Here is a 72,089-nt window from a genome sequence, read left to right as displayed (position 1 = left end):
GATGTTTGAGGACAATGTGTGGTGTGAGGTGGTTTGATCGAGTAAGTAACGTAAGGGTAAGAGAGATGTGTGGAAATAAAAAGAGCGTGGTTGAGAGAGCAGAAGAGGGTGTTTTGAAATGGTTTGGGCACATGGAGAGAATGAGTGAGGAAAGATTGACCAAGAGGATATATGTGTCGGAGGTGGAGGGAACGAGGAGAAGAGGGAGACCAAATTGGAGGTGGAAAGATGGAGTGAAAAAGATTTTGTGTGATCGGGGCCTGAACATGCAGGAGGGTGTAAGGAGGGCAAGGAATAGAGTGAATTGGAGCGATGTGGTATACAGGGGTTGACGTGCTGTCAGTGGAGTGAATCAAGGCATGTGAGGCGTCTGGGGTGGACCATGGAAAGCTGTGTAGGTATGTATACACGTGTGTGGACATGTGTATGTACATGTGTATGGGGGGGGGGTTGGGCCATTTCTTTCGTCTGTTTCCTTGCGCTACCTCGCAGACGCGGGAGACAGCGACAAAGTATAAAAAAAAAAAAAAAAAAAAAAAAAAAAATATATATATATATATATATATATATATATATTGAGAGGGTGAAGGCAGGTACAGAGCACCAGATTGGGGAAGAGCAGTGTGGTTTCAGAAGTGGTAGAGGATGTGTGGATCAGGTGTTTGCTTTGAAGAGTGTATGTGAGAAATACTTAGAAAAGCAAATGGATTTGTATGTAGCATTTATGGATCTGGAGAAGGCATATGATAGAGTTGATAGAGATGCTCTGTGGAAGGTATTAAGAATATATGGTGTGGGAGGCAAGTTGTTAGAAGCAGTGAAAAGTTTTTATCGAGGATGTAAGGCATGTGTACGTGTAGGAAGAGAGGAAAGTGATTGGTTCTCAGTGAATGTAGGTTTGCGGCAGGGGTGTGTGATGTCTCCATGGTTGTTTAATTTGTTTATGGATGGGGTTGTTAGGGAGGTAAATGCAAGAGCCTTGGAAAGAGGGGCAAGTATGAAGTCTGTTGGGGATGAGAGAGCTTGGGAAGTGAGTCAGTTGTTGTTCGCTGATGATACAGCGCTGGTGGCGGATTCATGTGAGAAACTGCAGAAGCTGGTGACGGAGTTTGGTAAAGTGTGTGGAAGAAGAAAGTTAAGAGTAAATGTGAATAAGAGCAAGGTTATTAGGTACAGTAGGGTTGAGGGTCAAGTCAATTGGGAGGTGAGTTTGAATGGAGAAAAACTGGAGGAAGTGAAGTGTTTTAGATATCTGGGAGTGGATCTGTCAGCGGATGGAACCATGGAAGCGGAAGTGGATCATAGGGTGGGGGAGGGGGCAAAAATTTTGGGAGCCTTGAAAAATGTGTGGAAGTCGAGAACATTATCTCGGAAAGCAAAAATGGGTATGTTTGAAGGAATAGTGGTTCCAACAATGTTGTATGGTTGCGAGGCGTGGGCTATGGATAGAGTTGTGCGCAGGAGGATGGAGGTGCTGGAAATGAGATGTTTGAGGACAATGTGTGGTGTGAGGTGGTTTGATCGAGTAAGTAACGTAAGGGTAAGAGAGATGTGTGGAAATAAAAAGAGCGTGGTTGAGAGAGCAGAAGAAGGTGTTTTGAAATGGTTTGGGCACATGGAGAGAATGAGTGAGGAAAGATTGACCAAGAGGATATATGTGTCGGAGGTGGAGGGAACGAGGAGAAGAGGGAGACCAAATTGGAGGTGGAAAGATGGAGTGAAAAGGATTTTGTGTGATCGGGGCCTGAACATGCAGGAGGGTGAAAGGAGGGCAAGGAATAGAGTGAATTGGAGCGATGTGGTATACAGGGGTTGACGTGCTGTCAGTGGATTGAATCAAGGCATGTGAAGCGTCCGGGGTGGGCCATGGAAAGCTGTGTAGGTATGTATATTTGCGTGTGTGGACGTGTGTATGTACATGTGTATGGGGTGGGTTGGGCCATTTCTTTCGTCTGTTTCCTTGCGCTACCTCGCAACCGCGGGAGACAGCGACGAGGTATAAAAAAAAAAAAAAAAATATATATATATATATATATATATATATATATATATATATATATATATATATATATATATATATATATATATATATTATCCCTGGGGATAGGGGAGAAAGAATACTTCCCACGTATTCTCTGCGTGTCATAGAAGGCGACTAAAAGGGGAGGGAGCGGGTGGCTGGAAATCCTCCCCTCTCGTTTTTTTTAATTTTCCAAAAGAAGGAACAGAGAAGGAGGCCAGATGAGGATTTTCCCTCTAAAGCCCAGTCCTCTGTTCTTAACACTACCTCGCAAACGCAGGAAATGGCAAATAGTTTGAAAGAAAGAAAAAATATATATATATATATATATATATATTTGCGGAAGATGAAAGCCGGCAAGGCAGCAGGTTTGGATGGTACTGCAGTGGAATTTATTAAAAAAGGGGGTGACTGTATTGTTGACTGGTTGGTAAGGTTATTTAATGTATGTATGACTCATGGTGGGGTGCCTGAGGATTGGCGGAGTGCATGCATAGTGCCATTGTACAAAGGCAAAGGGGATAAGAGTGAGTGCTCAAATTACGGAGGTATAAGTTTGTTGAGGATTCCTGGTAAATTATGTGGGAGGGTATTGATTGAGAGGGTGAAGGCATGTACAGAGCATCAGATTGAGGAAGAGCAGTGTGGTTTCAGAAGTGGTAGAGGATGTGTGGATCAGGTGTTTGCTTTGAAGAATGTATATGAGAAATACTTAGAAAAGTAAATGGATTTGTATGTAGCATTTATGGATCTGGAGAAGGCATATGATAGAGTTGATAGAGATGCTCTGTGGAAGGTATTAAGAATATATGGTGTGGGAGGCAAGTTGTTAGAAGCAGTGAAAAGTTTTTATCGAGGATGTAAGGCATGTGTACGTGTAGGAAGAGAGGAAAGTGATTGGTTCTCAGTGAATGTAGGTTTGCGGCAGGGAAGTGTGATGTCTCCATGGTTGTTTAATTTGTTTATGGATGGGGTTGTTAGGGAGGTGAATGCAAGAGTTTTGGAAAGAGGGGCAAGTATGAAGTCTGTTGTGGATGAGAGAGCTTGGGAAGTGAGTCAGTTGTTGTTCGCTGATGATACAGCGCTGGTGGCTGATTCATGTGAGAAACTGCAGAAGCTGGTGACGGAGTTTGGTAAGTGTGTGAAGAAGAAAGTTAAGAGTAAATGTGAATAAGAGCAAGGTTATTAGGTACAGTAGGGTTGAGGGTCAAGTCAATTGGGAGGTGAGTTTGAATGGAGAAAAACTGGAGGAAGTGAAGTGTTTTAGATATCTGGGAGTGGATCTGTCAGCGGATGGAACCATGGAAGCGGAAGTGGATCATAGGGTGGGGGAGGGGGCAAAAATTCTGGGAGCCTTGAAAAATGTGTGGAAGTCGAGAACATTATCTCGGAAAGCAAAAATGGGTATGTTTGAAGGAATAGTGGTTCCAACAATGTTGTATGGTTGCGAGGCGTGGGCTATGGATAGAGTTGTGCGCAGGAGGATGGAGGTGCTGGAAATGAGATGTTTGAGGACAATGTGTGGTGTGAGGTGGTTTGATCGAGTAAGTAACGTAAGGGTAAGAGAGATGTGTGGAAATAAAAAGAGCGTGGTTGAGAGAGCAGAAGAAGGTGTTTTGAAATGGTTTGGGCACATGGAGAGAATGAGTGAGGAAAGATTGACCAAGAGGATATATGTGTCGGAGGTGGAGGGAACGAGGAGAAGAGGGAGACCAAATTGGAGGTGGAAAGATGGAGTGAAAAGGATTTTGTGTGATCGGGGCCTGAACATGCAGGAGGGTGAAAGGAGGGCAAGGAATAGAGTGAATTGGAGCGATGTGGTATACAGGGGTTGACGTGCTGTCAGTGGATTGAATCAAGGCATGTGAAGCGTCCGGGGTGGGCCATGGAAAGCTGTGTAGGTATGTATATTTGCGTGTGTGGACGTGTGTATGTACATGTGTATGGGGTGGGTTGGGCCATTTCTTTCGTCTGTTTCCTTGCGCTACCTCGCAACCGCGGGAGACAGCGACGAGGTATAAAAAAAAAAAAAAAAATATATATATATATATATATATATATATATATATATATATATATATATATATATATATATATATATATATATATATTATCCCTGGGGATAGGGGAGAAAGAATACTTCCCACGTATTCTCTGCGTGTCATAGAAGGCGACTAAAAGGGGAGGGAGCGGGTGGCTGGAAATCCTCCCCTCTCGTTTTTTTTAATTTTCCAAAAGAAGGAACAGAGAAGGAGGCCAGATGAGGATTTTCCCTCTAAAGCCCAGTCCTCTGTTCTTAACACTACCTCGCAAACGCAGGAAATGGCAAATAGTTTGAAAGAAAGAAAAAATATATATATATATATATATATATATATTTGCGGAAGATGAAAGCCGGCAAGGCAGCAGGTTTGGATGGTACTGCAGTGGAATTTATTAAAAAAGGGGGGTGACTGTATTGTTGACTGGTTGGTAAGGTTATTTAATGTATGTATGACTCATGGTGGGGTGCCTGAGGATTGGCGGAGTGCATGCATAGTGCCATTGTACAAAGGCAAAGGGGATAAGAGTGAGTGCTCAAATTACGGAGGTATAAGTTTGTTGAGGATTCCTGGTAAATTATGTGGGAGGGTATTGATTGAGAGGGTGAAGGCATGTACAGAGCATCAGATTGAGGAAGAGCAGTGTGGTTTCAGAAGTGGTAGAGGATGTGTGGATCAGGTGTTTGCTTTGAAGAATGTATATGAGAAATACTTAGAAAAGTAAATGGATTTGTATGTAGCATTTATGGATCTGGAGAAGGCATATGATAGAGTTGATAGAGATGCTCTGTGGAAGGTATTAAGAATATATGGTGTGGGAGGCAAGTTGTTAGAAGCAGTGAAAAGTTTTTATCGAGGATGTAAGGCATGTGTACGTGTAGGAAGAGAGGAAAGTGATTGGTTCTCAGTGAATGTAGGTTTGCGGCAGGGAAGTGTGATGTCTCCATGGTTGTTTAATTTGTTTATGGATGGGGTTGTTAGGGAGGTGAATGCAAGAGTTTTGGAAAGAGGGGCAAGTATGAAGTCTGTTGTGGATGAGAGAGCTTGGGAAGTGAGTCAGTTGTTGTTCGCTGATGATACAGCGCTGGTGGCTGATTCATGTGAGAAACTGCAGAAGCTGGTGACTGGTGTGTGAAAGAAGAAAGTTAAGAGTAAATGTGAATAAGAGCAAGGTTATTAGGTACAATAGGGTTGAGGGTCAAGTCAATTGGGAGGTAAGTTTGAATGGAGAAAAACTGGAGGAAGTAAAGTGTTTTAGATATCTGGGAGTGGATCTGGCAACGGATGGAACCATGGAAGTGGAAGTGAATCATAGGGTGGGGGAGGGGGCGAAAATCCTGGGAGCCTTGAAGAATGTATGGAAGTCGAGAACATTATCTCGGAAAGCAAAAATGGGTATGTTTGAAGGAATAGTGGTTCCAACAATGTTGTATGGTTGCGAGGCGTGGGCTATAGATAGAGTTGTGTGCAGGAGGGTGGATGTGCTGGAAATGAGATGTTTGAGGACAATGTGTGGTGTGAGGTGGTTTGATCGAGTAGGTAATGTAAGGGTAAGAGAGATGTGTGGAAATAAAACGAGCGTGGTTGAGAGACCAGAAGAGGGTGTTTTGAAATGGTTTGGGCACATGGAGAGAATGAGTGAGGAAAGATTGACCAAGAGGATATATGTGTCGGAGGTGGAGGGAACGAGGAGAAGTGGGAGACCAAATTGGAGGTGGAAAGATGGAGTGAAAAAGATTTTGTGTGATCGGGGCCTGAACATGCAGGAGGGTGAAAGGAGGGCAAGGAATAGAGTGAATTGGATCAATGTGGTATACCGGGGTTGACGTGCTGTCAGTGGATTGAATCAGGGCATGTGAAGCGTCTGGGGTAAACCATGGAAAGTTGTGTGGGGCCTGGATGTGGAAAGGGAGCTGTGGTTTCGGGCATTATTGCGTGGCAGCTAGAGACTGAGTGTGAACGAATGGGGCCTTTGTTGTCTTTTCCTAGTGCTACCTCGCACACATGAGGGGGGAGGGGGAAGATATTCCATGTGTGGCGAGGTGGCGATGGGAGTGAATGGGGGCAGACTGTGTGAATTGTGTGCATGGGTATATATGTATGTCTGTGTATGTATATATATGTGTACATTGGGATGTATAGGTATGTATATTTGCGTGTGTGGACGTGTGTGTGTATACATTGTGTATGGGGGTGGGTTGGGCCATTTCTTTCGTCTGTTTGCTTGCGTTACCTCGCAAACGCGCGAGACAGCGACAAAGCAAAATAAATAAATAAAAATATATATATATATATATATATATATATATATATATATATATATATATATATATATATATATATATATATATATATATATATATTTATTGTGAGCTGGGCTTAAGATAGATATATTACTTGCATGGCTGGATGCTCTAAGTGGTTTATTTCTCAAGTATTTTACTGAAAAAACAAAAACTACATTGAGTAAACCACTTGCTTTAGATCTGATTTTATTCTGGTCAAAGTTCTCTAATAGAAGCTGGTGGGTGCGAAATTCAAACAGGTTACTTAATTGTCAATTTTAACAAAGATCATTGTGAAACAAGGTGAGGCAGTGCTAGAAAATATAAATTTACAATTCTTAATTCGGATGGTGGTTGAGAGAAGGTTATTCTGCCGAATCATTAGCTTTGTATAATTCGTACATTTGTTTAAGTTTTATTTCATTGAAGTACACGGGTGGTTATTTGATTCTGAGTTAAGGTGGATCCCACCCATTTTGTTCGGCAATATGAGGAATGACAAGTGAAAAAGGAAGATGTCATCCTCCCCTCAGTTCAAGCCCTGAAGGTATGTTTATGAAGGTTATAGTTTCGGAGGGTTATAATGTCCTCGGTTATTATTTTTGCTCCAGTATATACTATTCCAGAAAACACGAAGAGATATACTAGTAGTGATGATGAAATGATTCCTGTTGTCACAGGAGCATTTTTTTTTCTCTTTAGCTCTTATGAGCTTCAAATTGATGGAAAGTGTTGGTCAGTTCATAATATTTCCCAAAATTCTTCAGGTACTGATGGTCTTCACCACTGAGTCATAAACTGCCAGTTGGAGAATCCAAAACCCGGACTCAAGAAGACAATAATATGAAGTTGGTGTGGAAACAGAGACCTCTGCAGGTTGTCAGGTTGGTGTATCACCTTTTTTATAGAAGTTAAGCACCTGAAGATATCTATATGTCAATGGTAGAAAAGATTGTAATAGGCTGAGTAGTGTATTGCAGGAGAAGACCATCTGTAAACGGTTTTTCCTCGGGTTGGGGAGTTAGAATGCTATCACCATATCTCCTGCATGTTGTTTAACTAATGGGAAGGGCATTAGGGTAGGGTAATAAGACTTTCTGAAACAGAAAGAACTGAGTTAGGATTGGTTATCATCAACTCAGAATTGAAGGGTAAGGGTAATTGTTTGTCGGGAGTGGGAGGACAAGAGAATATAGAAATGTGTGGCATTTTTTTTTATGAAGGATGGGCTCTGTTGTAGAGTGCAGGGAAGTGAATTCAAGGCTGGTATATGATGTAGGTCCGGATGAAAATATACTATGAAAAAGTGAGTGATTGTTAGTGCTTATGTACTTAGTAGTGACAGATGTGATGTACAGAGGATTGCATTTTGGAAATAACTAAGCAAGTGCATAAGGAGTTCTGAATCCAAGAGATGGGTATGAGACATTTGAGGGTCCCTGTGTAAATGAAAATGGGGAGGAGCTAGTTTGTTGAAAAGATTGGGAATACATGGTTTAAAAGGTTTTGCATAACTGTACACTCCCATGTTAGCAAAGTACTGACAAGTACAGACAAGGAAAGGCTGCATTTGCTCACATCCATTACTTAGCTGTCATATGAAGTGCACTGAAATCACGACCAGGTCCCACAGACCTTTCCATGGTTTTCCTCGGCTGCTTCACACACCCTGGTTCAGTCTTTGGACAGCATGTCACCCCCCTTTATACATCATTACAGTTCACAGTATTCCATGCACACTGTTCACCCTCCTGCATGTTCAGGCACCGATCACTTGGAATCATTTTCACTCCATTTTTCCATCTCCATTGTGGTCTTTCAGTCCCCTTTGTGCCCTCCATGTCTGACATATATCATTGTTGTCAACCTTTCCTCCCGCATTCTTTCTTATGTCCAGACCTTTTGGCACACCCTCCACCTATCTCAACCACACTCTTCTTATTACCCTTTTATTACTTACTTGATCTAACCATCTCATACTACATATTGTTCACATATATTTCACTTCCACCATATCCAACCTCCTCTGCACATCCTTTCATGCATTCATAGAACATTGTTTGGACATTATACCTTCAAGCATACCTATTTTTGCCCACCCAAATAACAACCTCTCTTTCCATGCATTTTCCACTGCTCTTCGAGCTTTCCCAGTCATCAAGCAATTCGCCTATTTTGTTCTGTGGGTGCCTCATCCCCTCTCTCCCAGTTAACCTTTAAACTGCCATGTTATTCACTCGCATTCAAATTGCCCATCACTAATACTTGATCACTCACATAAAAAAATGCATTCTCTCTCTTCAAAACACTCTTGCTAGTGAGTGCATCAGCACAGTTGGTCACCCTCTCATAATCCACTTTCATTCAAAATTATTCATGGGCTTACTTCTTTCCAGTCTCGCATTAACTAAACTCCTTCTAGTAGTGCCACCCCAATCCTTTTCTCAAGTCCTAACACTGGCCTAAGATTTTACACACAAAACATTCTCAAATTATATTCTTAAGTATCCTCATAAGCTCATTTTTAAGAGTCATAATAGCCATGTTCCTCTCCTTTAACATATCTCATTATTCTCGTCTAGCACTTTCAGACACCCCAGCCAGAGCCATCGTAAAGGATGAGCACCCCACTCCTTGGATTGACTCCTCTAGTTCCCACTTTCATAAACTAGAATACAGTTGTACAGTTAAATAAATGCAAGCATTTTTTCTTTGAATGCTTGGTCAAGATATTGATTTTTTGTATTGCAGGATGTAGATGACAATCTTAGAAATGGAATGTCCTTTGGATTTGCTTATTACTGCTATGTACGCATGGTGAAAGAGAGAAGTCATTCTACGTTGGTAGCTGTCTTCTGTGGTCAGAATGGGCCAAGCTGGCATGGGTCATTCTTCTTGATGATCAGGTCTTGCATCTGTAAGTAAGGACTTCCTCCTCTCCAGCCATTTGGACAGAGTCTGGGGCATTTTTAGTTTTGGTACAGAATGTCACACTGAATTTTGGTACAGAATTTTCACACTGAATTTTGGTGCAGAATTTTCACACTGAAATAGAACTGAACATCCATGATACTGAGCTTGCCTAACTTAAACACATGCAGTACTTGGAAAAGGGTGTCTTGGGTACCAACTCTGCTGTTAACCTGCCAGAATGTCAATCAGAGTTTTATCCCTTTGTAGTTAATTTACGGTACATTCTTCAATATCTTAATTTACTGTAGTGTATGGGTGCAACATTCGTGCAGTGTATGCAGTATTTGGAAAAATCAATGATAGGAGGTATTAGGAAAGGAAATATTAAGGAAAAAATGGGAGGAAGAAGAATAAAAGCTTAAGTATTTAGTATTTTTAGTACAATTTTGGCATGTTTTCCTTGTGTTAGAGTAAATACTTTAATCAGTTTGGCAATATTTATCTACATTATTTATCTGATACAGTATGGTCATTTAAATTTTTTTGTATGAATATAAAAAGCATTGCCAGAAATAAAGGATGGCTTTATCCTACCACATCTACACTTTAGCCATCATGTATAGTGCACCAAAATCCACAGCCAGTCTCCAAAGACCTGTCTGTGATTTTCCCTAACTGTTTCATATGCCCAGGTTCAGCCCATTGATTTCCATATACCACATGTTGAGGCCCCAAACACTCGGACCCACTTTCTCCATCCTTCCTCCTCCTCCTTGCTTTCCCCCTTCTCTTTCTTTCCATTTCTGACAAGTGTACCCTGTCAGTAATCCTCTCCATATGTCCCAACCATTTCATCACATTCTCTCCAGCTCTATCATACTTACTCCTCTTACTGCCACACCTTTCCCTTAACTGTCATTTCTTATTTGATCAAAGCCCCTCACACCATGTGTTGTCCTGAAAAACAATGTCTGATATTTCTGAGCTCTTCTGTACTTTATTTTTTTGTCAAGGGCCCATGCCTTGCTTCCATATAGTTCCATTGTAACTACTGTACCATCAAACATACCCATCTTTTCTCTCATAGATTGTGATCTCTCTTACAATCTTACCCTTATGGCTTGCTTTTGTTCCTGTTTGCTGGGCTGTTCTTCACTTATCTTTCCCAGGTATGCAAAACAGTTTCTTTTAGGTTCTCTGTTGAAACTCGTACACCAACCACCCAGATTCTTTCCACAACAAAACCTAATAAACATACATTTATTTACATTTTCTCTCAGCTTTCTCCTTTTACACCTACTCACAATCCAGCTTTTTCAGTTTCTAACTCGAATCTGCCACCAGCGTGTGTCATAAGTCATCAGTAAATGACACCTTCCATGCCCCCCACATTGTGTGTGCATACCTACCTACCACCTCCCTCCTCATGCCATTCAACAGATTAAGCAGCCATCACAAACCAGTTTCACAGACACACCTTCACTTAAAATGATTCCTCCTCCCTTCTTCTTAGTTTTGATAAATGTCATACGCTTCTTCCAGTTCTTATTAGAAATAATAAAACAGTAAAATACTTATGTTTAAGTATTTCTCATACTAATTCTTCAAAGCATGATCCAATCTGCACATCTTTTACCGCTCCCCAAATCACATCATTCCGTCCCAGTCTGATACTCCATATATGCCACCACCCTCTCAATCACCATTCTCCCATACAACTTTGTGAGTATTCGTAATCACCAATCATTTTTCAGGACAAAACACAAAATGTTACCATTTTCCTTTATACAGAATACCCTATGACTCCAATTATACCTTCAGCTGCCACATTCATTATTGTCCCAGTTGCCTTTATACAGTGGACTATACAGGCATTCTTACAATCAGGCACCTCATCATGAGCCATACACACATTGAAATTATCAAGTCAGCAGTACAGGCACCCCATTTCGTAAGAATTTCAATTGCAGTCCTATCCAGTCCAACTGCTGTGTGTGGGAGGAACATTGGTGAAATGGGCAGATGGGGAAGTGATTACTGGCAGAGATGACGAAGGAGGAGATGGGAAGCGTTCTTTGATACCTGGTTGTGGATGTATATGTGAATGGATTCATGTATGGGAGCTGAATTGAACCATAGGATGGTTGAGGGGGCAGTGGTCTTGGGCCCACTGAGGAATGTGGAAAGAGGACGGTGCTGTATGGATGTGAGATGTAGGTTGTAGACAAAAATGTAAAGGTTAGGATAATTGTGTTGGAAATGATCAAAGAAGAAAACGATAGAGTAAAAGAGAAATGTGTTAGTAAGAGGAGTATGTATGAGAGCCTTGGAAGAGGTGTGTTGAAATAGTTTGGACATATGAAAAGGATGACAAAGAGATTATACATGTCAGAAGTGGAAGGAACAAGGTAAAAGTTGGGAAACCAAAGAGATGGAATGATAAGAGTGAAAAATACTCTGAAGTCTCAGGGCCTGAACATGCAAAAGGGTGTGAGGTGTGCAAGGGATAGAGTGAAATGGAGCATAGTTGCTTAATACTTTAGCTTCTAAAAAGTCTGCGATACATAAAATGTCTGCATTTTAATATGTAAGTGTTGTCTTGTAAATTAATGTGTTGCCAAGTTTAGCTTAATGAACAACTGAAATATGTTTGGTTTTTGGTGCAAATAAATTAAGCTTAGGTGAAAATAATTCTATTTTCTCTTTACAGAAATACTGTAGAGTCACCTGCCTTGACAGTGCCATGGACTACCAGTCAGCCACCACTCTCATCCAGTGTCATGATGCCATATCCTTCCTCTGTAGAATGTTTTGGGGTATAATTTTTGCCGAGGATGATTGTATTTATTTATTTAATGCAAAACTACTTTGTGCACAGTATCTGTTCATGTATTTTTTGATGTACTGTGCATGATGTTTGGAACAGATGCATATCTCTTGGCCTCTCAAACCTAATTACTTAAATTTAAATGAAGTAGTATGTACCAGTTCAACAAAGGAGTGAAGAATGTAAGATGTGTAAGTGAAATGTTAAGAAGCTGATAGAGGAAAGAAACGAAAGCATATTTGAAGATTTTGGAAGGAAGTTTAGGGAAAGGAAGATATTGTACTGTAAGGAGGGTGAAAGAGAAAGTGGTGGATTGGAAAATGTAAATGTGAGAAGTAAGGAAGGCAAGTTGCTGAATCAGGAAGAAGCAAATGGAAAGAGTGTATTGGAGAACTGATCAATGCAGATGAGGCAACAGTTATTACATGCATGGGTGTGAAGGATGGGAGGAAAAGATACAACTGCAGGGGCCTATAAGAGGAAGGTGGGGGTAAAATGGGACAATAATGAGGTTGAATATGTACATGAGAGGCATGTAAGGACAAGGACATGTGGAGACTTTTGCAGTGGTCATCTCCTTGATGGAACTTTCCAGATGGGAATGGGCATCAGAGGTAGTTAGGAATCTACCTAGGAGTGGATTTAGCAGTGAATGGAAGCTAAAGTGATGGAGGGTCAGATTTTCTGCAAGCACTAAGGAAAGCATGGAAAGAAATCACACAGTCTTTAAGAGCAAAGATGGATGTGTTTAATGGTCACATTGGAGGTGTATGGAAGAAAAAAAAATTGTTTGGTATGAGTAATGTTGATCCATTAGAAAAGACAGGGTAAAGATAAGAGAGCTGTGTAGTAAGACGAGTATGAATAAGAGCTGATGAGGGTTTGCTGATATGATAATGGTCATAGACAGAATGACTGAGGGTATACATGTCAGACAGAACAAGAAAAAGGGGAAAACCAAGGAAGATGTGGAAAGATGCTTTGAAGGTTTGGGGCCTGAATATGCAGGTGGGTGTGTGAATTGAACTGATGTATACATGGGACCATATGCAGACAAGAGGCTGAACCAAGGCATATGAAGTGGTTGGGAGAACAGAAAGATTTGTAAGGCCTGGTTATGGACAGGGGCTGTGGTTTTAGAACATTAATCTTATTCATTTTATTTTATTTTGCTTTGTCACCGTCTCCCATGTTAGCAAGGTAGTGCAAGGAAACAGACGAAAGAATGGCCCAACCCATCCACATACACTCCTATACATCTCAACGTATACATATATATACACACACAGACATATACATATAAACACCTGTACATAATTCATACTGTCTGTCTTTATTCATTCCCTTTGCCACCCTGCCACTCATGAAATAACAACCCCCTCCCCCCCGCATGTGCGTGAGATAGCGCTACGAAAAGACAACAAAGGCCACATTCGTTCACACTCAGTCTCTAGCTGTCACGTATAATGCAATGAAACCACAGCTCCCTTTCCACATCCAGGCCCCACAGAACTTTCCATGGTTTACCCCAGACGCTTCACATGCCCTGGTTCAATCCATTGACAGCACATCGACCCTGGTATACCACATCGTTCCAATTCACTCCTTTCACCCTCCTGCATGTTCAGGCCCCGATCACTCAAAATCATTTTCACTCCATCTTTCCACCTCCAATTTGGTCTTCCCACAGACTACTACTTCCTGATGTGTCTATCGAATGTTTTGCCTAATGTACCTACCAACTACTACTATCTATTGCTCCTAACCTTTGACCAAAAGGCGGGACAAGCACATAGCATTCACCGTAGGAAAATCAACCTTGGAAGATTGAGTTGTATTGTGTGTGACAGGGAGAGACTGCATGTTTGTAAACAGAATGCTATCAGTCCAAAGAGTAGACAGCTGCCAGGGTCAATGGAGTGCAACTTGACTACCAATGAAGTACTGGCTTACTACACAGCTATCACTAACCCTCCAAATACCCATGTGGGGAGTATTGGCACATTGCATATGACAACACTAGAGCAGATGAGGCCATTTCTTCATCTGTTCCTGGTGCTGCTTTGCAAAATGGCAAACGTGAAAAATTGAATAAATGTAGAGCTATACAAATTACAAAAATCATAAGAGTTGGTTAGCTTTAGACAAAAGTATGTAGATGTGCAGCTGCCTTAGATACCAGAACAACACTCCAACAAAGAATAATCACTTTGGCATTTAGTTAAGAAGAAAAATTTTTGGTATACTGAGAACTTGCAGATTTTCAGAAAATTTTGCCTCAGCTTCCTTCACTTTATAGAAATTGTACTATTTAAATTCCTCAGATTTTTCATAAAATTAAAAAAATGCTTTTTAGCTCAGTATATAAAAAAATAGTTTTGTAACTATTTCAGCTAAACATGCCATATATAGGGCCCCTAACTAATAAAATTGATTCAGTGTGACTATCATGCTTGTGTCTGCAGTATGGCACTGGTGTAATAAAATAGCTTATGGGTAGTTTCAGTGATTCCTTTGCAGATTGTGCTCAAAATGCATAATAAAGCTGATGAACTAGCAAAAACTTCTGCCTTGAAGGATGGAGGCGATTGTTTGAAGGGCTAGATGGCAATCACTCACAGAGCATAAAACAAAATCTTTTAGACTTACATGAAGTGAAATCAACACAAGCACACCCACCTACCACTGAAATATCATACATGCATGGTTCCACCAACAGGATACAAAGACACTCCTGAGTTGGGCTAGGCTAAAAATATTCATGAGAGTTTGCCATTACCATTGATAAAGAAGACAATGTGACTTGTAAAATCAATAAATTCCGAGATAAATATTGCTATACATGAGAACATATGTGTAAACATTTCATCCATCATAATGTTCTACCTCAGATACTTGAAAAGCATCATAACTTGAAACTTCTTACCATGCTAACTGTTCCATACTTAATGCTGCCTAATCCTTGTCAACATCTTTCACTATAATATTCAATCATAGAACCCCAGATCTTCAGGGCACTCTGTTTTCTCATTTATATCACTGCCCACAGGATGGGTAGGAGAGCAAAATCAGTTACCTGCTGCTCTGGTAAAAATCAAGATGAATCACATAGCAAGCAGGGACAAAAGGTTCTGAAAAAATGAACTTTCAGTTCCTTTTACTGAAAGAATTCAGCAGATACTGACCTTGTTACAAACTCTTCCTGTTTACAGTATAAATTGAATTACCAGAAAAATACATATTTCAATAAATTCTTCACTGCATCTCTAGGGCCTCTGACAACTTTAATACAGTAATATCTGCAGAGTTGAATATCATTTTCACTGATAAATCTGTGAAAAATCTAGGCTGTACTTTTTGAACAAAGACTTACATTTTCAATTGCTTCACAAAAGCCTTCCATGAATGACAAAACAATTGGAGCTCTTTAGGTAACCACAGCCTGATTTCTGAAACTCATTAATACTAACATGTATCAACCATTTATTATACCTTAACCTTCATGAGTGAACGATTTACTTCCTCCAGTTTGTGAATTTGGCGAATAAAGAAATCTCCATATCGCTGAGCAACCTTGGTATCAGCTATGTGGATCATGCTTCCATCGATGAAGAAATCAACCTGTTGAGAAAGTTGTTTTAAAAACACTCAAACCTTGAGTCATGAATGATAATTTCCCCAACCCATCCATTTTTCCTAATCTTATTTAATTTTATGATACTAAATTGCCGTTTCCTGCATTAGCGAGGTAGTGCTATGAAAGACGAAGAAAGGCAAAACCAAATATATACATGTACGCATATCCAGTACACAAACATATACTTAATCGTTGTTTCCCGTGTCAGCGAGGTAGCGCCAGGAAACAGACAAAGAATGGCCCATACACACACATATACACATTAATACTTGCCTTCATCCATTCCTGGCGCCACCCCACCCCACAGGAAACAGCATCACTACCCCCTGCTTCAGCAAGGTAGCGCCAGAAAAACGGACAAAAAAAAGGCCCAATTCGTTCAGTCTTTAGCTGCTATGTGTAATGCACCAAAATCACACCTCCCTATCCACATACAGGCTTATTTACAAGTACCTACAATGAGATTTTGCCATAAAGCATGGATAAAGCATAACACATACAATGTATTCTGTTTGTTCCACAATACATGTGTTTTATAATGCTACTACTCCATGGAACAGGATTTTTTTCATTAGGTAACCTACTAATCATGCATCCAAAGGTAAGTTGTAAGAGAAAAATGCAAATTTTTTTATGCAATACTTGGGCATGAGTACAACTAAAAGGGTGAAGATGGGTCTGCCTCATGGACGTGTGATGTCACATGGTTCTTTAATCAGTCCATGGACTATACAGGGTGGGAGGTAAATATGAGGGCATATGGGCAGTGAATCAGTTGCTGTTTGCGTATGACATGGCTCTTGTGATGGACTCCAGAGAAAAACTGGAAAATGGTTACAGTTTGGGAGTTTGATGGCTGAGAGTTAATGTACACTTAAGTAATAAAGTAATGAGGTGCAGATGTGAGGTGAGCAACGATGCTTTGTGAGCTTATATGAAGACGACATAAAGGAAGTGGTATGCTTTAAATAACTAAGAGTAGATGAAGCCAGGGGGTTAAACTGAGTTATAAGGTGGAAGAGGAGGTTAAGGTCCTTGACATGTAGAGAAATTTATGCAGGAGAAAAGTCAGTGTACTTATGGACAAGCATAGGTACGTATGAAGAAATAACAATCCTGGCAGTGATGCAAACACAAATCTTGGAACTTGAAAGCAAATGAGAGGAAGAGGTTGTATATACTTTTAATGAAATGCCTGAAGACAAAATGTAGTGTAAGGTGGGTTGATCATGTACATGGGTATATATGTATATGGCTGTGAATGTGTATGTACATAAGTGTATGTGTGTGTATGTACATAAGTGTGTATATGAGTGAATGGGTTTCTTCATTTGTTTCCTGGTGCTACCTCGCTGACGTGGGAAATGGTGATCAAGTATAATTAATATAAATAGAATAAATGCTTAGAAAAGCAAATGGATTTGTATGTAGCATTTATGGATCTGGAGAAGGCATATGATAGAGTTGATAGAGAGATGCTCTGTGGAAGGTATTAAGATTATATGGTGTGGGAGGAAAGTTGTTAGAAGCAGTGAAAAGTTTTTATCGAGGATGTAAGGCATGTGTATGTATAGGAAGAGAGGAAAGTGATTGGTTCTCAGTGAATGTAGGTTTGTGGCAGGGGTGTGTGATGTCTCCATGGTTGTTTAATTTGTTTATGGATGGGGTTGTTAGGGAGGTAAATGCAAGAGTTTTGGAAAGAGGGGCAAGTATGAAGTCTGTTGTGGATGAGAGAGTTTGGGAAGTGAGTCAGTTGTTGTTCGCTGATGATACAGCGCTGGTGGCTGATTCATGTGAGAAACTGCAGAAGCTGGTGACTGAGTTTGGTAAAGTGTGTGGAAGAAGAAAGTTAAGAGTAAATGTGAATAAGAGCAAGGTTATTAGGTACAGTAGGGTTGAGGGTCAAGTCAATTGGGAGGTGAGTTTGAATGGAGAAAAACTGGAGGAAGTGAAGTGTTTTAGATATCTGGGAGTGGATCTGGCAGCGGATGGAACCATGGAAGCGGAAGTGGATCATAGGGTGGGGGAGGGGGCGAAAATTCTGGGGGCCTTGAAGAATGTGTGGAAGTCGAGAACATTATCTCGGAAAGCAAAAATGGGTATGTTTGAAGGAATAGTGGTTCCAACAATGTTGTATGGTTGCGAGGCGTGGGCTATGGATAGAGTTGTGCGCAGGAGGATGGATGTGCTGGAAATGAGATGTTTGAGGACAATGTGTGGTGTGAGGTGGTTTGATCGAGTGAGTAACGTAAGGGTAAGAGAGATGTGTGGAAATAAAAAGAGCGTGGTTGAGAGAGCAGAAGAGGGTGTTTTGAAGTGGTCTGGGCACATGGAGAGAATGAGTGAGGAAAGATTGACCAAGAGGATATATGTGTCGGAGGTGGAGGGAACGAGGAGAAGAGGGAGACCAAATTGGAGGTGGAAAGATGGATGAAAAAGATTTTGTGTGATCGGGGCCTGAACATGCAGGAGGGTGAAAGGAGGGCAAGGAATAGAGTGAACTGGAGCGATGTGGTATACCGGGATTGACGTGCTGTCAGTGGATTGAATCAAGGCATGTGAAGCGTCTGGGGTAAACCATGGAAAGCTGTGTAGGTATGTATATTTGCGTGCGTGGACGTATGTATATGCATGTGTATGGGGGGGGGGGGCATTTCTTTCGTCTGTTTCCTTGCGCTACCTCACAAACGCGGGAGACAGCGACAAAGTATAACAAATAATTATTTTTTTTATTTTAAAGGCAAAGGGGACAAAGGTGAGTGCTGAAATTAGATAGGTATAAGTTTGTTGATTATTCCTGGGAAATTATATGGGAGGGTATTGATTGAGAGGGTGAAGGCATGTACAGAGCACCAGATTGGGGAAGAGCAGTGTGGTTTCAGAAGTGGTAGAGGATGTGTGGATCAGGTGTTTGCTTTGAAGAATGTATGTGAGAAATACTTAGAAAAGCAAATGGATTTGTATGTAGCATTTATGGATCTGGAGAAGGCATATGATAGAGATGCTCTGTGGAAGGTATTAAGAACATATGGTGTGGGAGGCAAGTTGTTAGAAGCAGTGAAAAGTTTTTATCGAGGATGTAAGGCATGTGTACGTGTAGGAAGAGAGGAAAGTGACTGGTTCTCAGTGAATGTAGGTTTGCGGCAGGGATGTGTGATGTCTCCATGGTTATTTAATTTGTTTATGGATGGGGTTGTTAGGGAGGTGAATGCAAGAGTTTTGGAAAGAGGGGCAAGTATGCAGTCTGTTGTGGATGAGAGAGCTTGGGAAGGGAGTCAGCTGTTGTTTGCTGATGATACAGCACTGGTGGCTGATTCATGTGAGAAACTGCAGAAGCTGGTGACTTGAGTTTGGTAAAGTGTGTGAAAGAAGAAAGTTGAGAGTAAATGTGAATAAGAGCAAGGTTACTAGGTACAGTAGGGTTGAGGGTCAAGTCAATTGGGAGGTAAGTTTGAATGGAGAAAAACTGGAGGAAGTGAAGTGTTTTAGATATCTGGGAGTGGATTTGGCAGCGGATGGAACCATGGAAGCGGAAGTGAATCATAGGGTGGGGGAGGGGGCAAAAATTCTGGGAGCCTTGAAGAATGTGTGGAAGTCGAGAACAATATCGCTTAAAGCAAAAATGGGTATGTTTGAAGGAATAGTGGTTCCAACAATGTTATATGGTTGTGAGGCGTGGGCTATGGATAGAGTTGTGTGGAGGAGGGTGGATGTGCTGGAAATGAGATGTTTGAGGACAATATGTGGTGTGAGGTGGTTTGATCGAGTAAGTAATAATAGGGTAAGAGAGATGTGTGGTAATAAAAAGAGTGTTTCTGAGAGAGCAGAAGAGGGTGTTTTGAAATGGTTTGGTCACAAGGAAAGAATGAGTGAGGAAAGACTGACAAAGGGGATATATGTGTCGGAGGTGGAGGGAACGAGGAGAAGTGGGAGACCAAATTGGAGGTGGAAAGATGGAATGAAAAAGATTTTGAGTGATCGGGGCCTGAACATACAGGAGGGTGAATGGCGTGCAAGGAATAGAGTGAATTGGAACGATGTGGTATACCAAGGTCGATGTACTGTCAATGGATTGAACCAGAGCATGTGAAGCGTCTGGGGTAAACCATGGAAAGTTTTGTGGGGCCTGGATGTGGAAAGGGAGCTATGGTTTCGGTGCATTATTACATGACAGCTAGAGACTGAGTGTGAACAAATGGGGCCTTTGTTGTCTTTTCCTAGTGCTACCTCACACACATGAGGGGGGAGGGGGTTGTTATTTCATGTGTGGCGAGATGGTGATGGGAATAAATAAAGGCAGACAGTAAGAATTATGTACATGTGTATATATGTATATGTGTGTGTGTGTATATATATGTATACGTTGTGATGTATAGTTATGTATATTTGCGTGTGTGGACGTGTATGTACATACATGTGTATGTGGGTGGGTTGGGCCATTCTTCGTCTGTTTCCTTGCGCTACCTCGCTAACGCGGGAGACAGCGACAAAGCAAAATAAATAAATAAATAAATTGATTTCTTCAAAAGAGGGAACAGAGAAGAGGGTCAAGTGATGATATTCCCTCTATGGCTCAGTCCTCTGTTCTTAATGCTACCTTGCTAATGCAGGAAATGGCAAATATGTATGAAAAAATATATATCTAATTTTTCCCTGTTTGAAAATTTCCATGGTTTCCATCTGTACCCTCAATAAAAGAATTCATCAAAGAATCATAAACCATACAACTTACCAATTAAAAAATTCTAACTTCATGCACAGCAACTTTCTCCTAATACAATCCATAAGAATTTTCTTGCAGCTTACCTCAGAGTCACTCTGAAAGTCCCCTTGCAAACCAGAGGTGCCTTTGGTCCACACCATGTTGCGCATCTTGTGTTTAAAACATAAAAGAGCATTTCGGAAATCAGCTTCAATCATCTCCTGGAATGCAGCCATCTTCTCCATGGGCATGGTAGTGTATAGCTTCAAATACGACCTCATCACACTGATCTGTTGCTGTTGTTGCACTTCATCTACGAATACCTTGAGATACCACATAAAATCATGATTATAAAATATATGATATAAGGAAACTCTAATAATCATAAACTCTGCTCTTAATTCCATGTGGTGGATCAGCCTATAAGTCACTCATACACATCTAATGTAACGCCCAGCTTTGATGTGGACTTTTGTCTGTGACTGAAGCCACCAACATAAAAAAAAAAAATCCTCATGTGCAGTATCCTTAGCCCTAACCAATTTTGTCACAGCATCCATCCATCTCTAACATAGAAGGAAATATGAAAAAAATCACTCCTATGTCTATTCCAAAAAGAGAAAATATATGAAATTACTATTTCTATCCATAACTCTGATAACCGTTCCCTCCAGAAACTTCAAGGGGGTGGCACAGAAAAAGCCTTCATAACTGATGGGCTCCAATGCCACTTCTTAGCCTAAAGTTAGCACCTCACTGTTAACAGGCTACTGACCAAGGGGAACTCTTAGGGCAGTGTTTCCAGGGGCACCTACCTAATGTTCCTACTGACTACTTCTTACCTTTTGTGTCTACCTAATGTTCCTACCTACTACTTCTACTTACATACTTACCTATATACTTAACTAATATATATTTACCTTGAGTTGTTGCTGGAAGGGTTCTTTGAGGAAGTCAGCTGGTGCCAAGTCATATTGTGGAGGCACAGGACTCAAGAACTTAGGGCAGGCAAAGGTGAAACACTGTGTGAACTCTTGTATTTCTCCACGCTAAAAATGTAAAAAATCATGTCTTTAACAATCTGTAATTATACACAACAAAACCTGTATGAGCAGAAATCCTATCAAATACATCCATCACACGAAAATTATTCTGTGACAATACTTCCATCAAATGATTTATGCGATAACAATAACCAACTCATGCTGCTTTTACAAAGTGAATCAAGCTTCACATTCTGTCATCTATCTGTACCTCTGATGCCTATTCTCTCCAGGAACTCCAATTAAGGGGGTGGCCATGGCAAAAGTGTCATCAATTATCCCTGTCCTTACATGTCTCCCAAACATACACCATTTTTTAAAATCCATTACTTTTCCACTCTATTTCCCCATATCATTTTTTAAAATCCATTACTTTTCCACTCTATTTCCCCATATCCAGGTGATCTCCCTCTCACACCAACCCCTTTTACAGGTTGAGCATCCCTAATCTAAAAGTTTGAAATGCTCCAAAATGCAAAACTTTTTGAGTGGGGACATATTGTTACAAGTGGAAAATTCCAAACCTGACCTCATTTGCCAATGCTGGGCTCTGTAGCTCTGATGACGTCAGTCTGTTACGAACGATCATCACTGCCAGACATACAGGCATTACTCGTGTTTTGTGCTTATTCTCTGCTGTGTGAATAAGTGTAAGAAAATGATTGCTTATCAGTAGCATATAAATTCAGAGTTAGGAATGAAGGTGTTGCCAAACAAGCACAGATTGTCCACATGAGCGGCTGACAGTGTGACACCTTAGCTTTCTGATGGTTCAGTGTTACACAAACTTTGTTTCAAGTGCAAAATTATTAGAAAAAGTGTATACATTATCATCAGGCTAAGTGTATAAGTTGTATATGGATTCATCAGGCTAAGTGTATAAGTTGTATATGGATTCATCAGGCTAAGTGTATAAGTTGTATATGGATTCTGTGTTTAGACTTGGGGTCCCATCCCAAAGATATCTCATTATCTATTATCCATCATGACAAATATGGAAAACGGGGTGGTAAGGAAACATATGGGTTAGAGCTGAGACATACCTCAACATTTCTATCATTCAATAGTCTTCCTTATAAGATACTTATTCCAGCTTTTGGCAGGTCTGTGTTCCCTAGCAAGTGATGGTCACTCAGTCAGATGCCTTGGTGTGTCACTCTCTGATTGGTTCGCTTGTCCTGCTGCCTCCACCTGTTTACAGTGATCTTCACTGCCTGACATGACCGGCAGATGAACTCAGACCTTTTGTTAATGTTGTTCTTAATCCCTTCCTCTAGGTAAGCTCTCACACTATCACTAAATGGTTTGTCACTTGCCTGTAGTAGCCATGGAGCCGACCATTTAGTGATAATGTGAGAGCTTACCTGGAGGAAGGGATTAAGAACAACATTAACAAAAGGTCTGGGTTCATCTACTGGTCATGTCAGGCAGCGAAGATCACTGTGAACGGGTGGATGCAGCAGGACGTGCAATCCAATCAGAAAGTGACATGCCAAGGCATCCGACTGGGTAATCATCACTGTGCAAGGAAACTGTTGGAAAGGGCAGAGATTTAGCAGATGTAGATGGGAGAAGAGGCCTATATGCTGAATCAAACGAGATTTAGCAGATATAGATGGGAGGAGAGGCCTATATGCTGAATCAATCAAGCAAGAATCTAATTTTAAAAAAATACCAAAAAGAATGACTTTTTCAGAATGATAAAATTGGAGCCTAAGGCATGTTAAAGCTTATGGCTAAACAATTAGGCAAATGACCTGAATTCTTGTGAAGGTCACTTGCTTTACTTCGGTCTTGGTCATAAAATCCTCAGGTATCCTCAACTAAGAAACAAGCCTTCATTACAAAATTGTTTTTCTGGACGAACTTACCGACATGCGTGCCATTTTCTCAGCAAGACTTTTTTCCCGTAGGGATGATTGCACAGCTTCGTCAATTCTCTGAGGATGGAGCACCATGCATATGGACAGGAGAGTGTACATTTGCTCAGTCTGAAATGAGGATTAGTATTCAGTCAAAGAGAGCTAGCTATGCAACCCCAGTATTAATTACAGTTTGTACTAGGAAACACTATACATCCAAATTAAACACAGAAATACATTGGTGATATGCATATGTTTTGTAACCTACAGGCTAACTGTTGAGAAAATCTTATGTTTGTACCTTAAAAAAGATTCTACAATTTAATGATAAGAAATATAGATGATTATACATCAATTATGCTTTATTTTGAAACTAATAACAAAGTTAGCTAGGTGTCCCCATTCTTGACAGATTCCATTAATAGTCAAACTTGTTTATATATATCTTAGAATTTCAAGTATGAAGTGATCTATGCTTAAACTATATATAATTTTGAAGAGAAGATACACCAATTCTTTTTTCATTTCAATGAAACAAGTACAAAATTGCCATTAGGTAAAGTAATGGCTAAAAATAATGATCTACACTAGTTTATTGCTGTATCAATCCAATCCTGTTTTTTGAAAGGAGCATTACATTGACAGTAAATATTCCATTAACTAATATATCGTACATATCAATATTATCTATATTATACTTGACTGCTGTCTCCCACATTAACGAGGCAGCGCCAGGAAACAGACAAAGAATGGCCCATCCACTCACATAAATGCCCATACATACACATATACATTTTTTTCACTTTGTCACTGTCTCCCGCATTAGTGAGGTAGCGCAAGGAAACAGACGAAAGAACGGCCCAACCACCACATACACATGTATATACATACACACCCACACACACACATGTACATACCTATACATATCAATGTATACATACATATATACAAATGGACATATTCATACTTGCTGCCCTCAGCCATTCCCGTCGCCACCCCGCCACACATGAAATGGCACCCCACCTCCCACCACACGCGCAAGGTAGCACTAGGAAAAGAAAACAAAGGCCACATTCATTCACATTCAGTCTCTAGCTGTCATGTGTAATGCATTGAAACTACAGCTCCCTTTCCACATCTAGGCCTGGTTCAATCCATTGACAGCATGTCAACCCCAGTATACCACATCGTTCCAATTCACTCTATTCCTTGCACACCTTTCACCCTCCTGCATGCTCAGGCCCCAATCGCTCAAAATCTTTTTCCACCATCCTTCCACCTCCAATTTGGTTTCCCACATCTCGTTCCCTCCACCTCTGAGACATATATCCTCTTTCTCAATCTTTCCTCACTCATTCTCTCCATATGACCAACCCCATCAATACACCCTCTTCTACTCTCTCAACTACACTCTTTTTATTACCACACATCTCTCTTACCCTTTCATTATTTACTCGATCAAACCACCTCACAACATATACTGTCCTCAACCCTCTCATTTCCTACACATCCACCCTCCTCCACACAACCCTATCTATAGCCCACGCCTTGCAACCATATAACATTGTTGGAACCACTATTCCTTCAAACATACCCATTTTTGCTTTCCGAGATAAAGTTCCCGCCTTCCACACATTCTTCAACGCTCCCAGAACCTTCGCAACCTCCCCCACCATGTGACTCGCTTCTGCTTTCATGGTTCCATCCTCTATTAAATCCATTCCCAGATATCTAAAACACTTCACTTCCTCCAGTTTTTCTACATTCAAACTCACCTCCCAATTGACTTGTCCCTCAACTCTACTGTACCTAATAACCTTGCTCTGATTCACATTCACTCTCAAGATTTCTTCTTTCACACACTTTACCAAACTCAGTCATCAGGTTATGCAGTATCTCACCAGAATCAGCCAACAGCACTGTATCATCAGCAAACAACAACTGACTCACTTACCAAGCCCTCTCATCCACAACAGACAGCATACTTGCCCCTCTCTTCAAAACTCTTGCATTTACCTCCCTAACAACCCCATCCATAAACAAATTAAACAACCATGGGGACATCATGCATCCCTGCCGTTAACCGACATTCACTGAGAACCAATCACTTTCCTCTCTTCCTAAACGTACACATGCCTTACATCCCCGATAAAAACTTTTTACTGCTTCTAGCAACTTGTCTTCAACACCATATACTCTTAATACTTTACATAGAGCATCTCTATCAACTCTTATCATATGCCTTCTCCAGATCCATAAATGTTACATACAAATCTATTTGTTTTTCTAACTACTTCTCACATATTTTCTTCAAAGCAAACACCTGATCCACACATCGTCTACCACTTCTCAAACCACAGTACTCTTCCCCAATCTGATGCTCTGTACATGCCTTCACCCTCTCAATCAATACCCTCCCATATAATTTCCCAGGAATACTCAACAAACTTATTTTTATTTATTTATCTATTTTCCTTTGTCGCTGTCTCTCGCGTTAGCGAGGCAGCGCAAGGAAACAGACAAAAGAATGGCCCAACCCACCCACATACACATTTATATACATACACGTTCAAACACGCAAATATACATACCTATACATCTCCACGTATACATATATATACACACACAGGCATATACATATATACCCATGTACATATTTCATCGTCTTCCTTTATTCATTCCCATCGACACCTCGCCACACATAACAAACACCTACCCCCTCATGTGTGCAAGGTAGCGCTAGGAAAAGATAACTAAGGCTACATTCGTTCACACTCAGTGTCTAGCTGTCATGTAATAATGCACCGAAACCACAGCTCCCTTTCCACATCCAGGCCCCACAGAGCTTTCCATGTTTACCCCAGACACTTCACGTGCCTTGGTTCAATCCATTGACAGCACATCGACCCCGGTATAACACATCGCTCCAATTCACTCTATTCCTTGCACGCCTTTCATTCTCCTGCATGTTTAGGCCTTGATCACTCAAAATCTTTTTCACTCCATCTTTCCACCTCCAATTTGGTTTCCCACTTCTCCTCGTTCCCTCCACCTCTGACATATATATACTCTTGGTCAATCTTTCCTCACTCATTCTCTCCATGTGACCAAACCATTTCAAAACACCCTCTTCTGCTCTCTCAACCACACTCTTTTTATTACCACACCTCTCTCTTACCCTCACATTACTTACTCGATCAAACCACCTCACACCACATATTGTCCTCAAACATCTCATTTCCAGCACATGCACCCCCCTCCGCACAAATCTATCCATAGCCCACGCCTCGCAACCAAATAACATTGTTGGAACCACTATTCTTTCAAACATACCCATTTTTGCTTTCCGAGATAATGTTCTCGACTTCCACACATTCTTCAAGGCTCCCAGAATTTTTGCCCCCTCCCCACCTTATGATTCACTTACACTTCCATGGTTCCATCTGCTGCCAAATCCACTCCCAGATATCTAAAACACTTCACTTCCTCCAGTTTTTCTCCATTCAAACTTACCTCCCAAATGACTTGACCCTCAATCCTACTGTACCTAATAACCTTGCTCTTATTCACAGTTACTCTCAACTTTCTTCTTTCACACACTTTACCAAACTCAGTCACCAGCTTCTGCAGTTTCTCACATGAATCAGCCAACAACAAATGACTCACTTCCCAAGCTCTCTCATCCACAACAGACTGCATACTTGCCCCCCTTTCCAAAACTCTTGCATTCAACTCCCTAACAACCCCATCCATAAACAAATTAAACCATGGAGACATCACACACCCCTGTCACAAACCAACATTTACTGAGAACCAATCACTTTCCTCTCTTCCTAAACGTACATATGCATTACATCCTTGATAAAAACTTTTCACTGCTTCGAACGACTTGCCTCCTACACCATATATTCTTAATACCTTCCACAGAGCATCTCTATCAACTCTATCATATGCCTTCTCCATGCTACATACAAATCCATTTGCTTTTCTAAGTATTTCTCACATACATTCTTTAAAGCAAACACCTGATCCACACATCCTCTACCACTTCTAAAACCACACTGCTCTTCCCCAATCTGATACTCTGTACATGCCTTCACCCTCTCAATCAATACCCTCCCATATAATTTACCAGGAATACTCAACAAACTTATACCTCTGTAATTTCAGCACTCACTCTTTTCCCCTTTGCCTTTGTACAATGGCACTATGCAAGCATTTCGCCAATCCTCAGGCACCTCACAATGAGACATACATACATTAAATAACCTTACCAACCAGTCAACAATATAGTCACCCCCTTTTTTAATAAATTCCACTGCAATGCCCTCCAAACCCGCTGCCTTGCCGGCTTTCATCTTCCGCAAAGCTTTTACTACCTCTTCTCTGTTTACCAAATCATTTTCCCTAACCCTCTCACTTTGCACACCACCTCGACCAAAACACCCTATATCTGCCACTCTATCATCAAACACATTCAACAAACCTTCAAAATACTCATTCCATCTTCTTCTCACACCACCACTACTTGTTATCACCTTCCCATTAGCACCCTTCACTGAAGTTCCCATTAGTTCCTTTGTCTTACGTACTTTATTTACCTTCTTCCAAAACATCTTTTTATTCTCCCTAAAATTTAATGATACTCTCTCACCCCAACTCTCATTTGCTCTCTTTTTCACCTCTTGCACTTTTCTCTTGACCTCCTGCCTCTTTCTTTTATACATCTCCCACTCATTTGCATTATTTCCCTGCAAGACTCGTCCAAATGCCTCTCTCTTCTCTTTCACTAATAATCTTACTTCTTCATCCCACTACTCACTATCCTTTCTAATCTGTCCACCTCCCACACTTCTCATGCCACAAGCATCTTCTGCGCAAGCCATAACTGCTGCCCTAAATACATCCCATTCCTCGCCCACTCCCCTTACCTCCTTTGTTCTCACCTTTTTCCATTCTGTACTCAGTCTCTCCTGGTACTTCCTCACACAAGTCTCCTTCCCAAGCTCACTTACTCTCACCACTCTCTTCACCTCAACATTCTCTCTTCTTTTCTGAAAACCTCTACAAATCTTCACCTTCATCTCCACAAGATAATGATCAGACATCCCTCCAGTTGCACCTCTCAGCACATTAACATCTAAAAGTCTCTCTCGCATGTCTATCAATTAACACATAATCCAATAATGCTCTCTGGCCAACAAACTTATACCTCTGTAATTTGAACACCCTGCAAAAATCGTCCAAATGCCTCTCTCTTCTCTTTCACTAATACTCTTACTTCTTCATCCCACCACTCACTACCCTTTCTAATCAACCCACCTCCCACTCTTCTCATGCCACAAGCATCTTTTGCGCAATCCATCACTGATTCCCTAAATACATCCCATTCCTCCCCCACTCCCCTTACTTCCATTGTTCTCACCTTTTTCCATATATATATATATATATATATATATATATATATATATATATTTTTTTTTTTTGCTTTGTCGCTGTCTCCCGCGTTTGCGAGGTAGCGCAAGGAAACAGACAAAAGAAATGGCCCAACCCACCCCCATACACATGTATATACATATGTCCACACACGCAAATATACATACCTACACAGCTTTCCATGGTTTACCCCAGACGCTTCACATGCCCTGATTCAATCCAATGACAGCACATCAACCCCGGTACACCACATCGCTCCAATTCACTCTATTCCTTGCCCTCCTTTCACCCTCCTGCATGTTCAGGCCCCGATCACACAAAATCTTTTTCACTCCATCTTTCCACCTCCAATTTGGTCTCCCTCTTCTCCTCGTTCCCTCCACCTCCGACACATATATCCTCTTGGTCAATCTTTCCTCACTCATTCTCTCCATGTGCCCAAACCATTTCAAAACACCCTCTTCTGCTCTCTCAACCACGCTCTTTTTATTTCCACACATCTCTCTTACCCTTACATTACTTACTCGATCAAACCACCTCACACCACACATTGTCCTCAAACATCTCATTTCCAGCACATCCATCCTCCTGCGCACCACTCTATCCATAGCCCACGCCTCGCAACCATACAACATTGTTGGAACCACTATTCCTTCAAACATACTCATTTTTGCTTTCCGAGATAATGTTCTCGACTTCCACGCATTCTTCAAGGCTCCCAGAATTTTTGCCCCCTCCCCCATCCTATGATCCACTTCCACTTCCATGGTTCCATCCGCTGCCAGATCCACTCCCAGATATCTAAAACACTTTACTTCCTCCAGTTTTTCTCCATTCAAACTCACCTCCCAATTGACTTGACCCTCAACCCTACTGTACCTAATAACCTTGCTCATATTCACATTTACTCTTAACTTTCTTCTTTCACACACTTTACCAAACTCAGTCACCAGCTTCTGCAGTTTCTCACATGAATCAGCCACCAGCACTGTATCATCAGCAAACAACAACTGACTCACTTCCCAAGCTCTCTCATCCCCAACAGACTTCATACTTGCCCCTCTTTCCAAAACTCTTGCATTCACCTCCCTAACAACCCCATCCATAAACAAATTAAACAACCATGGAGACATCACACACCCCTGCCGCAAACCTACATTCACTGAGAACCAATCACTTTCCTCTCTTCCTACACGTACACATGCCTTACATCCTCGATAAAAACTTTTCACTGCTTCTAACAACTTGCCTCCCACACCATATATTCTTAATACCTTCCACAGAGCATCTCTATCAACTCTATCATATGCCTTCTCCAGATCTATAATTGCTACATACAAATCCATTTGCTTTTCTAAGTATTTCTCACATACATTCTTCAAAGCAAACACCTGATCCACACATCCTCTACCACTTCTGAAACCACACTGCTCTTCCCCAATCTGATGCTCTGTACATGCCTTCACCCTCTCAATCAATACCCTCCCATATAATTTACCAGGAATACTCAACAAACTTATACCTCTCTAATTTGAGCACTCACTCTTATCCCCTTTGCCTTTGTACAATGGCACTATGCACGCATTCCGCCAATCCTCAGGCACCTCACCATGAGTCATACATACATTAAATAACCTTACCAACCAGTCAACAATACAGTCATCCCCTTTTTTAATAAATTCCACTGCAATACCACCCAAACCTGCTGCCTTGCCGGCTTTCATCTTCCGCAAAGCTTTTACTACCTCTTCTCTGCTTACCAAATCATTTTCCCTAACCCTCTCACTTTGCACACCACCTCGACCAAAACACCCTATATCTGCCACTCTATCATCAAACACATTCAACAAACCTTCAAAATACTCACTCCATCTCCTTCTCACATCACCACTACTTGTTATCACTTCCCCATTTGCACCCTTCACTGAAGTTCCCATTTGCTCCCTTGTCTTACGCACTTTATTTACCTCCTTCCAGAACATCTTTTTATTCTCCCTAAAATTTAATGATACTCTCTCACCCCAACTCTCATTTGCCCTTTTTTTCACCTCTTGCACCTTTCTCTTGACCTCCTGTCTCTTTCTTTTATACATCTCCCACTCAATTGCATTTTTTCCCTGCAAAAATCGTCTAAATGCCTCTCTCTTCTCTTTCACTAATACTCTTACCTCTTCATCCCACCACTCACTACCCTTTCTAATCAACCAATCTCCCACTCTTCTCATGCCACAACCATCTTTTGTGCAATCCATTCCTGATTCCCTATTCCTCCCCCACTCCCCTTACTTCCATATATATATATATATTTTTTTTTTTTTTTTTCATACTTTGTCGCTGTCTCCCGCATTTGCGAGGTAGCGCAAGGAAACAGACGAAAGAAATGGCCCAACCCCCCCCCCCCATACACATGTACATACGTCCACACACGCAAATATACATACCTACACAGCCTTCCATGGTTTACCCCAGACGCTTCACATGCCTTGATTCAATCCACTGACAGCACGTCAACCCCTGTATACCACATCGCTCCAATTCACTCTATTCCTTGCCCTCCTTTCACCCTCCTGCATGTTCAGGCCCCGATCACACAAAATCTTTTTCACTCCATCTTTCCACCTCCAATTTGGTCTCCCTCTTCTCCTCGTTCCCTCCACCTCCGACACATATATCCTCTTGGTCAATCTTTCCTCACTCATTCTCTCCATGTGCCCAAACCATTTCAAAACACCCTCTTCTGCTCTCTCAACCACGCTCTTTTTATTTCCACACATCTCTCTTACCCTTACGTTACTTACTCGATCAAACCACCTCACACCACACATTGTCCTCAAACATCTCATTTCCAGCACATCCATCCTCCTGCGCACATCTCTATCCATAGCCCACGCCTCGCAACCATACAACATTGTTGGAACCACTATTCCTTCAAACATACCCATTTTTGCTTTCCGAGATAATGTTCTCGACTTCCACACATTTTTCAAGGCTCCCAAAATTTTCGCCCCCTCCCCACCCTATGATCCACTTCCGCTTCCATGGTTCCATCCGCTGACAGATCCACTCCCAGATATCTAAAACACTTCACTTCCTCCAGTTTTTCTCCATTCAAACTCACCTCCCAATTGACTTGACCCTCACCCCTACTGTACCTAATAACCTTGCTCTTATTCACATTTACTCTTAACTTTCTTCTTCCACACACTTTACCAAACTCAGTCACCAGCTTCTGCAGTTTCTCACATGAATCAGCCACCAGCGCTGTATCATCAGCGAACAACAACTGACTCACTTCCCAAGCTCTCTCATCCCCAACAGACTTCATACTTGCCCCTCTTTCCAGGACTCTTGCATTTACCTCCCTAACAACCCCATCCATAAACAAATTAAACAACCATGGAGACATCACACACCCCTGCCGCAAACCTACATTCACTGAGAACCAATCACTTTCCTCTCTTCCTACACGTACACATGCCTTACATCCTCGATAAAAACTTTTCACTAATTCTAACAACTTGCCTCCCACACCATATATTCTTAATACCTTCAACAGAGCATCTCTATCAACTCTATCATCATATGCCTTCTCCAGATCCATAAATGCTACATACAAATCCATTTGCTTTTCTAAGTATTTCTCACATACATTCTTCAAAGCAAACACCTGATCCACACATCCTCTGCCACTTCTGAAACCACACTGCTCTTCCCCAATCTGATGCTCTGCACATGCCTTCACCCTCTCAATCAATACCCTCCCATATAATTTACCAGGAATACTCAACAAACTTATACCTCTGTAATTTGAGCACTCACTCTTATCCCCTTTGCCTTTGTACAACGGCACTATGCACGCATTCTGCCAATCCTCAGGCACTTCACCATGAGTCATACATACATTAAATAACCTTACCAACCAGTCAGTAATACAGTCACCCCCTTTTTTTAATAAATTCCACTGCAATACCATCCAAACCTGCTGCCTTGCCGGCTTTCATCTTCCGCAAAGTTTTTACTACCTCTTCTCTGTTTACCAAATCATTTTCCCTAACCCTCTCACTTTGCACACCACCTCAACCAAAACACCCTATATCTGCCACTCTATCATCAAACACATTCAACAAACCTTCAAAATACTCACTCCATCTCCTTCTCACATCACCACTACTTGTTATCACCTCCCCATTTGTGCCCTTCACCGAAGTTCCCATTTGCTCCCTTGTCTTACGCACTTTATTTACCTCCTTCCAGAACATCTTTTTATTCTCCCTAAAATTTAATGATACTCTCTCACCCCAACTCTCATTTGCCCTTTTTTTCACCTCTTGCACCTTTCTCTTGACCTCCTGTCTCTTTCTTTTATACATCTCCCACTCAATTGCATTTTTTCCCTGCAAAAATCGTCCAAATGCCTCTCTCTTCTCTTACACTAATAATCTTACTTCTTCATCCCACCACTCACTACCCTTTCTAATCAACCCACCTCCCACTCTTCTCATGCCACAAGCATCTTTTGCACAATCCATCACTGATTCCCTAAATACATCCCATTCCTCCCCCACTCCCCTTACTTCCATTGTTCTCACCTTTTTCCATTCTGTACTCAGTCTCTCCTGGTACTTCCTCACACAAGTCTCCTTCCCAAGCTCACTTACTCTCACCACCCTCTTCACCCCAACATTCACTCTTCTTTTCTGAAAACCCATACAAATCTTCACCTTAGCCTCCACAAGATAATGATCAGACATCCCTCCAGTTGCACCTCTCAGCACATTTACATCCAAAAGTCTCTCTTTCGCGCGCCTGTCAATTAACATGTAATCCAATAACGCTCTCTGGCCATCTCTCCTACTTACATACGTATACTTATGTATATCTCGCTTTTTAAACCAGGTATTCCCAATCACCAGTCCTTTTTCAGCACATAAATCTACAAGCTCTTCACCATTTCCATTTACAACACTGAACACTCCATGTATACCAATTATTCCCTCAACTGCCACATTACTCACCTTTGCATTCAAATTACCCATCACTATAACCTGGTCTCGTGCATCAAAACCACTAACACACTCATTCAGCTGCTCCCAAAACACTTGCCTCTCATGATCTTTCTTCTCATGCCCAGGTGCATATGCACCAATAATCACCCATCTCTCTCCATCAACTTTCAGTTTTACCCATATCAATCGAGAATTTACTTTCTTACATTCTATCACATACTCCCACAACTCCTGTTTCAGGAGTACTGCTACTCCTTCCCTTGCTCTTGTCCTCTCACTAACCCCTGACTTTACTCCCAAGACATTCCCAAACCACTCTTCCCCTTTACCCTTGAGCTTCGTTTCACTCAGAGCCAAAACATCCAGGTTCCTTTCCTCAAACATACTACCTATCTCTCCTTTTTTCACATCCTGGTTACATCCACACACATTTAGACACCCCAGTCTGAGCCTTCGAGGAAGATGAGCAATCCCCGCGTGACTCCTTCTGTTTCCCATTTTAGAAAGTTAAAAAAATACAAGGAGGGGAGGATTTCTGGCCCCCCGCTCCCATCCCCTCTAGTTGCCTTCTACGACACGCGAGGAAATCTTTCCTGATATTTCCATTTATTCTCTTGTCTTACACGTTATCTATCTCCTTCCAAAACGTAATTTCATTCTCCCAAAAATCTAATGACACTCTCACCCCAACTCTCACTTGCCTTCTTCAACCCTTGCACCTTCCTCTTGAAACTATTGCTGCTTTCTTTTATACAGCAACCAGTCATTTGCACTTCTTCCTTGTATGTATTGTCCAAATGCCTATCTTTTCTCTTTTACTAACAACATTACTTCTTCATCCCACCACTCACTACCCTTTCTAATCTGCCCACCTCCCACCTTTCTTATGCCACATGCATCTTTTGCATATGCAATTACTGCTTCCCTAAATACTTTTTTTTTTTTTTTTTTTTATACTTTGTCGCTGTCTCCCGCGTTTGCGAGGTAGCGCAAGGAAACAGACGAAAGAAATGGCCCAACCCCCCCCCCATACACATGTACATACACACGTCCACACACGCAAATATACATACCTACACAGCTTTCCATGGTTTACCCCAGACGCTTCACATGCCTTGATTCAATCCACTGACAGCACGTCAACCCCTGTATACCACATCGCTCCAATTCACTCTATTCCTTGCCCTCCTTTCACCCTCCTGCATGTTCAGGCCCCGATCACACAAAATCCTTTTCACTCCATCTTTCCACCTCCAATTTGGTCTCCCTCTTCTCCTCGTTCCCTCCACCTCCGACACATATATCCTCTTGGTCAATCTTTCCTCACTCATTCTCTCCATGTGCCCAAACCATTTCAAAACACCCTCTTCTGCTCTCTCAACCACGCTCTTTTTATTTCCACACATCTCTCTTACCCTTACGTTACTTACTCGATCAAACCACCTCACACCACACATTGTCCTCAAACATCTCATTTCCAGCACATCCATCCTCCTGCGCACAACTCTATCCATAGCCCACGCCTCGCAACCATACAACATTGTTGGAACTACTATTCCTTCAAACATACCCATTTTTGCTTTCCGGGATAATGTTCTCGACTTCCACACATTTTTCAAGGCTCCCAAAATTTTCGCCCCCTCCCCCACCCTATGATCCACTTCCGCTTCCATGGTTCCATCCGCTGACAGATCCACTCCCAGATATCTAAAACACTTCACTTCCTCCAGCCTCTCACCATTCAAACTCACCTCCCAATTGACTTGACCCTCAACCCTACTGTACCTAATAACCTTGCTCTTATTGACATTTACTCTTAACTTTCTTCTTCCACACACTTTACCAAACTCCGTCACCAGCTTCTGCAGTTTCTCACATGAATCCGCCACCAGCGCTGTATCATCAGCGAACAACAACTGACTCACTTCCCAAGCTCTCTCATCCCCAACAGACTTCATACTTGCCCCTCTTTCCAAAACTCTTGCATTTACCTCCCTAACAACCCCATCCATAAACAAATTAAACAACCATGGAGACATCACACACCCCTGCCGCAAACCTACATTCACTGAGAACCAATCACTTTCCTCTCTTCCTACACGTACACATGCCTTACATCCTCGATAAAAACTTTTCACTGCTTCTAACAACTTGCCTCCCACACCATATATTCTTAATACCTTCCACAGAGCATCTCTATCAACTCTATCATATGCCTTCTCCAGATCCATAAATGCTACATACAAATCCATTTGCTTTTCTAAGTATTTCTCACATACATTCTTCAAAGCAAACACCTGATCCACACATCCTCTACCACTTCTGAAACCACACTGCTCTTCCCCAATCTGATGCTCTGTACATGCCTTCACCCTCTCAATCAATACCCTCCCATATAATTTACCAGGAATACTCAACAAACTTATACCTCTGTAATTTGAGCACTCACTCTTATCCCCTTTGCCTTTGTACAATGGCACTATGCAAGCATTCCGCCAATCCTCAGGCACCTCACCATGAGTCATACATACATTAAATAACCTTACCAACCAGTCAACAATACAGTCACCCCCTTTTTTAATAAATTCCACTGCAATACCATCCAAACCTGCTGCCTTGCCGGCTTTCATCTTCCGCAAAGCTTTTACTACCTCTTCTCTGTTTACCAAATCATTTTCCCTAACCCTCTCACTTTGCACACCACCTCGACCCAAACACCCTATATCTGCCACTCTGTCATCAGACACATTCAACAAACCTTCAAAATACTCATTCCATCTCCTTCTCACATCACCACTACTTGTTATCACCTCCCCATTTACGCCCTTTACTGAAGTTCCCATTTGCTCCCTTGTCTTACGCACCCTATTTACCTCCTTCCAGAACATCTTTTTATTCTCCCTAAAATTTACTGATAGTCTCTCACCCCAACTCTCATTTGCCCTTTTTTTCACCTCTTGCACCTTTCTCTTGACCTCCTGTCTCTTTCTTTTATACTTCTCCCACTCAATGTATTCCCTAAATACATCCCATGTAAACTCTTTATATGTTTCATTAGTAGCAGAAGGGTCCTGGCACTTCCTTTTCTCATGATAAAGGGCTAAATCCAACTTTAATCAGGTATCACCCAGGACTTCTGTCTAAGATTTTTCATCCTTCATGTTGCTCTTTCATCTTATTTTCTGGTTTCCAACTTTCATTAAAGCTTAAGAACTGCAGTTGTTTCTACCAAATAATATATTTTCAGTATTCAAGGCAAAATGGTTTATACCAAAGTCCCTCTAGATACCGGCACCACAATACATTTCATAACGGAAAAATTTCAGTCCCCTTTCATCCTCACTTAAAACCCAAGACACTACAATCATTCAAACTTCCATGCCATAAGACCACAAAGTGCAAGCAATCTGCATACAAATACTGGAAAAATGAACATAACTGGCTAAGACATACCCTGCTTGCAAAGTTGCTATCAAAATAGCTAGAAAATCTATTACTCAGTCTCTTGACATACAGTCAAAACATAAATCTGAGGGAATCTTTTTTTGTCTGAAGCTCATGCTGGTAAATGTTTTGAGGGTGTTTAGTTTGTCTGTCACCTTTATGTTCATTTTTGTGGTATGGGGAGTAAATGTCACGTGACAGTCTTATGTGATATGACGAGTTTTGTCGAGTGGGTGATCATTCAGGTTATGCGAGGGTGGGGTTCAGATTCACATCTGTGAGAGGCAAAGAGAACGACAGCGGATTCCCATAGGGTTACAAGACATTTCATTTTGAGCAAAGCAGCATTCTAAATGCATGAAGTAGTGCAGCATGTTTGTCATTTGTGTACTGTTTGAGTGCTGTGCTGTAACTGTGAGGTTATCTCCATATGAGAGGACTTTCACACTTTGGTTTGCAAGGGGCATAGGGTAGTCATATCAAAAGATACTAAAGAGGGATGGGAAAGATTTTCAAGGGGGCAGCCCTCATGAATGACTAACAAATATTTGTCATCTTTGTGAATAATTGAGAAAAGCATCATTTAAATGAGATTATACTGGGGGACAGCATCAAATACTTGCTGATGCGTACTGCCAACAGCAGGTTGTGTTGTATGGATGTGCAGTAACTGGGTTTAAATCTGTGCTCATTAGATAACACTGAGATGCTCTGCTACATTCTACAACAGCTCACTGTTCACGGAGTCTAATGCTTATGACAACAGTGACTAGAGCAGTAAGAGAAATGGAAGTTAAGAGCGTGAAGGTTTCAAGATGGATGCTGTATTGACAAGTCTTCAGATGTCTGGGATTTTGTTGTGTAAACAGGAGTGGTGAAAGATGTCTGTAAGTAGGTGAGTAGCTATTGAGTATGTTTTATGTGGAAGTATATCATGATGCCAAGGCCAGTGTAGTGGAGTTCTTCAGGGTTTAGACAGAGCTGTAGGTGTCAACAGGTATGAAGAGTGGGTCAACAGTTTTGTTAGGGTAGATTTTCTGTAAGTTTCAAGTGACCATTCTATTGCAGGAAGTGTTAAGTTTGTAGTGATCTCTGAGGTAATGTTTTATGAGATCTTTTGTGTTCATTGGAAGAAAAGGTTATCTTCATTTGGGTTAGGAGGATTTCATGTATAAGGGCAAGGATGGTAAGAGAGAAGTAAATTTTCCTATCTATTTGCTAGAGATACATTCCAGGGCCTTAATGATGCTGAACTGACCAAATCTGCCTAAATCTGGGAAACACCACCAAACAAACCTTACCCAAAACTAGGATTATGCCTGTTATATAATTAGTAAAAAGCTTTCATAGGAAATAATTAAAAATCAAGTGAGGCATATCACAAAATTTGGAATCATGCATATGCAGATACCAGTGGATTTTCATTGTTCTCCTGCTTATCAAATCCAAGAGTCTACTTAAGTATGGTAACATGCATTTGTTCTGGTAGGCCAGAAATTCAAACATGAATTCAACTTAAAAATGAAACACTACATTTTTTGACAAAGTGAATTATAGAGCAATTAACATACCTGTTTGTTGATTTGGTCATTCTGGTAGTTTCTGGTCTGGAACATGGCTTTTGTACGCTGAATGTATACCAAAATATTGGAGAAGGTGCGAATAGCATCAGCATAGCGCCGCATCATCATGTATGCAAACCCAACATAATAATATGTTGTGATTTGGCAGGCAGGCACACGCGAGTACATTGACTTTTTGTTCAGCTCAATGTTCTCAAGAACCTGAAACATAAAATTTTAACATAAATTTCATTATTCATTTATCTATTATATTTATTTTACTTTGTCGCTGTCTCCCGCGTTAGCGAGGTAGCACAAGGAAACAGATGAAAGAATGGCCCAACCCACCCACATACACATGTATATACATAAACGTCCACAAACGCATATATACATACCTATACATCTCAACGTATACAACGTAAACACACACAGACATATACATATATACACATGTACATAATTCATACTGTCTGCCTTTATTCATTCCCATCGCCACCCTGCCACACATGAAATTACAACCCCCTCCCCCCACGTGCGCGAGGTAGCGCTAGGAAAAGACAACAAAGGCCACATTCGTTCACACTCAGTCTCTAGCTGTCATGTAATAATGCACCGAAACCACAGCTCCCTTTCCACATCCAGGCCCCACAAAATTTTCCAGATGCTTCACACGCCCTGGTTCAATCCATTGACAGCACGTCCACCCCAGTATACCACATCGTTCCAATTCACTCTATTCCTTGCATGCCTTTCACCCTCCTGTATGTTCAGGCCCTGATCACTCAAAATCTTTTTCTCTTCATCTCACCACCTCCAATTTGGTCTCCCACTTCTCCTCGTTACCTCCACCTCTGACACATATATCCTCTTGGTCAATCTTTTCTCACTCATTCCCTCCATGTGACCAAACCATTTCAAAACACCCTCTTCTGCACTCTCAACCACACTCTTTTTATTACCACACATCTCTCTTACCCTACTACTACTTACTCAATCAAACCACCTCACACCATATATTGTCCTCAAACATCTCATTTCCAGCACATCCACCCTCCTCCGCACAACTCTATCTATAGCCCATGCCTCGCAACCATATAACATTGTTGGAACCACTATTCCTTCAAACATACCCAGTTTTGCTTTCCGAGATAATGTTCTCAACTTCTACAAATTCTTCAATGCTCCCAGAACTTTCGCCCCCTTCCCCACCCTATGATTCACTTCCGCTTCAATGGTTTCATCAACTGCCAAATCCACTCCCTCCAGTAAACTTCCTCCAGTTTTTCTACATTCAAACTTACCTCCCAATTGACTAGTCCCTCAACCCTACTGTACCTAATAACCTTGCTCTTATTCACATTTACTCTCAGCTTTCTTCTTTCACACACTTTACCAACACATTTACTCTCAGCTTTCTTCTTTCACACACTTTACCAAACTCAGTCACCAGCTTCTGCAGTTTCTCACATGAATCAGCCAACAGCACTGTATCATCAGCAAACAACTGACTCACTTCTAAGCTCTCTCATCCACAACAAACTGCATACTTGCCCCTCTTTCCAAAACTCTTGCATTCACCTTCCTAACAACCCCATCCATAAACAAATTAAACAACCATGGAGACATCACACACCCCAGCCGCAAACCAACATTTACTGAGAACCAATCACTTTCCTCTCTTCCTACATGTACACATGCCTTATATCCTCGATAAAAACTTTTCACTGCATCTAACAACTTGCCTCCCACACCATATATTCTTAATACCTTCCACAGAGCATTTCTATCAACTCTATCATGTGCCTTCTCCAGATCCATAAATGCTACATACAAATCCATTTGCTTTTCTAAGTATTTCTCACATACATTTTTCAAAGCAAACACCTGATCCACACATCCTCTACCAGTTCTGAAACCACACTGCCCTTCCCCAGTCTGATGCTTAGTAAATGCCTTCACCCTCTCAATCAATACCCTCCCATATAATTTCCCAGGATTATACTTAGTTGCTGTCTCCCGTGTTAGTGAGGCAGCACAAGGAAACAGATGAAAGAATGGCCCAACCCACCCACATGCACTTGTATATATATAAACGCTCACACATGCACATATACATACCTATACATTTCAATGTATACATACATAGACATACACAGACATATACATATATACATATTCATACTTGTTGCCTTCATCTATTCCCGCTGCCACCCCGCCACACATGAAATAGCACCCCCCTCCCCTGCGCACGCACGGGAGGTAGTGCTAGGAAAAGACAACATAGGCCACATTCGTTCACACTCAGTCTCTAGCTGTCATGTGTAATGCACTGAAAATGTTTTTTTGTAAAACAACATACTGCTAATTGCCTTGTCTTCCTCTTTAGCAAAATTTCATCCCTAAGCAAACTCCTATGACAAAGGACTGATTTTCTATTCATCCACTCCTAATATTAAGCAATTTCCTGAATTTCTTTGTGAGGGTATGGTAAATGCTGGTTTTAAAGTTAAGAACCCAGTTGCATTTGTTTTCATATTTGTAAATGCAAATGTTACATTTAATGAAATACTATCCATCTATCTAACTATCTATCTATCAGCAAACACCAGTGAAAGAACTATCAGCACTTAATTAAGTCCTTCTGAACGAAAATTAAAACCTGGTCAAAATATTTACCAAACTCTCAACCAATGAGCTCCTAAGATGAAAAGTAATCCTACTTAGCGAACACTTCACTACTTTCAGAAATTAACACTGTTCCTCACACAGAATGGGATACAGGCAGCTGCCATCACCTTTTTTTCTCTTTAAGAGAGGCACCATCTCCTAAAAACTTTTCAAGTTTAAATGTAGATACCAATCTCCTGAATTTCTTTCTGAGATAGCAAATGAACCATCAGCTCTGGGGAATACAAGCACTGAAGTGGTTTAAAAATAATTCTTTTAAAAAACAGAAATTCTGCAACTGAATCTCAAAGCATGCGTCTCTGATGCACCCATTTATCAAAGAATGTGATGTAGTGAACTGTGCCATATACTCATAGTGTACAGTAAACCCTTACATTGTCATCTTGAGAACATCAATGAACTAATTATACTGAAGTACAGTACATCAATCTTAAGCAGAAACCACAGGTATAACTTGGGCTTACCTTAATTGCCTGATAGTAGTCACCAAGGAGAGAATGGAGACGTAGAAGGCCAATAAGAGAGAAGTAGCCCAACATCTTGTATAGTGGATGACGACCAAACTCACCAGCTACACTATCTGGGTCTCCACCACTTGTGTATACCTGTATGTGTAATAATGGAGGGAAAAAAATCATCAGTGGATTTCTTTTTCACATGCTATAAAACTATCTTTATTTAAAAAGTTGTAAAACGTATGACAATCAAATTCTGCAAATATTTGGCTACTATTTGGTTACTGAACCTTAACTTATAAGCTTTGATTTATACATAGATCTAACTTCTGTGCTGATGACATAAGGGTTAAGAGGACTTGTGCCAAAGTCCACCTCTGTTTCTGGCCTAATATACCATACAGCACTCCAGCTCTGAAACTTCTTCGACACCTAAACAGGATTTTGTTCAACTTCCTCATAAACACTTACTATATATTCACAGCAGCACACCTAACATTCTTTCTCCAATGCTCAAGATTCAACACCTTTACCTGAGTACCAATGAGTCGCTTTTCTCGTTACAAAACAGAAGGCAGCATTTTGAAAAACAATGCTTAGCCTAACTAGGTGTTCATCAATTCTAAAATCAAACATTCTTCAATGAACATTTAAATTCAAAATAAATATCTTTAATTCATAAAATCCTCACCTCAAGTTGCCTGTTAATATTTGACTTGTCAACTAAGCAGTGTAGGACATTGAGTACTGAGTGCACATTCCATATCTTAGGGGAATCCTTCAGTAACTCTATCTCTGGATCACTTTTTTTTGCAAGCTTGGACCTAAACTGTGAGAATGACTGAAACTGGTAAATGAACTCATCAATGATCTCCCACAGCCACTGATTGGGCAGTTCCATGGGTACAGGTGTCTCAGCACCTATGAAAAAAAAAAAAGATTATGTTAACAAGGTAAAACATTCCTTGTTAATTACTATACTTGTTAATTACATGTGTCTGATGATAGAGTGGCAGATATAGGGTGTTTTGGTCGAGGTGGTGTGCAAAGTGAGAGGGTTAGGGAAAATGATTTGGTAAACAGAGAAGAGGTAGTAAAAGCTTTGCGGAAGATGAAAGCCGGCAAGGCAGCAGGTTTGGATGGTATTGCAGTGGAATTTATTAAAAAAGGGGGTGACTGTATTATTGACTGGTTGGTAAGGTTATTTAATGTATGTATGACTCATGGTGAGGTGCCTGAGGATTGGCGGAATGCGTGCATAGTGCCATTGTACAAAGGCAAAGGGGATAAGAGTGAGTGCTCAAATTACAGAGGTATAAGTTTGTTGAGTATTCCTGGTAAATTATATGGGAGGGTATTGATTGAGAGGGTGAAGGCATGTACAGAGCATCAGATTGGGGAAGAGCAGTGTGGTTTCAGAAGTGGTAGAGGATGTGTGGATCAGGTGTTTGCTTTGAAGAATGTATGTGAGAAATACTTAGAAAAGCAAATGGATTTGTATGTAGCATTTATGGATCTGGAGAAGGCATATGATAGAGTTGATAGAGATGCTCTGTGGAAGGTATTAAGAATATATGGTGTGGGAGGCAAGTTGTTAGAAGCAGTGAAAAGTTTTCATCGAGGATGTAAGGCATGTGTACGTGTAGGAAGAGAGGAAAGTGATTGGTTCTCAGTGAATGTAGGTTTGCGGCAGGGGTGTGTGATGTCTCCATGGTTGTTTAATTTGTTTATGGATGGGGTTGTTAGGGAGGTGAATGCAAGAGTTTTGGAAAGAGGGGCAAGTATGAAGTCTGTTGGGGATGAGAGAGCTTGGGAAGTGAGTCAGTTGTTGTTCGCTGATGATACAGCGCTGGTGGCTGATTCATGTGAGAAACTGCAGAAGCTGGTGACTGAGTTTGGTAAAGTGTGTGAAAGAAGAAAGTTAAGAGTAAATGTGAATAAGAGCAAGGTTATTAGGTACAGTAGGGTTGAGGGTCAAGTCAATTGGGACGTAAGTTTGAATGGAGAAAAACTGGAGGAAGTAAAGTGTTTTAGATATCTGGGAGTGGATCTGGCAGCGGATGGAACCATGGAAGCGGAAGTAGATCATAGGGTGGGGGAGGGGGCGAAAATCCTGGGAGCCTTGAAGAATGTGTGGAAGTCGAGAACATTATCTCGGAAAGCAAAAATGGGTATGTTTGAAGGAATAGTGATTCCAACAATGTTGTATGGTTGCAAGGTGTGGGCTATGGATAGAGTTGTGCGCAGGAGGAATGATGTGCTGGAAATGAGATGTTTGAGGACAATGTGTGGTGTGAGGTGGTTTGATCGAGTAAGTAACGTAAGGGTAAGAGAGATGTGTGCAAATAAAAAGAGCGTGGTTGAGAAAGCAGAAGAGGGTGTTTTGAAATGGTTTGGGCACATGGAGAGAATGAGTGAGGAAAGATTGACCAAGAGGATATATGTGTCGGAGGTGGAGGGAACGAGAAGTGGGAGACCAAATTGGAGGTGGAAAGATGGAGTGAAAAAGATTTTGTGTGATCGGGGCCTGAACATGCAGGAGGGTGAAAGGAGGTCAAGGAATAGAGTGAATTGGATTGATGTGGTATATCGGGGTTGACGTGCTGTCAGTGGATTGAATCAGGGCATGTGAAGCGTCTGGGGTAAACCATGGAAAGCTGTGTAGGTATGTATATTTGCGTGTGTGGACGTATGTATATACATGTGTATGGGGGTGGGTTAGGCCATTTCTTTCGTCTGTTTCCTTGCGCTACCTCGCAACTGTGGGAGACAGTGACAAAAAAAAAAAAAAAAAAAAAAAAATACATGGATATACACAAACAAAATGAACACATCAGCATTTACCCATATATCTTTACAATCAACCATCTTATTATTCATTTAACAAAAGTAACAATCACACCACTAACTTCATTACATATTAATGGGGAAGAGCAGTAAGGCTTCAGAAGTGGTAGAGTATGTGTGGATCAGGTGTTTGCTTTGAAGAATGTTTGAGAGAAATACTTAGAAAAGCAAATGGATTTGTATGTAGCATTTATGGATTTGGAAAAGGTATATGATAGAGTTGATAGAGATGCTCTGTGAAAGGTATTAAGAATATATGGTGTGGGAGGCAAGTTGTTAGAAGCAGTGAAAAGTTTTTATCAAGGATGTAAGGTATGTGTATGTGTAGGAAGAGAGGAAAGTGATTGGATCTCGGTGAATGTTGGGTTTGCAGCAAGGGTGTGTGATGTCTCCATGGTTTTTAATTTGTTTATGGATGGGGTTGTTAGGGAGGTGAATGCAAGAGTTTTGGAAAGAGGGGCAAGTATGCAGTCTGTTGCGGATGAGAGAGCTTGGGAAGTGGGTCAGTTGTTTGCTGATGATACAGCGCTGGTGGCTGATTCAGGTGAGAAAATGCAGAAGTTGGTGAATGAGTTTGGTAAAGTGTGTGATAGAAGAGAGCTGGGAGTAAATGTGAATAAGAGCAAGGTTATTAGATACAGTAGGGTTGAGGGACAAGTCTATTGGAAGATAAGTTTGAATGGAGAAAAATTGGAGGAAGTGAATTGTTTTAGATATCTGGGAGCAGCAGCAGATGGAACCATGGAAGTGGAAGTGAATCATAGGGTGGGAGAGGGGGTGAAAGTTCTGGGAGCGTTGAAAAATGTGTGGAAGTTGAGAATGTTATTTTGGAAAGCAAAAATGGGTATGTTTGGGTGAATAGTAGTTCCAACAATGTTATACGGTTGCGAGGCATGGGCTATAGATAGAGTAGTGCAGAGGAGGGTGGATGTGCTGAAAATGACATGTTTGGAGACAATATGTGGTGTGAGGTGGTTTGATCAAGTAAGTAATGAAAGGGTACGACAGACATGTGGTAATATAAAGAGAGTGATTGAGAGAGCAGAAGATGGTGTTTTGAAATGGTTTGCTCACATGGAGAGAATGAGAGAGGAAAGATTGACAAAGAGGGTATATGTGTCAGAGGTGGAGGGAACGAGGAGAAGTGGGAGACCAAATTGCAGGTGGAAAGATGGAGTGAAAAAGATTTTGAGTGATTGGGGCCTGAACATGCAGGAGGGTGAAAGGCATGCAAGTTATAGAGTGAATTGGAACGATGTGGTATACCAGGGTCGACATGCTGTCAATGGATAGAACCAGGGCATGTGAAGTGTTTGAGGTAAACCATGGAAAGTTTTGTGGGGCCTGGATGTGGAAAGGGAGCTGTGGTTTTGGTGCATGTGGCCTTTGTTGTCTTTTCCTAGCGCTACCTTGCGCACATGTGGGGGAGGGGGTTGTCATTTCGTGTGTGGCAGGGTGGCGATGGGAATAAGGGCAGACAGTATGTATTATGTACATGTGTATATATGTATATGTCTGTGTGTGCATATATATGTATACATTGAGATTTATGGGTATGCATATGTGCGTGTGTGGACATGTATGTATATACATGTGTATGTGGGTGGGTTGGGCCATTCTTTTGTCTGTTTCCTTGCACTACCTCCCTAACGCAGGGAGAGAGCGACAAAGTGTAATAAATAACATAATAAATCTGCATTCAAGAAAAACACAATGGTCTAATAAAGCTGATAAGCATTCTTAATCTTTGATGGCTTTTCAAAGATAATATCGAGGAATGCTAAAATAAATTCAATCTTAGTGAGTTTAGTGTCAGATAATCATGATTAAAAAGTTCATGTACTGTACTTATTAAAAGGGCTTGGGTATGTCGGGCTGGTATTCCAAAAAAGTATATACCAGCCTAAGAAAAACTTACTGAGAATATAGTTGAAGAGGTTGCAGTAGTTGTAGTATGACTCAAAACGCTGAGGTATAGTGGGTCCACCTTGTACCCTTGCATATATGTGTCGATAATACAACTCTCGATAGAGTATAAGAAAGATGTCAATCCGACCTTCTTGTTCTACCAGCTCGTTGCCATACAAATCCTCTACATCTGGCCAGGACTGTGTCTTGTAGTACTCCTCCGTCAAGCGGTTAAAGCTAAAATGAATAATTTTCTATAGAAGATAAACACTTTTGCCTAACATGAAAATCTTTGTTTTGCATAAACAAATAATCAAAATCTTGAACTGTTTCAGCACAAACAAATACTTTTGCCTAATGTATAAATCTATGTTTTGTCTTCTTTCTTTTTTCTTTCAAACTATTCGCCATTTCCCGCATTAGCGAGGTAGCGTTAAGAACAGAGGACTGGGCCTTGAGGGAATACCCTCACCTGGCCCAATTCTCTGTTCCTTCTTTTGGAAAATTAAAAAAAAAACGAGAGGGGAGGATTTCCAGCCCCCCGCTCCCTCCCCTTTTAGTCGCCTTCTACGACACGCAGGGAATACGTGGGAAGTATTCTTTCTCCCCTATCCCCAAATAATTAAAATAATTAAAATCTTGAACAGTTTTAGCAAAAACATTTACATAGTTACTTTCTATAATACCAGTGTTGCAGACATTCACAATTTTATAGTTTGTTTCCGTAAATTGCATCCATCTTAATCACACCCTACAACTTTAAGAATCAAAAGTAAAGCTCATGGTTGTGAGATGGCTGGGTGCACTCACATTTGGTGGCTATGACCACACCTTCCTCTCACTCGCCACCAGAAGGTTCTGATAGTGCCTCCTAAATTTTGCTTCCCTGGGCTGGCTAGCTCTCCTATAAACTACTCATTTTCTCCATCATTTTGGTGAATATCTAAATAATCATTAGGTCATACAATAGGTGAGAACATACTGAAGAGAGCTGTGCTGAAAAACATATATGAAAAATATAATTTATTACATCATTTACAAGGTATTACCTGAATGTTTTTAACAGGAGACAATCAATAGCATTCATGTGCTAGATAGCACTTCCATATCTATCATCCATATTCTCATGTAATGTATTGAGTAAATATATATTCTTTAGTTCATAAGTTAAGTAAGAACCTGCTGAGGACAACTGTTAGAAAAAATATGCATGAAATACAATTTACCTTCGCATAACAAGATTCTATAAGCTTGTTTCCCCAGCTAAGAAGTTCTTCCATCTACCAACCATTTTCTCCATTATTTCCGTCATTATCTAAATGATTATAAGTGTATTTATGAAGGATAAACCTACTGAAGAGAACTATGTAGAAAAGATACACAAAGAATATCATTCCATTCAACATGAACAAACTGAATGTTTTGAACGTGATTGCTAGCACTCCTGCATTAAATAGCAATTCCATTTCCATCCTCTACTTTCTCCAAGATTTTTCTGAATATAATTATAATCACTGGTCCATGTGGGAATTAAGAACCTACTATAGAAAACTGGGTAGAAGATGCTCTTGCATCACCACCCACTTAATCATTTTAGTAACTATATAATAATAATCAGTTCATGCATTAATAAAGACCCTAAAGGAGATGTTTAGAAAAATATGTATGAAAAATACAAATTACAACATCTCTCGCAGAGTATAAGGTGAGTGTTTAAAACTAAAGGCAACTATCAGCATTCATATTCTTGGGAGCACTTCTATCTATACCAACCATTTTCTCCTTATTTTCCTGAATATAAGGATAATCCTCAATCTATGTAGAAAGAATATATATATATACAATCAAATTTCATCATTTTCCATCTGGCTTCTATGTGTTTATTTCTACAGATTTGCAAGCTCTTTCATCTTCCATCCACTTTCTCTATAATTTTTGTGAATATCTAAATAATTATCAGTTCAAGAATTAGGTAGGAACTTTGTGAAGAGAAGTTTAAAGAAAATACAACTATATGAGAAACAATTTATCAAATTTGTTGAGAACACATTTAACATTTTCCAGCCGGGGAATTAGGTTAACCTTCCTACAAGTGCTTCTGTTTATGTACAAGATAGCACTTCCATCTCTACCGCTCATTTTCTCCTCTACTTTTCAGATTATGTGAATAATTATCTGTATTCATGATTGTAAGTCCATACTATACAGATTTAAGATCTCCCTGATCTGATATTCTGGGGATAGGAGAGAAAGAATACTTCCCACGTATTCTCTGCGTGTCGTTGAAGGCGACTAAAAGGGAAGGGAGTGGGGGGCTGGAAATCCTCCCCTCGTTTTTTTTTTTTAATTTTCCAAAAGAAGGAACAGAGAAGGGGGCCACGTGAGGATATTCCCTCAAAGGCCCAGTCCTCTGTTCTTTACGCTACCTTGATAACGCGGGAAATGGCGAAGAGTATGAAATATGTAAATCTTAAAAGCAATACTTGATATGTTATTTGGTCCACCAGTCCTAATCCTGGATTTACAATGAAAACCACTGAAATGAAATTCTATGACACTAAACATCACGAGATTTCTGTCCCCATCTTATGAATATTCACAACATTGGCAAACTATCAATATTTCTATAAATGTCTATCATCTATAAAACTCCCTTATTCAAGCTCAAAGTATTCACCAGTGGTATGCTACAAATAAAGTAATCCTATATATAAGAAATTCAAAACCACTATTTACATTTTTACAGATACTGTTACTTTTATCATGCCCAGATTTAAAAAAGAAATGCCTTTCTTGACACAGTATGATGTTTCTCTTCTATGATACAGGTATGACTGTATTCTGATTCCTGATCCATACAGCTGACTGCTAATGTGTCTACCATTAACTATAACTATGCCACACGGTACTCAGCAAGCCATTTTGTTTGATAAATATTGTTCGGCCATCAGCAATTCAAATGTGGACCATTGCAATGCCTGTTTCTTTCCCTCTAAATCCAATAATGTTTCTCTCCTGAAGGAAATCGCATAATCATTCTATTCTTTTCCTATCTCTCAGATATCTATTCTCTTCCTATCTCTCAAATTCTTTTATCATTTCTACTCATCCAAGGCCTGACTTTAACTATATCCTTTGAAGAAGAAAAATCAAATCATTTATTTTTATTTTTATTTATTTTTCTTTGTCGCTGTCTCCCGCATTTGCGAGGTAGCGCAAGGAAACAGAAGAAAGAAATGGCCCAACCCACCCCCATACACATGTATATACACACACGTCCACACACGCAAACATACGCACCCATACATCTCAATGTACACATATATATACACACACAGACACATACATATATACCCATGCACACAATTCACACTGCCTGCCTTTATTCATTCCCATCGCCACCTCGCCACACATGGAATACCATCCCTCTCCCCCCTCATGTGTGCGAGGTAGCGCTAGGAAAGGATAACAAAGGCCCCATTCATTCACACTCAGTCTCCAGCTGTCATGCAATAATGCCCGAAACCACAGCTCCCTTTCCACATCCAGGCCCCACACAACTTTCCATGGTTTACCCCAGACGCTTCACATGCCCTGATTCCATCCACTGACAGCACGTCAACCCCGGTATACCACATCGATCCAATTCACTCTATTCCTTGCCCGCCTTTCACCCCCCTGCATGTTTAGGCCCTGATCACTCAAAATCCCCTTCACTCCATCCCCCCACCTCCAATTTGGTCTCCCACTTCTCCTTGTTCCCTCCACCTCTGACACATATATCCTCTTGGTCAATCTTTCCTCACTCTTTCCCTCCATGTGCCCAAACCACCTCAAAACACCCCCTTCTGCTCTCTCAACCACGCTCTTCTTATTTCCACACATCTCTCTTACCCTTACATTACTTACTCGATCAAACCACCTCACACCACACACTGTCCTCAAACATCTCACCTCCAGCACATCCACCCTCCCGCGCACAACCCTATCCATAGCCCATATAATCAAATATTCTATGCGTATAATCTACTAATTATAAGTCAAGCAAACGTGCTTTGTCCAAGTGACATGATAAAACTACTACAAAGTGATGACGAGGTTGTCAAAAAGAATGTGAAGGAGCAAGTAATCACAAAAAGAGAAACTGGGCGAGAAAAATACTTACTCCACATACAATGAAGGAATATCATAGACATTCCCATCTCGGATGGCATCCCTGAAATATATGATATACTTCTTCACTTCCTCAGGAATGGTATAAGCTTGGTAGTGGGTACGATCTCCGAATTCTCCTTCCCCACGGACAGTGTAGTGGTAATTCTCTGGATCATCCTGAGGGTAGCTATCATACTGGAATACATAACAGTGATCAATTCTTTCTAAATCTACTTTCTCTGTAATGAAGAATTTAACATTAAAAATAATCTTAATGATGTATCAAAGCAAACAGAGCAGTACCTACTGTAATCACATGAATCTTATCAATGTAGAAATTCAGAGAAAAAACCAATTTTGAAGCAAGGACTTCTTTCTACATAGATAAACATATATCATGTAGACTATAGCTTAGCTTCTCAACCTCTTGCTACAAAAATGAGCAAAAAAAGTACAAAATATGAACTTAATCAACTGTAAAATTTTAGAAGACAGACGTGCAAATTCTCTGATTATGATGTGTTTTATTTATTTATCTATTCACTTTGCTTTATCGCTGTCTCCCACATTAGCAAGGTAGCGCAAGGAAACAGACGAAAGAATGGCCCAACCCACCCACATACACATGTATATACATACACGTCCACACACGCAAATATACACACCTATACATCTCAATATATACATATATATGCACACACAGACATATACATATATACACATGTACATAATTCATACTGTCTGCCTTTATTTATTCCCATCGCCACCTCTCCACACATGGAATAACAACCCCCTCCCCCCTCATGTGTGCGAGGTAGCGCTAGGAAAAGACAACAAAGGCCCCATTCGTTCACACACAGTCTCCAGCTGTCATGTAATAATGCACCGAAACCACAGCTCCCTTTCCACATCCAGGCCCCACACAACTTTCCATGGTTTACCCCAAACACTTCACATGCCCTGGTTCAATCCATTGACAGCATGTTGACCCCGGTATACCACATCGTTCTAATTCAGTCTATTCCTTGCACGCCTTTCACCCTCCTGCATGTTCAGGCCCTGATCACTCAAAATCTTTTTCACTCCATCTTTCCACCTCCAATTTGGTCTCCCACTTCTCCTCGTTCCCTCCACCTCTAACACATATATCCTCTCGGTCAATCTTTCCTCACTCATTCTCTCCATGTGACCAAACCATTACAAAACACCCTCTTCTGCTCTCTCAACCACACTTTTTATTTCCACACATCTCTCTTACCCTTACATTACTTACTCGATCAAACCACCTCACACCACATACTGTCCTCAAACATCTCATTTCCAGCACATCCACCCTCCTGCACACAACTCTATCCATAGCCCACACCTCGCAACCATACAACATTGCTGGAACCACTATTCCTTCAAACATACCCATTTTTGCTTTTGGAGATAATGTTCTCGACTTCCAAACATTCTTCAAGGCTTCCAGAATTTTCGCCCCCTCCCCCACCCGATGATTCACTTACACTTCCATGGTTCCATCCGCTGCCAGATCCACTCCCAGATATCTGAAACACTTTACTTCCTCCAATTTTTCTCCATTCAAACTTACCTCCCAATTGACTTGACCCTCAACCCTACTGTACCTAATAACCTTGCACTTATTCACATTTACTCTTAACTTTCTTCTTTCACGCACTTTACCAAACTCAGTCACCAGCTTCTGCAGTTTCTCACATGAATCAGCCACCAGTGCTCTATCATCAGCAAACAACAACTGACTCACTTCCCAAGCTCTCTCATCCACAACAGACTGCAAACTTGCCACTCTTTCCAAAACTCGTGCATTCACCTCCCTAACAACCCCATCCATAAACAAATTAAACAACCATGGAGACATCACACACCCCTGCCACAAACCTATATTCCCTGAGAACTAATCACTTTCCTCTCTTCCCACACGTACACATGTTTTACATCCTCGATAAAAACTTTTCACTGCTTCTAACAACTTCGTTCCCACACCATATATTCTTAATACCTTCCACAGAGCATCTCTATCAACTCTATCATATGCCTTCTCCAGATCCATAAATGCTACATACAAATCCATTTGATTTCCTAAGTATTTCTCACATACATTCTTCAAAGCAAACACCTGATCCACACATCCTCTACCACTTCTGAAACCACACTGCTCTTCCACAATCTGATGCTCTGTACATGCCTTCACCCTCTCAATCAATACCCTCCCATATAATTTACCAGGAATACTCAACAAACTTATACCTCTGTAATTTGAGCACTCACTCTTATCCCCTTTGCCTTTGTACAATGGCACTATGCAAGCATTCCTCTAATCCTCAGGCACCTCACCATGAATCATACATTCTTTTATTTATTCATTTTGCTTTGTCGCTGTCTCCCGTGTTAGTGAGGTAGCGCAAGGAAACAGATGAAAGAATGGCCCAACCCACCCCCATACACATGTATATACATACACATCCACACACGAAAATATACATACCTATACATCTCAATGTATACATATATATGCATACACAGACATATACATTCCTATGAGTCCACGAGGAAAATGAAACACGAAAAGTTCCCAAGTGCACTTTCGTGTAATAATCACATCATCAGGGGAGACACAAGAGAGGAATATAACAGTCAATTGATATACATCGAAGAGACGAAGCTAGGACGCCATTTGGTAAACATGTGATTGTCCAAAACATACAACGAGCGTTCATAAACTTATCATTTTACAAATCTTATCAACAATAAAGTTATCTAATTTGTACAGACCATCACTAATATTAAGATTATAATTCTTTGTGTATTTAATAATAGAAGATTCAATGATATTTCTCTTGGTGATAGAGTTAAAGTTAACAACTGAGATGGCGTTACTCCAGTCAATACAATGATCATAGTTTTTAACATGATTAAACAAGGCATTTGATTCCTGTCCCGTTCTTATTCTATATCTATGTTGCTTAAGTCTAACAGAAAGATCCTTACCAGTCTGACCAACATAAAATTTATCACAGTTTCCACAAGGAACTTTATAGATGCAACCAAGAGAATTTTCTGGTGAATTCCTGATTAAGATATTCTTTATAGTATTATTGTTGCTAAAGGCAACATTTACATTAAAGGATTTAAGCAACATGGGAAGCAAAGTGAAATTATTATTAAAAGGGAGAACTAAAAGATTCTTGGTGTTAATGGGAGGTTTGGGCTCAACTCTATAAAATGATTTCTTTGCTAACTTAAGGGATTTATCAATGAAAGATCTAGGGTACTTTAACTCAGATCCAATAGAATATATCTTCTCAAACTCATCATCAATAAACTCTGGACTGCAAATACGTAATGCCCTTAGGAACATAGATTGAAATGATGATAATTTAACTCTGTCATGTTGAGATGAGTACTTAGTAATCTTTATATGGAATTTTTTGAAACAAAATTACTAAAGGATATCTTACCTTCTAATGCAATTTGGTTTAGGTATGTAGATGATGTTCTTTGTGTTTGGCCAACAGATGAAAATTTACAAATATTTCTCCCCTTACTTAACAATTTAGTACCTTCCATCAAATTTACTGTAGAAAATGAAAATAATGGTTATTTTTTTTATAATACTTTGTCGCTGTCTCCCGCGTTTGCGAGGTAGCGCAAGGAAACAGATGAAAGAAATGGCCCAACCCCCCCCCCATACACATGTATATACATACGTCCACACACGCAAATATACATACCTACACAGCTTTCCATGGTTTACCCCAGACGCTTCACATGCCTTGATTCAATCCACTGACAGCACGTCAACTCCGGTATACCACATCGCTCCAATTCACTCTATTCCTTGCCCTCCTTTCACCCTCCTGCATGTTCAGGCCCCGATCACACAAAATCTTTTTCACTCCATCTTTCCACCTCCAATTTGGTCTCCCTCTTCTCCTCGTTCCCTCCACCTCCGACACATATATCCTCTTGGTCAATCTTTCCTCACTCATTCTCTCCATGTGCCCAAACCACTTCAAAACACCATCTTCTGCTCTCTCAACCACGCTCTTTTTATTTCCACACATCTCTCTTACCCTTACGTTACTCACTCGATCAAACCACCTCACACCACACATTGTCCTCAAACATCTCATTTCCAGCACATCCATCCTCCTGCGCACAACTCTATCCATAGCCCACGCCTCGCAACCATACAACATTGTTGGAACCACTATTCCTTCAAACATACCCATTTTTGCTTTCCGAGATAATGTTCTCGACTTTCACACATTCTTGTTCCACACTTCCACACATTATTGTTGATAAGATTTGTAAAATGATATGTTTATGAACGCTCGTATGTTTTGGACAATCACATGTTTACCAAATGGCGTCCTAGCTTCGTCTCTTCGATGTATATCAATTGACTGTTATATTCCTCTCTTGTGTCTCCCCTGATGATGTGATTATTACACGAAAGTGCACTTGGGAACTTTTCGTGTTTCATTTTCCTCATGGACTCATAGGAATATCTTGATCACGCGCAAAATTGTGATCCTTTCCAGACATATACATATATACACATGTACACAATTCATACTGTCTGCCCTTATTCATTCCCATCGCCACCTCTCCACACATGGAATAACAACCCCCTCCCCACCTCAATGTGTGAGGTAGCGCTAGGAAAAGACAACAAAGGCCCCATTCGTTCACACTCAGTCTCCAGCTGTCATGTAATAATGCACTGAAACCACAGCTCCCTTTCCACATCCAGGCCCCACACAACTTTCCATGGTTTACCCCAGACGCTTCACACGCCCTGGTTCAATCCATTGACAGCACGTCAACCCCAGTATACCACATCGTTCCAATTCAGTCTATTCCTTGCACGCCTTTCACCCTCCTGCATGTTCAGGCCCCAATCACTCAAAATCTTTTTCACTCCATCTTTCCACCTCCAATTTGGTCTCCCACTTCTCCTCGTTCCTCCACCTCTGACACATATATCCTCTTGGTCAATCTTTCCTCACTCATTCTCTCCATGTGACCAAACCATTTCAAAACACCCTCTTCTGCTCTGTCAACCACACTCTTTTTATTTCTGCACATCTCTCTTACTCTTACATTACTTACTCGATCAAACCACCTCACACCACATATTGTCCTCAAACATCTCATTTCCAGCACATCCACCCTCCTGCGCACAACTCTATCCATAGCCCACGCCTCGCAACCATACAACATTGTTGGAACCACTATTCCTTCAAACATACCCATTTTTGCTTTCCGAGATAATGTTCTCGACTTCCACACATTCTTCAAGGCTCCCAGAATTTTCGCCCCCTCCCCCACCCTATGATTCACTTCCGCTTCCATGGTTCCATCCGCTGCCAGATCCACTCCCAGATATCTAAAACACTTTACTTCCTCCAGTTTTTCTCCATTTAAACTTACCTCCCAATTGACTTGACCCTCAACCCTACTGTACCTAATAACCTTGCTCTTATTCACATTTACTCTCAACTTTCTTCTTTCACACACTTTACCAAACTCAGTCACCAGCTTCTGTAGTTTCTCACATGAATCAGCCACCAGCAATGTATCATCAGCGAACAACAACTGACTCACTTCCCAAGCTCTCTCATCCACAACAGACTGTATACTTGCCCCTCTTTCCAAAACTCTTGCATTTACCTCCCTAACAACCCCATCCATAAACAAATTAAACAACCATGGAGACATCACACACCCCAGCCGCAAACCTACATTCACTGAGAACCAATCACTTTCCTCTCTTCCTACACGTACACATGCCTTACATCCTTGATAAAAACTTTTCACTGCTTCTAACAACTTGCCTCCCACACCATATATTCTTAATACCTTCCACAGAGCATCTCAATCAACTCTATCATATGCCTTCTCCAGATCCATACATGCTACATACAAATCCATTTGCTTTTCTAAGTATGTGTTTTACCCTGACAAAATCATTGTTGCCATAGTAAAAAGTGATCTGAGTGCTTGGGATATTTCTTCATTCATCACTCTTAAAACTGATATTCTATATCAAGTCACCAGAGTTAAAATTATAATGGAAAAGAAAAATGTGAGGTTGAATAATATATAAATAATGTTCTGTAACTCATATTTCCCAATAACTATGACCTGGCACATTTCAAAGGATATGTTTTTCAATTTCTTTTTCCATCTTATAATTCTATCTATATTTCAATTAAGGCCTTGCCTTGATATGGACTTCTGTCCATGACTGGAGCCTTCAACATAAAGAAAAAAGAAAACTTTTTCTTCTTTTTATCAAAAATTTCCTTCCTTCCAAAAATAACCAAATGCACTCTTACACAGACGACTCAACACTGCATTCCTCTACACCCCTCAATTCTTCTACTCTCACTTACCTGCATCTTGTTTCGACACAACTTCCTCAATAAACTTGACTTGGACAGGATATCTCAGTGGCATTGATAAAATCTGGTTAAGTTTAATCCCTCCAAGACACAGTTTTTACCCATCTCTCCATCAAAAATTCCTCACAACTTTCCTCTCTTCTTTGATGGCTCTGTAATAATGGCTCTTGACTAAATGAACATAGTTGGTCTGTAATATCCACTTTCTCTAAGCATGTCTACAAAACTGGGAGTCCTGTATAGTTGCTATTTATAAAATGGACTAATACATCCTTGTATGAAGCTCTGCTCCCACACCTAGGGCAGTTCTACGTCTGCATCCACATGTGAGAGTTGAGGAGAAAACGGTCCAAATTATAAACTCTACGGGCTAGATTCAAAACTTGACCTTTTTGCCCTACACCACAGTGCTGGTTCAGTTTCCATCGTCTATAGGTATTACTTTGGGTTTTGCTCCCGAAAGCTGGCCGCTTGTGTGTACCACCGCTACTGGCCAGACCACGCAATATTCGAAAAGCGGCTGCATTACATGATTACTGTGTGGCCAGTGGAAACTCAAGGGTGAGCCATTTTCATAACTGTTATTTTCCCTATACCTCAATGCTTTGGAACTATCTACCCTCTGATGTCTTTCCCAAGAACTATGACCTGGCACACCTTAAAACAGGTTATTCACTTCTTCCAAAATTCGTAAATACTTTCCTTCATCTCCTCATCTTTTTCCCTTTCATTAACCTTGCTATATTTCAATTAAGGTGCAGCTTTGATGTGGACTTGCGTCTGTGACCAAAATCTTCAATGTGAGAAAAAAGATAACCTACCTTATTCTAATGCTTCAAATGTATAGTGGGTTGTTATTAGTGACATTTCATTATCAAAATATGTGCTCCATTTAACTGTGCCATGATTCATTTGGTTTGGATGGTTAAACATGAGGTCAGATGTCTAAAGAGACATGAGAATCTAACCTTGTGTAAGACAGATCTCATAAACACTAATTTAAGCCCTTAATCTATATAGACATTTGAATTCACCTAACATACTTGCAGAACTCAAATTCACACATCACAGTCCATGGTAGCATTCAGTGGAGTGCATAAATAATCAAGGGAAAATGGGTATTTCAAAACTCTACAGGCATGTTTTCTTGTTATGTTACAGCTTCAATTAGTTTGTATTCCACCATATGGACTGAATAAAGCTCTACTGTATTCAAATAAGTGCCAGATGAATGTGTTTTGTCAGCTTCATATGGGATGGTCACTTTTCTAAATGAACATCCTACGGACACAAGAAAATGACGTTGGAAAACTGTAGTCATCCTTTGTGCTTGTTTACAATTTGCTTGATTTGAATGAAAGTGTAAAGTATGCATTAAGTAAACACTAAATTGTTCATTTTCTGTGTTTTTACACCACAATTTCCCTCCACTCCAAAGCCCTGCCCACTTTAAAAAACTGATGGTGCCACTGGAACTACATCTAAAATTCCATACTCTATCAACTCTACACATTGTGGAAAAAAATCTATCAGTATCAATTCTGTTATATTTTATCATTTTACCAATTCTATATCATAAAGTCGTGAACTCTACCATCGAACCGGCCTCCAAACACTTGCTACTGATAAACTAGTGTGAATCTCACAATTCTGTCAAACGTCCCATTTCAAAGGTCAAACTTATTCCCATCCTCCATGTGGTAATATGCCTAGCTGCAAGCCAAAAGCCATGTGGTCCTTCATTCACATGTGCTATATAAAGGGGAAGAAACCAGCACACATGGTGACATGAAGTGGTGCCCCTAAACTGGAACTTTAACAAGAACATTCACACCCACAGCCTCCAAACAGGAGTCCTTTCATACTCGGCTTATATTCATAAATGCAAGCCACCACATCTTCAGTCAACATTTAAAATGGTTTTTAAACTTAAATCACAAGTGTTCTGCTCAGAGGGCAAAATGTGTATATAAACTTACTAACGTAACCCATCTCAAAGTTCTAAGCTGTCAGATTAACACCATAATTACATCCTAAAGCATTACCACAACACTTAATTTCAAATTAATTTCAAATCATTTGAGATACAAGATATAAAACCAACCACATTAATGTTCTTTTCTATCAATCCGGTTTAGAAAAAAAAATATCCACCTCATCTGTCATGAACTATTCTCAGCTGAGCCCCGTGGAGAAATGTCCCCTTATAAAACGGCCATTACCCATCACTCACGACTCTCCACCTCACCAACTCATAAAGTGCCACTTCCTCACTGCTTCTCTCACCTCATCAAGGAAATCGTTGTACATTTTGGCCTTTTTTCACCACAAAATATTGAGTACAGAAGGTCTAGCCGAAATGCGGTGTTGATGTTGGGGAATTAAGGACCAAAAGTCAACGCTGATTGGTGGAGCTCCAGCGATACCTTTCAGGGAAGGATGGACGTTAGTTCTGATTGGTTGAGAGCAAGCGAACACTACTAGGCTAAAAATAATTTCTTTATGCAGTACTTACTAGAATTTACGCAAGGTTAATGTATAGTTGAATTGGTTAATAGTCGATATATATATATATATATATATATATATATATATATATATATATATATATATATATATATTGGAAAGGATCACAATTTTTCGCGTGATCAAGTATATTCCTACGAGTGCACGGAGAAAATGAAACACGATAAGTTCCTAAGTGCACTTTCGTATAATAATCACATCATCAGGGGAGACACAAGAGAGAAATATAACAGTCAGTTGATATACAACAAAGAGACGTAGCTAGGACGCCATTTGGTAAACATGAAAGTGTTCAAGAAAGACAACGAGCGTATCATAAACTTATTATGTGGACAAGAAGGGGAATTGTTTACAAATTTTATCAACAATAAAGCTATCCAGCTTTTATAGACCATCACTCGTATCAAGATTATAATTCTTTGCGTATTTCATAATAGAAGATTCAATGATATTTCTCTAGGTACTGGAGTTAGAGTTAATAACTGAGATGGCATTACTCCAGTCAATACAATGATCATAATATTTAACGTGATTAAACAAGGCATTCGATTCTTGTCCCGTTGTTATACTATATTTATGTTGCTTAAGTCTAACAGAAAGATCCATACCAGTCTGACCACCATAAAACTTATCACAATTTCTACATGGTTCTTTATAGAAGCATCCTGGAGAATTTTCTGGTGAGTTCCTGATTACGATATTCTTTATAGTATTATTGTTGCTGAAGGCAACATTTACATTAAAGGATTTAAGCAACATGGGAAGTAAAGTAAGATTATCATTAAAAGGGAGAACTAAAAGATTCTTGGCGTCAATGGGAGGTTTGGGCTCAACTCTATAAAATGATTTCTTTGTTAAATTAAAGGATTTATCAATGAAAGATCTAGGGTACTTTAACTTAGATCCAATAGAATTTATCTTCTCAAACTCATCATCAATAAAATCTGGACTGCAAATACGTAATGCCCTACGGAACATAGATTGAAATGATAATAATTTAGCATAATTTTACATACTTAAACCAAATTGCATTAGAAGGTAAGATATCCTTTGAACTGATAAGATTGTGTATAAAAGACCGTGTATTTCAATTCAATGAAGATTATTATGCTAAAAAATTTGGTATGGCAATGGGTAACCCTCTTTCACCTGTACTAAGTAATCTTTATATGAAATTTTTTGAAACAAAATTGCTAAAGGATATCTTACCTTCTAATGTAATTTGGTTTAGTTATGTAGATGATGTTCCTTGTGTTTAGCCAACAAATAAAAATTTACAAACATATCTCTCCTTCCTTAACAATTTAGTACCTTCCATCAAATTTACAGTAGAAAATAAAAATAATGGTATGTTACCATTTTTAGATTGCATGATCCATAGGCAAGGAAACAGGTTTAAGTTTAGCATATACAGAAAACCTATCAATGTATGCTCATATATCCATTATTACTCATCTCAACATGACAGAGTTACATTATCATCATTTCAATCTATGTTCCTTAGGGCATTACGCATTTGCAGTCCAGAGTTTATTGATGATGAGTTTGAGAAGATATATTCTATTGGATCTAAGTTAAAGTACCCTAGATCTTTCATTGATAAATAACTTAAGCTAGCAAAGAAATCATTTTATAGAGTTGAGCCCAAACCTCCCATTGACACCAAGAATCTTTTAGTTCTCCCTTTTAATAATGATTTTACTTTACTTCTCATGTTGCTTAAATCCTTTAATGTAAATGTTGCCTTCAGCAACAATAATACTATAAAGAATATCTTAATCAGGAACTCACCAGAAAATTCTCCTGGATGCATCTATAAAGTGCCATGTAGAAATTGTGATAAGTTTTATGTTGGTCAGACTGGTAAGGATCTTCCTGTTAGACTTAAGCAACATAAATATAGTATAACAACGGGACAAGAATCGAATGCCCTGTTTAATCACGTTAAAAACTATGATAATTGTATTGACTGGAGTAATGCCATCTCAGTTATTAACTCTAACTCTATTACCAAGAGAAATATCATTGAATCTTCTATCATTGAATACATAAAGAATTATAATCTAGATATTAGTGATGGTCTATACAAATTGGATAACTTTATTGTAGATAAAATTTGTAAACAAATCCCCTTCTTGTCCACATAATAAGTCTATGATACGCTTGTTGTCTGTCTTGGACAATTGCATGTTTACCAAATGGCGTCCTAGCTACGTCTCTTAGTTGTATATCAATTGACTGTTATATTTCTCTCTTGTGTCTACCCTGACGATGTAATTATTACACGAAAGTGCACTTGGGAACTTATTGTGTTTCATTTCTCCCGTGGACTCATAGAAATATCTTGATCACGCGAAAAATTTTGATCCTTTCCAATATATATATATATATATATATATATATATATATATATATATATATATATATATATATATATATATTATCCCTGGGGATAGGGGAGAAAGAATACTTCCCACGTATTCCCTGCGTGTCGTAGGAGGCGACTAAAAGGGAAGGGAGCGGGGGGGGGGGGGGGGGGGGGGGGGGGCTGGAAATCCTCCCCTCTTGTTTCTTTTTTTTTTTTTTTTTTACCAAAGAAGGAACAGAGAAGGGGGCCAGATGAAGATATTCCCTCAAAGGCCCAGTCCTCTGTTCTTAACGCTACCTCGCTAACGCGGAAAATGGCAAATAGTATGAAAGAAAAAGAATATATATATATATATATATATATATATATATATATATATATATATATATATATATATATATATATATATATATATATATATTTTATACGTCTCCCAAACAACTGCATTTTTTCCCTGCAAAAATCGTCCAAATGCCTCTCTCTTCTCTTTCACTAATACTCTTACTTCTTCATCCCACCACTCACTACCCTTTCTAATCAACCCACCTCCCACTCTTCTCATGCCACAAGCATCTTTTGCGCAATCCATCACTGATTCCCTAAATACAACCCATTCCTCCCCCACTCCCCTTACTTCCATTGTTCTCACCTTTTTCCATTCTGTACTCAGTCTCTCCTGGTACTTCCTCACACAAGTCTCCTTCCCAAGCTCACTTACTCTCACCACCCTCTTCACCCCAACATTCACTCTTTTTTTTCTGAAAACCCATACAAATCTTCACCTTAGCCTCCACAAGATAATGATCAGACATCCCTCCAGTTGCACCTCTCAGCACATTAACATCCAAAAGTCTCTCTTTCGCGCGCCTGTCAATTAACACGTAATCCAATAACGCTCCCTGGCCATCTCTCCTACTTACATAAGTATACTTATGTATATCTCGCTTTTTAAACCAGGTATTCCCAATCATCAGTCCTTTTTCAGCACATAAATCTACAAGCTCTTCACCATTTCCATTTCCAACACTGAACACCCCATGTATACCAATTATTCCCTCAACTGCCACATTACTCACCTTTGCATTCAAATCACCCATCACTATAACCCGGTCTCGTGCATCAAAACCACTAACACACTCATTCAGCTGCTCCCAAAACACTTGCCTCTCATTATCTTTCTTCTCATGCCCAGGAGGTCAAGAGAAAGGTGCAAGAGGTGAAAAAAAGGGCAAATGAGAGTTGGGGTGAGAGAGTATCATTAAATTTTAGGGAGAATAAAAAGATGTTCTGGAAGGAGGTAAATAAAGTGCGTAAGACAAGGGAGCAAATGGGAACTTCAGTGAAGGGCGCAAATGGGGAGGTGATAACAAGTAGTGGTGATGTGAGAAGGAGATGGAGTGAGTATTTTGAAGGTTTGTTGAATGTGTTTGATGATAGAGTGTCAGATATAGGGTGTTTTGGTCGAGGTGGTGTGCAAAGTGAGAGGGTTAGGGAAAATTATTTGGTAAACAGAGAAGAGGTAGTAAAAGCTTTGCGGAAGATGAAAGCCGGCAAGGCAGCAGGTTTGGATGGTATTGCAGTGGAATTTATTAAAAAAGGGGGTGACTGTATTGTTGACTGGTTGGTAAGTTTATTTAATGCATGTATGACTCACGGTGAGGTGCCTGAGGATTGGTGGAATGCGTGCATAGTGCCATTGTACAAAGGCAAAGGGGATAAGAGTGAGTGCTCAAATTACAGAGGTATAAGTTTGTTGAGTATTCCTGGTAAATTATATGGGAGGGTATTGATTGAGAGGGTGAAGGCATGTACAGAGCATCAGATTGGGGAAGAGCAGTGTGGTTTCAGAAGTGGTAGAGGATGTGTGGATCAGGTGTCTGCTTTGAAGAATGTATGTGAGAAATACTTAGAAAAGCAAATGGATTAGTATGTAGCATTTATGGATCTGGAGAAGGCATATGATAGAGTTGATAGAGATGCTCTGTGGAAGGTATTAAGAATGTATGGAGTGGGAGGCAAGTTGTTAGAAGCAGTGAAAAGTTTTTATCGAGGATGTAAGGCATGTGTACGTGTAGGAAGAGATGAAAGTGATTGGTTCTCAGTGAATGTAGGTTTGCGGCAGGGGTGTGTGATGTCTCCATGGTTGTTTAATTTGTTTATGGATGGGGTTGTTAGGGAGGTAAATGCAAGAGTTTTGGAAAGAGGGGCAAGTATGAAGTCTGTTGGGGATGAGAGAGCTTGGGAAGTGAGTCAGTTGTTGTTCGCTGATGATACAGCGCTGGTGGCTGATTCATGTGAGAAACTGCAGAAGCTGGTGACTGAGTTTGGTAAAGTGTGTGAAAGAAGAAAGTTAAGAGTAAATGTGAATATGAGCAAGGTTATTAGGTACAGTAGGGTTGAGGGTCAAGTCAATTGGGAGGTGAGTTTGAATGGAGAAAAACTGGAGGAAGTGAAGTGTTTTAGATATCTGGGAGTGGATCTGGCAGCGGATGGAACCATGGAAGCGGAAGTGGATCATAGGGTGGGGGAGGGGGCGAAAATTCTGGGAGCCTTGAAGAATGTGTGGAAGTCGAGAACATTATCTCGGAAAGCAAAAATGGGTATGTTTGAAGGAATAGTGGTTCCAACAATGTTGTATGGTTGCTAGGCGTGGGCTATGGATAGAGTTGTGCGCAGGAGGATGGATGTGCTGGAAATGAGATGTTTGAGGACAATGTGTGGTGTGAGGTGGTTTGATCGAGTAAGTAACGTAAGGGTAAGAGAGATGTGTGGAAATAAAAAGAGCGTGGTTGAGAGAGCAGAAGAGGGTGTTTTGAAATGGTTTGGGCACATGGAGAGAATGAGTGAGGAAAGATTGACCAAGAGGATATATGTGTCGGAGGTGGAGGGAACGAGGAGAAGAGGGAGACCAAATTGGAGGTGGAAAGATGGAGTGAAAAAGATTTTGTGTGATCGGGGCCTGAACATGCAGGAGGGTGAAAGGAGGGCAAGGAATAGAGTGAATTGGAGCGATGTGTTATACCGGGGTTGACGTGCTGTCAGTGGATTGAATCAAGGCATGTGAAGCGTCTGGGGTAAACCATGGAAAGCTGTGTAGGTATGTATATTTTGCGTGTGTGGACGTATGTATATACATGTGTATGGGGGTGGGTTGGGCCATTTCTTTCGTCTGTTTCCTTGCGCTACCTCGCAAACGCGGGAGACAGCGACAAAGTAAGAAAAAAAAAAAAAAAATATATATATATATATATATATATATATATATATATATATATATATATACATATATGACAGAGTTCTGGTGCTACTCAGAACTATTCTCTACAGGTCCCTGCAGCCCATGGCTGCACTACTTACAGGAGCAGGGAAATGCTGACTCCTTTGGAAATGACGGGAATGGACTCCCAGTGAGGCAGCCTCACTAAAGCTAACTCTTCACTGTTGGTGTATCTCTTGCAGGTGGAGCTTGCTAATACATATTAAAACCTTGATCTCATGATACACATTTTTTAAAGTGAATATTACAAGACACTGAGCAAAAACGGATCATTTTTATTTTCAATGAAGAATATGAGGCCCATTCATAGCTGATGATGCTTGAGGTCCAATCGTAGCTTGAGGTCCAATCCTAGCTTAGACTCAGTCATTGCTGGTGGCCCACTCCTAGCTTCCAATCATAGCTTGAAGCCCAATCCTAGCTTAGACCCAGTTATTGCTAGTGGCCCACTCCTAGCTTCCAATCCTAGCTTGAGGCCCAATCCTAGCTTAGACTCAGTCATTGCTGGTGGCCCACTCCTAGCGTAATCATAGCTTGAGGCCCAATCCTAGCTTAGACCCGGTCATTGCTGGTGGCCCACTCCAAGCTTCCAATCATAGCGTGAGGTCCAATCCTAGCTTAGACCCAGTCATTGCTGGTGGCCCACTCCTAGCTTCCAATCATAGCTAGCTCAGACCCAGTCATTGCTGGTGGCCCACTCCTAGCTTCCAATCATAGCTTGAGGTCCAATCCTAGCTTAGACCCAGTCATTGCTGGTGGCCCACTCCTGGCTTCCCAATCACAGCTTCTGAAACCCACTGTGTCCACCACGAACAGCAAGATGGAAACACTCATTACTGGAGGAGGTGTGTAATAACATGCCTCTGATGCATCTTACTGTTTGCTCCTTTATTTACAACCCTCGACGGATCGTAAGTATCAGCGCACCTCCGGAACACGACCCCCAGAACTCCTGGACTTACAACCCTCGACGGATCGTAAGTATCAGCGCACCTCCGGAACACGACCCCCAGAACTCCTGGACTTACAACCCTCGACGGATCGTAAGTATCAGCGCACCTCCGGAACACGACCCCCAGAACTCCTGGATTTACAACCCTCGACGGATCGTAAGTATCAGCGCACCTCCGGAACGCGACCCCCAGAACTCCTGGATCCTGGCTTCCTCCGATGGATCTTGTTGAGTCCTGGAGATCTGGTTCGTGACCTCAGACCTCATGAATCACGACACCAAGACTCTGGATAGATCTGATGAGGGAAGAGGAGGAATCCTCCGCCAACCTGCCTGGGCCCCGCCCAACCCTCTCTCTCGAACGGATCAAAACAGACGTGTTCAAACCCTCGAAAACTTGACCTCCCTCGGATTTTCCATTCTTCTTTACCTCGCGTCTTCTGATGGATCTTAAACCGAATGAGCGCCACGGTACGACCCTTGGGGATGATGACCTAGGCCTTGACCTGATTTTTAAGGGTTAGGTCAAAGGCCAATCGAACGTGATCAGGGATCAAAGGGGGAACGTTCGAGCGTCTGGTTCACAGCTTCGGTCGAGTCTTTGTTTCAATCCCTGGGTCATGGCATGCGAATGATTTAATGGCCTTAACTGCATTGGATAAATCTTACTAAAGCCCATGTGTCATAGTTTCGCATGAAAGCTACGGAGAGAGAGCTCAGCTTTGCATGATCTGTCCATATATATATATATATATATATATATATATATATATATATATATATATATATATATATATATATATATATATATATATATTTTTTTTTTTTTTGCTTTGTCGCTGTCTCCCGCGTTTGCGAGGTAGCGCAAGGAAACAGACGAAAGAAATGGCCCAACCCACCCCCATACACATGTATATACATACGTCCACACACGCAAATATACATACCTACACAGCTTTCCATGGTTTACCCCAGACGCTTCACATGCCTTGATTCAATCCACTGACAGCACGTCAACCCCGGTATACCACATCGCTCCGATTCACTCTATCCCTTGCCCTCCTTTCACCCTCCTGCATGTTCAGGCCCCGATCACACAAAATCTTTTTCACTCCATCTTTCCACCTCCAATTAGGTCTCCCTCTTCTCCTCGTTCCCTCCACCTCCGACACATATATCCTCTTGGTCAATCTTTCCTCACTCATTCTCTCCATGTGCCCAAACCATTTCAAAACACCCTCTTCTGCTCTCTCAACCACGCTCTTTTTATTTCCACACATCTCTCTTACCCTTACGTTACTTACTCGATCAAACTACCTCACACCACACATTGTCCTCAAACATCTCATTTCCAGCACATCCATCCTCCTGCGCACAACTCTATCCATAGCCCACGCCTCGCAACCATACAACATTGTTGGAACCACTGTTCCTTCAAACATACCCATTTTTGCTTTCCGAGATAATGTTCTCGACTTCCACACATTCTTCAAGGCTCCCAGAATTTTCGCCCCCTCCCCCACCCTATGATCCATATATATATATATATATATATATATATATATATATATATATATATATATATATATATATATATATATATATATATATTATCCCTGGGGATAGGGGAGAAAGAATACTTCCCACGTATTCCCTGCGTGTCGTAGAAGGCGACTAAAAGGGGAGGGAGCGGGGGGCTGGAAATCCTTCCCTCTCGTTTTTTTTTTTTTTTGTAATTTTCCAAAGGAAGGGACGGAGAGGGGGGGGGGGTCACGTGAGGATATTCCCTCTAAGGCCCAGTCCTCTGTTCTTAACGCTACCTCGCTGATGTGGGAAAAGGCAAATAGTATGAAATATATATATAATCATTTATGCCCGTTCCTTTCTGGAACTCCCTCAAGGGGGTGGCCCACGGCAGTAGTCTTAGTAACTAGTGAACTCCAGTGCCATTCTTCAACGCTCTCAGAACCTTCGCCCCCTCCGCCACCCTATGACTCACTTCCGCTTCCATGATTCCATCCGCTGCCAGATCCACTCCCAGATATCTAAAGCACTTCACTTCCTCCAAATTTTCTCCAATCAAATTTACATCACAACTAACTTGTCCCTCAACCCTGCTGAACCTAATAACCTTTCTCCTCACACACTCTTCCAAACTCAGTCACCAACTTCTGCAGTTTCTCACACGAATCAGCCATCACTAATGGATCATCGGCGAACAACAGCTGACTCACTTCCCAGGCCTTCTCATCCTCAACACACTGCCCCTCTCTCTAAAACCTGCATTTACTTCCTTAACCACCCCATCCATGAATAAATCAACCAGCCATGATGACACCACAAACCCCTGTTGCAGACCAACCTGCACTGGGAACCAATCCATTGGTAATATTGGTCATCATTGCTGAAAAATTTGGGAGTCATGTATAATTACCCTTGACATATCTACGGCTTTTGACAGGGTGTGGCATTGGGGTCTCAAATTTAAGCTCCCCTCTTTTGACTTCCCTCCCTCACTTTGCTCCTTCATATCTAGCTTCCTCTCTGGCTGATCTATCTCTGTGGTTGTTGATGGATCAACTTACCCTCTTTTCTCCATCAACAGCGGCTGTGTCCCTCAAAGTCCTGTCTTGTCTCTTACACTTTTTCATCTTTTTTCAATGATTTCCTCTCCTCTATAAATAATCCAATGCACTCATACGCTGACGACATAACACTGCATTCATCCAATCCTTCAATTCTACTCTCTCTCCTCTCACTCGATCAGCATCTCGTCTTAACACAGCCTCCTCAATAAACTCAGACTTGGACAGGATATCTCAGTGAGACACAATCTTGTGAAGTTTAATACCTCCAAGACCCAATTTCTACCCATCTCTCTATCGAAAACTCCTCACAACTCTCGTCTCTCCTTTGAGGGTTCTGTCATCCCACCTCTTGACTCAATGGACATACTTGGTATTACTGTAACATCCACTCTTTCTTGGAAACTTCACATTACCTGGAATACCTAAGTCTGCCTCTGAGAAACTGGTTGTCCTGTTTAGATGACGAAACTTCTCTTCTGAACAATTGCTCCGTTTATACAAAGGATTGATTCGTCTTTGTATGGAGTACTGCTCTCACATCTGGGGTGGTTCTAGCTCTGTATCCTTACTTGATTCAGTTGAGAAGAAAACGGTCCGACTTATAAACTGTCCCAGGACAACTTCCAAACTTGACCCCCTTGCCCTACGCCGCAATGATGATTGACTTTCGCTCTTCTATACGTATTACTTTGGTGTTTGCACCCGAGAACTGGCTGCTGGTGTCCCTCCACCACTATTTAGACCACACAATACTCGGTAAGCTGCTGCGTCACATGATTATTGTGCGGCCATCGGCAACTCAAGGGTGGGCCGTTTTGAGACCTCTTTCTTTCCCTGCGTGTCGAAGTTTTGAAACTCTCTACCTTCTCATGTCTTTCCCAACAACTATGACCTGGCACATTATAAAAGAGTTCTTTTTTTCACTTCTTTCAAAATTCATAAATACTTTCCCTCGTCTTTTCTTTTTCCCTTTTCATAATTCTCTCTATATTTCAATTAAGACCCGGCCTTGATGTGGACTCTTGTCCGTGACTGGAACCTTCAACATAGAAAAAACTCACCTCTCTTCTCGGTAAAAACTTTTCACTGCTTCTAGCAGCTTACCTCCCGCACTATATACTCTTAAGACCTTCCACAAAGCATCTCTATCAACCCTATCATATGACATGATAGCCTTCTCCAGACCCATAAATGCTACGAGTAAATCCACACACACACACACACACACACACACACACACACACACACACACATCTTTTTCATACATTTTTGCCATTTCGTGCATTAGCGAGGTAGCGTTAAGAACGGAGGACTGAGCCTTACAGGGTATATCCTCATTTGGTCCCGTTGTTTGTTCCTTCTTTTGGAAAAATAAAAACAGGATATATATATATATATATATATATATATATATATATATGAGCAAAGTGCATATGAACGCGCACCTTCATAGAAGATACAAACCTCCAACAGCCAGGATCGAACCCGGGACCCCTGTGCAACAGGCGGGAGCGCTACTGCTAGGCTATGATCGCCCCTAATAGGGAAATGATTATTCGAATACTATGTACTCGAATACCTTTCGTCTCACGTTGGTGAGCAACGGGGTCTACATCGGTTATTTCCCATCAGGCTCACACAGCCAGCAGATAGCATTTTACCGAACCTAACTGTAAAACGCGAAGGTATATGAATACGAACAAAGCACATAGGAACGCGCACCTTCATAGAATGCTATCTGCTGGCTGTGTGAGCCTGATGGGAAATGACCGATGTAGACCCCGTTGCTCACCAACGTGAGACGAAGGGTATTCGAGTACATAGTATTCGAATAGTCATTTCCCTATTAGGGGTGATCATAGCCCAGCGGTAGCGCTCCCGCCTGTTGCACAGGGGTCCCGGGTTCGATCCTGGCTGTTGGAGGTTTGTATGATATATATATATATATATATATATATATATATATATATATATATATATATAATCCTTATGAGAAGGAGGTTGTAATGGGACGCCAGGAACGAACCAAAGCTCCCATACCTCGACACGTTCCGTGGTCCGCTCCTCAGCTGTAGTCATCCTCGCAGGTCCACACAGATACATCACATTGCCGCCGAGATTCCCTTCCCGCAACCTTAAAAAAGATTTAATTCTTTTCTTCTGGATGCCATTGGATAACATATCCAGAGCGGGCAACATGAGCTCACGACTGGAGCATGACGCATGAAGAATTCCCCAAAAGATTGAGCTCGGCGGAGGCAGACGCCCCAAGCGGAATGTTTTGGAACGGGAGGCGCCAAACGCTCGCGGCACAAGACACAAACCTCACCATGCGCCGTGGGGTTCCCGCATGGGCTCCATTCACGCCGCTGACTGTCGAGCTCTGGATCATCGGCGTGGCGAGGGAGAGAGAGAGGAGGAGGACAAGAGCCAGGTCGTGTGTGTGTGTGTGTGGGGAGGAGAGGGAGGCCGTGGGGAGCGTTAGCGGTGATTGCGACAAGGGACGCGGACACGGATTGTGCGTGTCGCGCGGCCGTTGGCGGGTCGGGAGGGAGGGAGGAGGAGGCGGAGGAGGAGGAGGAGGGCGGCTGTCCGCTCCCGGCCCCATGGCTGGCTGCTCCTCCGCCTCTCCCTCCCTCTCTCTCCCAGCCCGTCCCCAGAGGCTCCTCCACAGCACTACCGACCAACCTCAAGCAGCCCGGCCTGGTGATGGGTCTCTGCTGTACAGGGTATGTTCTGCTGTACAGGTAATGATGGTCTGTCTGCTGCGCAGCTGCTGGCGGCCTGCTGTACAGCTAGGTGCTGGTGGTCTGCTCTACAGGTGCTGGTGGTCTGCTGCTGCGCAGCTGCTGGCGGCCTGCTGTACAGCTAGGTGCTGGTGGTCTGCTCTACAGGTGCTGGTGGTCTGCTGCTGCGCAGCTGCTGGCGGCCTGCTGTACAGCTAGGTGCTGGTGGTCTGCTCTACAGGTGCTGGTGGTCTGCTCTACAGGTGCTGGTGGCCTGCTCTACAGGTGCTGGTGGTCTGCTCTACAGGTGCTGGTGGTCTGTTCTACAGGTGCTGGTGGTCTGCTCTACAGGTGCTGGTGGTCTGCTCTACAGGTGCTGGTGG

The 72,089-nt window shown here is 41.1% G+C and overlaps 1 protein-coding gene and 1 long non-coding RNA gene across 2 annotated transcripts in view; one reads left to right on the top strand and one right to left on the bottom strand.

Moving 5' to 3' along the window:
* The window catches only part of LOC139759990 (uncharacterized), a 22,168-nt gene extending 10,062 nt beyond the window's left edge, over positions 1-12,106 (top strand). Inside the window, exons 2-3 of the long non-coding RNA XR_011715195.1 lie at positions 7,115-7,231; positions 11,971-12,106. This is a non-coding gene — a long non-coding RNA (uncharacterized lncRNA). The remainder of the gene's footprint in view (positions 1-7,114; positions 7,232-11,970) is intronic.
* Positions 12,107-14,584: 2,478 nt separating this feature from the next.
* Positions 14,585-59,713, bottom strand: eIF3l (eukaryotic translation initiation factor 3 subunit l). Its single transcript, XM_071682734.1, has 10 exons — positions 59,556-59,713; positions 50,846-51,030; positions 46,691-46,917; positions 42,617-42,846; positions 41,935-42,075; positions 38,789-39,001; positions 23,341-23,460; positions 21,347-21,475; positions 20,531-20,749; positions 14,585-15,708 (listed from the first exon to the last, which is right to left on the bottom strand). The coding sequence occupies exons 1-10, from the start codon at positions 59,577-59,579 to the stop codon at positions 15,574-15,576; spliced, it is 1,623 nt and encodes a 540-aa protein (XP_071538835.1). The 5' UTR covers positions 59,580-59,713; the 3' UTR covers positions 14,585-15,573.
* Positions 59,714-72,089: the final 12,376 nt, after the last annotated feature.

This window comes from Panulirus ornatus, chromosome 34, assembly GCF_036320965.1.
Source record: "Panulirus ornatus isolate Po-2019 chromosome 34, ASM3632096v1, whole genome shotgun sequence".
In the NCBI taxonomy this organism is placed as follows: domain Eukaryota; kingdom Metazoa; phylum Arthropoda; class Malacostraca; order Decapoda; family Palinuridae; genus Panulirus; species Panulirus ornatus.
This window is presented reverse-complemented; position numbering and strand designations above follow the sequence as displayed.

Coding starts and splice junctions, on each gene's coding strand:
- eIF3l (XM_071682734.1), bottom strand. CDS start 59,579: ATGTACAACGATTTCCTTGATGAG. Junction 46,918..50,845: donor ATTCCTTCATTGTATGTGGA/GTAAGTATTTTT, acceptor TATTCATTTTAG/CTTTAACCGCTTGACGGAGG. Junction 21,476..23,340: donor AGAAAATGGCACGCATGTCG/GTAAGTTCGTCC, acceptor TTACATTTTTAG/CGTGGAGAAATACAAGAGTT.